General features: G+C 35.9%; 2 protein-coding genes across 4 annotated transcripts in view; one reads left to right on the forward strand and one right to left on the reverse strand.

The window, feature by feature from the left end:
- Nucleotides 1-12650, reverse strand: part of lrmda (leucine rich melanocyte differentiation associated) — a 1142584-nt gene extending 1129934 nt beyond the window's left edge. For 2 of the 3 annotated variants that reach the window (XM_039773257.1, XM_039773266.1), the window contains exons 1-2: nt 12420-12650; nt 10914-11014 (exon numbers count right to left, since the gene is read on the reverse strand). In XM_039773257.1, the coding sequence (XP_039629191.1) occupies nt 10914-11014; nt 12420-12461 (143 nt within the window). In that variant the 5' untranslated portion in view covers nt 12462-12650. Of the gene's footprint in view, nt 1-10913; nt 11015-12419 lie in introns of those variants that run through there. The other variant, XM_039773261.1, reaches the window with a different exon arrangement.
- An 18167-nt stretch (nt 12651-30817) lies between these two features.
- znf503 (zinc finger protein 503) lies at nt 30818-34884 on the forward strand. The gene is made up of 2 exons (XM_039773245.1): nt 30818-32257; nt 32831-34884. The coding sequence occupies exons 1-2, from the start codon at nt 32003-32005 to the stop codon at nt 34283-34285; spliced, it is 1710 nt and encodes a 569-aa protein (XP_039629179.1). The 5' UTR covers nt 30818-32002; the 3' UTR covers nt 34286-34884.
- Nucleotides 34885-72089: the final 37205 nt, after the last annotated feature.

Here is a 72089-nt window from a genome sequence, read left to right on the forward strand (position 1 = left end):
TGCAAAACTACTTAAAGAACCTCTTAGAGCCATGTCCTTTTAAGCCTATTTTCATATGGGTTACACAGTTACCTCTTCTTTGACAATATTGTTCTTGCGTTTTTCTCATCAGTCAAAGAGATCTGCTACTAATATTTGTTGCATCAGTTCAAAATTCAAACTTGTGAAACTAATTCTTTTTGTTTTTGCAGAGCTTTTTTGTGTCTCACAATAGTGTCAAAAATTCTTCTTTTATATTATGAGAACAGAATGAGTTTAAAAACGTCCATATTCGGACTGTTGTTTTGATCATAATAAAATGTCATATAGTGGCGTCTCCCTTCAAACTACCACCACTAAGGTAAAAAATGGTTGATACATCTATGAATTCCTTCTCCTAACTGGCCAATACTTACTGGTTCATAATAGGTTATATTTGGGTATTTAAAGCGAGCTATGACTATTATTATAAAATTCTCTTTTAATTTTGCTTTATTGATATGACTATAAAGTTGATTTATGGACACTACTCTTTGCATTGTGGATGTGTAATACACTTGCAGCATCATGTAACTGTCTTGCTAGATTTTTGCCTTAGCACAAATATGTCAGAAGTCTCCTAAACCTGTGCCCATCTATCCTACATGAAGATCTCAGCCACATATTGAAATTTTTTACCTTTTCTGTTTAACTTATAGCACATAACACACTAAAAATTTCCAAGCAGACCAACTTGCCAGTTGTGTTTTTAAATCTTTCACCTTGCTATTTCATGTTGACTTTTCCAAAGTATAGGATTAAATCAAAATACAAAAGTGTTTTATATTTTTGGCACTCTTTCCTTTACAGCCAGAAATTGACATTTTCCCGTCCCTTAATTTTATATAATGCTATATGAATATAATAATTTAATATATATAGTGCATCAGATTGTCCAACTTCTGTTTTCTATTAATTAAAACAAGGTCATGTATTTTAAAATGCTCTTGGTTATAATGGCGCCAGACAGCAGCAATATGTTGCATGCTCATCAGCAATGCAAGTAGGAATGTGTACTCTGTCCACATGATGTTGTAGTATTTCATGCTACACTATTCCATATACTCTCAATTTAGTGTTCAAAATGCTTTTGTGTCTAGTGGATACTCTCACAAACTTCAGGTTAAGAGACTATTCTCTACTGAACACCCAATGCAGTTAAAAGTGCTATGGCTTTAACAAAGCTCTTCTCATACTGCATTTGACATTATCATAGGTAAAAGAAATTGACATGTCATCTACAGTGTGAAAATGAAATTATGTCTATGTTACAAGGGACGTTTCATATCCATCTTCATAAAGACAATTAGACGACTTTGTCAGCACAAATGTTTGATCACATTAAGTGGAAGGAGAGCTGTAAATTTTGGAGATCAGGTCGTTTGGGTCATTTGTAGTAAAAATAGAGCATCTCTTAATAAATATATAAATGGAGAAAAAATAAATAAGAAATTATTAGAACAACAGAACTGAAAGCACTGCAGTAAAATTAAACTTTAAAATTAAACTTCAGTAAATTGAGGATGCTAATTGAAGACTGAATGATCTATTTACAAAGTCATCTTCTAAAATATTTACAAATAAAACCATTATTATTTTTAAGCCTGTAGATAAAAAGAAAATATATAAAGTACTAATATCTAATGTGAACATTTAATTCATAAAAAGTGCAAAAACCGACATAAAAATGAATACCTTGGACAATTCAAGAAAACAATGAGATTCAGGTCAAATAAGAAAATATTAAAATATTTGCTTGTTACAGTGTCTTTGATAAAAGCTGAAAAGTAAAATAAAAGTGTCTATTACAAAAGTTCAGAGGTCTTTTGTCAAAACATAAACTATATACTCTAATCCTTGTGTAATCCATATTGCTTAAATGGGAACAGAGCAAATTACCCCTATAATAAAAAAGAGATGAAATCAGCAACCTCAACAACTTCGCTGAATTGCTAGGTCACAGGAAACATTAACACAGACTCTGATCCAAAATTATTTTTCAGCAACTCGGGTGTGTTTTTACTCGTTTCTTTCACTTGATTTCTATTTGGAATTAACATGCAAATTACAAGCTTGTGAACACTGATTAAGGTAGAAAGAACATTTTCGCATGGCACAGTTAACGGAGAAGCCCTGTTGTAATAAGAGAACAACAAAACTGCATTGTCTAATCTGTATTCTTGCTTTTTAAGATACAGTATGTTTAAATGTACCAATATAAGAGTCACTGAATTGGGTGGTTAATATATCTAGCTCACAGATCTGGTATAAAGTACACTTTAATGTTTCAGAATAAGATTTGCAGTGGTATTTAAATTAATATTTAATCTCAAAATAAATAGTAAAATTATTGTCACAATAATTAATAATAATTTATATTTTTAAATGCTAGGGAATTTAGTTACTAATTCTCTGCATAAATTATTCACAAGTGTCACTTGCTCTCCTATGTAAAGTCAGCTAAAAGTTATTTTATGTAAATAAAACTCATACTTGGGTTAAATCATAAGACTAATGACTGCACTAATGCTATGCCTGCTAAATATACCTGGTACCCTTCTGTATGTGATACACAGTGTCATTACATCCTGGCATCTGAAAGGAAAATGAGCACTCATGATTGTTTATTTTTTTGACAAGAAATACAGTATCATGTACTTTCAGTTTTTTACATTAATCTATACATGTATACATGCAGTTGTTTCTGAATAATGATAAATAATGTCATCTACAGAAGCAGTAATTGTTTGTAATTTTATTAATAATTTAAAAGATGGAAAGCATATAAATATTTCATTTTACAAATAGACCTCTAAATGAACTGCATTAGAGATGTAGACCATATAGCGGGAGGATAGCCAATTTTTATCCATTTAAATATTAAAGAAAAGTTTTAATGCTATTAGAAACTAAGCATTACTATGCTAGTTTTGGTAGGTCAGGCACTATTTATGTACTGTTGTAAAACAGTGGCTTTGACTAAATGAAGGTCATATATTTAAAAACGTTCCATTAAACATTTCTTGAATTATTAAATCAAACTTCCAGAGGTTTCCCAGCCAGTTATGATATGCAGCTTTGTGCTGTCAACTAGGATGAGCACTTCAGTCATATTTGGGAACACTAGTTTTAATCACAAATGAAAAGGCATTGCCCAAAACCAAAAAAAATAATTAAGAGCAATATTATAACTTTGAAAAAATGCCAACATTTATGTTAACAAAGACTACAGATAATCTGACTGTTTATAAGCATATATGTACTTCAACAATGCCATGCAATAAATTTGCCACATATACAGTAACATACTTCTTTCAGAATAATGTGGACTTTTGAAATGTACATTTTTAGATTTTGTAAAATAAATAATATCAGGATACAAAATGAAAATATTTTGCAGGACCATTCTGTGCGACTCATTATCGAAAGTATCAGACATAGAAATCCTTGGTTATGAAATTTGTCTTTTAGACTTTTTTCACCCTCCATAACTTGACCCTCGTCATTATGTAAAATTCCATTCGTACATGTATATTTTCTCATAAATAAAAAAAAATTACACATCAATGTAGTTTACTGGTCACATGCTTCATTTTCTTAGTAAATCCTTTCTGAAATAATAGATCGAGTGAAGTATGTCATAAGAAGTCAGTTTTTTAAATAAGTTCAGCAGATACTGAAGTTGCCTGCTACATATCTTAATTAACAGAAGAAGGTCACTGCAAGGAAAACAACATTAATGATCAGTTCAGCATCAATAACTAATAAACTAACACAACACAGTCAAAAATATTAAGAGTATCATATTGGAATTTTCAGTTGATCCCAACAATGTCCATTACCTAATCTTATCACTCGTTGCACAGATTGGTGAAATGAATCATCAACCATCAATGCTAGTAAGGCTGTTTATTGTTCTCTGTAATCTTGGATCTTTTCATTGATTTGCATAAATAATTAATGCCAAAAATATCCATATACAAACTATTTATCATTAACTGAACTGACAGGGAAGATGGTATCAAAATGGCAGGCGTTAATAATATCCAGATAAAAACAAAAAGTGGAAAGAGTTCAAGTAAATTCCACCTCAGCACTTTGTTTGCCATCTACATTTGTAAGTGTTCATTTAACATTAATATATCTCTAATGTTTTCCATTTTCATCTTAAAGTGATGATAAATTAATATGATGAAACTGTGCAGACCTAACAAGTCCTTATGTTGAAGCCAGACTTCCACAAATGTTTAGCAAGTGTCAGCTATTAAAGAGCAAAACCTTGTATCTGAATAGTACTTTATAGTATAGACCATTGTAGACATGAAAATATAAATATTAATGCCATTCATAATATAAAAATCAATATAAATGTTCACATTTGTCCAAACTATCATTTAATTTACATTTAATTGTGTATTGTTTTAATTTTACTAGGTAATCAATTTTTATTTTTTACCTGAGTAATAAAAAATGCAAACATACAATAAATATATTTTTCATAACAATTTATATTTGGAAAAATATATTAGACGTAATAATAACACCAGTTTAAGGTTTTGCCCTTAATGATTATTTTGAGATTATTATGCATACCTTTTGCATGCCATGACAGATAAAGCCTAAATCACCCAAAAGAGAAAAGTCAATTAGCTTAATATTTCTTTCTCACCCTTATTTAGCTTTCTACATTATTTGTTGTAATTGGCAACAATTATGTTAATTACTAACTACTGCCTGAATACTATATTTACTGTAATTGAGCGTGTTATGTACCTAAAACAAAGCTGGCATTTGTTGGGCATCAGAAAGGCAGAATAGTATAAGCCAATATTTTGAAACCATGTTTATATACCTTCATTAAATGAGGGCAGAGCAGATTTCATGCAATATTAGTCTTAAACTACTGGTTCATTAAGGATATTAATTTTCTGATAACTACACATTCATGCTTGACACATTAGAGCAATGGAGGATTTTGCAATTATTAATATGTGACAGATTCAAGCGCACAGCGAATCAATTAAACAGCAGAATTCACAATCTGAGTAAAGATAACTGCCTCAGACTACAATTTTCACATGACAAAAAGGGCCATTCAGACTTCTTCAATACCTGACAGGTCAAGAAAGAAGTACGAAACAAAAGCACCTTATAACCATCATCTCTCCTTTTTACTTGTCAGATCAACTTTGCTAGAGTCGTTGCTGAAATGGCATCACCGTACCAGCTGCCACAAGGTGATTTTTCATGTCTTGTCAAAGAAATCTTTTATTCTATTTGCTCTGCATTAACATGTCACATTTATTGATCAAGCCCTTTATGCAGCCACAGCAGGGCACCATGCTCTTGTACTTAAGGGTCTTTGATGTCTCGATGACAACTCAGGCCGAATAATGCACATATTAAAATGCACTTAATGCAGAAATGTGTTTGTGCATGACAGGTACATTAATATCGGCAAAAGACACTGATAAATATGCAATTGCTATCATTAAATATTTCTCCATTTCAGATAACCTCAACATTATGAAGTAACTCTTTCTTTTTATGGTTCACTAAACAATAATTGTATGTCGATGATTTGGAACTATGGAATATGAATTTTTTTTCTTATATTTTGGCCACAGAAGGCATTAGATAAGAACCAAACAGAGGTTTTAACTAGCAGTACAATCCCAGGTTATTGTGAATTTCATGAAAGTGATACATCTCAACAAATGACGATTACAGCACGTGGGACAGAAAGAATGAAGACAGTCACAAATTTCTTACAGACTTGAAGCAAATTATATGAGCCACTTTGACATGGTTTATCCTTTAGTTCAAAATTTTGCAAATATGAGCTACCAAATATACAAACACATAAACGGGATTGTTACTTCTGAACAACAGCAACAACAGAAAACCACTCACTTTGAATAATAATTTAATATCAGATTACAAAACCTTAGTGCTTTTATAAGCTAGTAAAAGTAGCAATTGACAAAGCAATGAATCGTGCACGCAATAAACTAAAATTCTTGCTGAGATCTTAACTGCACAAAGTAAAGTACAACCTACAAAAATACAACAAGCTGGAGGCCATAATATGACTGGAGGATTACACATGTGCTCAAATGCAAGCACCTCTAATTATTTTATAGATATTGCAGTTCACACTTAATAATTGTACATTAGACACACTAAACCTGTAAATTTGATTTTAAATGGGAATATAATTTAAAAGATTCAATTTGCCAAAAGGAAAAAAAAATGCAGATTCAGAGATTTACTGCACAGGTTTAAAGGTGCTGTCGGATATAAGGTGGCAGGATTCTTAAATTAAACACATACACCAAAATGCATTAATTACATTAATAACGATAATGTAACCCTAATTACATTTATGGGGAAAAAAACATAAGTTGACCAAATTTCAAGTATGGTGTAGAAAAGTTCATCACAGTAAACTACAAAAGAGCCAAATTAAAAGCTATCAAAATGTCAAACAACCGCCACTCAACAACAATTTAGCCAATGTTCTGAGCCCTTTGCAGCAAGCTATCAATTTCAAAAGTCACAGGATACATCTCATGATTATTTTTAAACTCATAGGAATCTGTAACAAATCCTGTTAAATCAGACTGCAACACATAATGCCTTTTATTATTACTTGTTTAGTGGAGAAAAGAAAAGCATGTACATTAATAGGTTTTTGAAGAAACATTAACCACAATATATGCTTAATGATAGAATTAAATAAAAAGTACAGATGATCTTAAAAGATTACATGTACCTTAAGTGTTTTTTTTTTTTTAAGAACTGAATCAATCTACTGGATTATAACCTTTTTTTCGTCAGTTTACATTCAAAAAGTCACTGACTACCAAGTATGAATATCTTTAAAAAGATACTAAAAATAAAAGAAAAAAGTTTAAACACTGTTTTTATAAAATGTAGCCTAATAATAATAATACAGTAATATGATAATAATTATTTACATATATATAGTGCTTTCTCACTACTCTCCACACAGGGATGACCAGGGAAGCGAACCCACAATCTCCTTAGCCATCATACACTATTTACATATTAAAGCAAGTGAAATATTTCCTTCTTGTTTAATCTGACCTCTGTAAAAATCAAACAGCACTACTTATGCGTTCTAATTCAGTGTTTCCCAACCTCGGTCCTGGGGGCACACTGTGGCTGCAGGTTTTTGTTCCAGCCAGATTCCCAATCAGTGAGAACACCGGATAGCACTGATCTCATTTAATTAGCTGGTATTATTTTTTTTTATTCTAAATTCAGAAAAGCACAGCAGCATGATTTTTACATTTATAAGACATTTAGAAATATTTCTGCTTTTGCTATAGATTTAAATGCTTAACTCTCTTTTGATTTCATTATATTTTGCCCTTTCTCTGTACAGTTTTTCCCCTTCATTGTATCTTATTAATGACAATTAAAAATGAGCAGAGCAGACACCCAGGCAAACAACACGGAATAATCAAAGGCTGCAACTACTTTAGCATCAGACCCACTAATTCGTAAATAATGGATTAATTAAACAATTAGAACACCTAGAAAAGTAGAAAGAAAATCAAGATGAAAATACTGTTAAAAAGAAAAAATACATTATTCCCATATTAACTGCTTGGTACACACACATATATATATATATATATATATATATATATATATATATATAGTACAGGCCAAAAGTTTGGACACACCTCCTCATTCAATGTGTTTTCTTTATTTTCATGACCATTTACAGCACTCCATCACTCTCCTTCTTGGTCAAATAGCCCTTACACAGCCTGGAGGTGTGTTTGGTTTCATTGTCCTGTTGAAAAATAAATGATCGTCCAACTAACCTGACTTCTGCACAACACAACTGCTGGTCCCAACCCCATTGATAAAGCAAGAAATTCCACTAAATAACCCTGATAAGGCACACCTGTGAAGTGAAAACCATTTCAGGTGACTAACTGTTGAAGTTCATCGGGAGAATGTCAAGAGTGTGCAAAGCAGTAATCAGAGCAAACGGTGGCTATTTTGAAGAAACTAGAAGATAAAACACGTTTTCAGTTATTTCACCTTTTTTTTGTTAAGTACATAACTCCACATGTGTTCATTCATAGTTTTGATGCCTTCAGTGAGAATCTACCAATGTAAATGGTCATGAAAATAAAGAAAACACATTGAATGAGGAGGTGTGTCCAAACTTTTGGCCTGTACTGTATATATATAATTTTTTTTACCAAACTTAGTTTTCTAATTTCTATATTGTTCCCAAAACACAGAACATGAGAAATAACACCTCACTTAATTAGCCCAGGAGTCCAATTAAAAACAGAAGCTGGTTGGAACAAAAACCTGCAGCCACAGTGTGCCCCCAGGGCTGAGATTGGGAAACACTGTTCTAATAAACCATATAAAACACGACACTTCATGTTTACATAAAGAATTCTAATTTTATTATTCTTCAGATCAAATTTGGGAGATTATATATAAAAGTCCACACTTTTATACATTGGCCAAACACTAGTTTATTCGAAATACAACAACAACAAAAAACACATTCCTCTTAGTCTATTTTAAAATCTAAAAAAATGTTTCCAAAAACAGTAGCCAATACTTTAACAGATTGTGAAATGTCATATTGAAATATGGAAGTATCAGTATGTTACAGTAAAAGAGAAGTGGAGTAGAGTGAAAGAGCCGGAAATGTATGTAACAACGGCTATTAAAAAACACTGACTGCTCCAAAAACCAAAAGCTGCAGCATTACTAAATTCACAAAGCATGAAGTGCGCAAGACTTTAAAAGCTGAATCTCCTGATAAAGACTTACCATATTATTCATTTAAAACTATTTCTATCACTATTATTGATATTTCAAATTTATAGAGAAGAACAAATAATAGCAATACATTTTTAGTGCCTGATATTAGTATCACTAGACTTTTAAAATAATTACATCACTTTCCCAAAAAGACATTTAAAACAGTATGGAGGAGTGTGAAGTAGGCCAAGTGCAAAAGCATGTTAATCTGGTAACATAAATCCCTCCCCATCTCTTAAAGAATGTTAAAGCAACTGATGGAGTATTCACTGAAACAGGACAGTAAGTATAACTTAATATGATTGCTCTCTTGGTTTGTTTGTTTGTTTGCCATCCTTTCAGCATCTCAGAATTATATAGTAACTGACAACATGGTGAAAAACTACTGGGTGCATTTTATTAACTATTATTATCTTCTTGTTTTGTCTAATTGTTTAGGCTAAACACATTTGACTTTGTTCCTGAAGAATTACAGTTATGACAGGATTTCAGCCCAAGCTATTTTCTTAAGTTAAGACCAGCTCCTGTCATTACACCTGAACCACTTGTTTAGTGGGACATCTTATTTCTGCTTTCCATCTCCCACAAATTCCACTTCTCTTGGTATAGCTCTGTTAACTCATATGGAGTCCTGTACTGTAATTGCCACACCTTTTAGCACCCAAGAGTTGACTTGGATGCTAAAATCTGGGGTTCTTTACTTTTTTTTAACATTTAAGCAATTAACAATGAGGTGAAAGCAACAATGCCCAATAATTAGTTTTGTACTATTTCAGCAGCTATTTGTACAAAACTTTTGTAATGAGCACTAACCAAGTCTTCAGGAGGCAGTATTTAGATGGCAATAACAGAAAATAAACAATAAAATATTAAGGAATACTTTTATTTTATTCATTCTTCTCAGTAAAGCAAAATACAGTATACACTGGTGGAAATTTCTGACCAATCAGAACAAAATTAGGGGTAAGTCATCTAATTGAATAGCATGTTCAATTCAGAGCAAGAGTTGATTTATAATAAATAAATTAATTGGAAAGAAAACCAGCAGTTACTGTGGCTCTTCTGGAAAAAGGGATGCCAAACTCTGGCTTCATCAGTCGTGCAACGGTGGCAAACAAATTCGGCAAATAGCTTGGCTTCAAGCAGAGAAAGCTAAATACACTAAATACTGAAATTAAAAGGTCCCCTTTATTAGTTCTTAATGATATCTTAACAAAATATTCATAAACATTCATTGTTTTAGTTAAGAATTTCAAACTAGCCTAAAATTAAGAGTTAATTTTCAAACAGCATAACAGTAAAGTATTGTATCTGAACTCTAGTTTTCCAAACAACAGTGTGTTATCTGCTTGTCAGTTTCCAAAGAAGTTACAAATCATTTTATCGGAGAATGAACTTATCTTTTGTTACTCTGTATGGCAATTTCTGTTTTAAATAAAATGACTCTACATTTCAAATTAACATTTACAAATTCTAAAACATGGAAAGAAGTAAGGCGCTTTTGTTCACAGTGAGAAACACTGCTGGGATTTGTAATCAAATACACAGTGCTCTGTTTATGTAACCCTGTTGGCCAAATCTTAAACACTCACTTATAACATAAATATAATTAAATTAAACAAAGCACACAGAAAATCATTTTGACTCGTCTTCTTTACAAAGTTTACAGCTTAGTAAGAAATAAACACAGCATCCCATAAAAGGATATGTAGTTTAATCTTCTTTTATTCTGTTTATGTAATAACTTAGGCTAAATCATAACACAATATATGATACCTTTTATGCTATTTTTTAATGAATAATCTGTGAAGAGTTTCACGGGAATGAAGTGAAAAAGCATTCTGATGATATGCAAAATTCTGTTTCATGGCAGGCAGCTTCGACATTTTTAAAATTCTAAAAAAAATTACCTTCATACATCTTGATAAGATTTGTAACAGTGAAAAGTGTAAATACTGTACATGGGCAGCACAAGTGTAACAATAAAGAAAACACTACTGCATCCAAACATAGAATTGTCTGTAATTGTTATAGTTGTTGCTTGTTGTTGATTTAACACCTCCTACCTTAGCTGGTTATAGCTGAGATCTAATCGCTTTGCAATTTTCCCATATCGTTCTCCTAGAAACTCTGGAATTTCCTCACAGTTTGCTTCAAGAAAGGAAACCTAAAAATGTCAAATTAAAATCAATTTAATTCATATGAAATTTAAGCTCATTAACTTGATGTGTTTGTGTAAATCACTTTTATAATTCTCAGAGATTACTGATTATCCTTCATAATCACAAACAACAATCCAGCATCATTATTCTAGATGGGTGGTTTTGCACTTTGCCTTTATAGAGTAAAAGATATGGTGGGGGGAATTAACATGATATCAACCACATCAAAGTACATTAAATGGAAATGTAAAATCAATCCTGGAACAAAATTAACAATGTATACAAGAAGTAATCAGTGAGGAGACATATAAAGGAAGACACATACCAAGCAAGAACATGTAAGAAGTTGGTGAAAATATGGTATTTATTTGAGGCAGTACATTACTGACTTTTTATTATGTCGTGATCTACACAAGCGGTTCCACCATATCTATTACTTTAACAGCTACATGCACATTTAAATGTCAATATATGCTTTTGACAGATACAGACCACCATTTTCACAAGTATAAAAGTGCACTGTCTTTTGAGCGCTCTATGTCTGTCAATTGAGAAGCTTGCAACATAAACTGAAAGGGAAAGCTTGTGACTAAATACTAATTTAACAGATAAACCCAATTCTGCAAGGATAACCAATCAGGTAGAAATGTCATGATATGCTTTGTCATATTTTTTACACTAATATACTTTATCTGTATAGTATGTTGAAAGGACACTCCTGGTTTATGTATACCTAGTCCTATAGAAACGGACTTACTGATAGAAACACATTAACAAGCGCTACAAAAATATGACGTAATGAGCAACATGGGCAATCAGGAATTTGTGAAAAACAAAAACATTCAAATCAAACCATTTTAAAACTAGGTTGAACAAGCTAAGCATCAAGACAAACGTATGCTGGGCTTCTTGTCTTCAATATTATATATCAGGTCAATTCTCACATTTGGCTTTCTCATGCACGTTGTCAAAATACTTATGAGTTATCAATAATTGGGATAATTTTATAACTATTATCACGCACTAATTTAAGTCCGTTACACTGCGATTGTCCAGTTGGATCTACTTTTAGTTGCTGCCATTGGTTCTACAGCTCCATTCATAAAAATGTTTCTCTGCCTGCATTGCCTAGGGATACTTCTCTCACTATTTTTTGCTGTTTTATCATAGATCTCGATATATTGCTCTTTTCAGACTGTCACTGTGCGACCTTACTGCAAATCAGCCGCCCAGTCACATGACAACCATCGGTGCACTGATAAAAAGGCTAGTCCGAGCGATCACTGCAGCAGCAAATTGCCCAAAGCTGTCAAAACGTATGTCATCTGCAAACTTCACTCGTGGCACTGCCACTATAGTGCACAGATAAGGAGCTTTAGAAAGCAAGTGTTTACGATTGTCGACACTTACTTGTGTTCCATTCACCACGACATTGGACTCGCTGCCTGCCATCACTGCGTGGTAAATATCAATGCAGAATGACTGTCAAGCGGTTCTCTTTTAAGATTAACACACAAGTACAAAAATGTGCTTGCTTTCTCTCAGGAGAGAGTAACACTAACTGTGCATTATTGAAGGCAGACTAGCGCGTGTTTCAAACTGCACTGCTTCCGTACTCAGTAGTGGTCAGCTGATCGCTAACGGAAGCAGGCGCTTGTCCCACCCCTTAAACACGTGTGCGCGCATGTGGAACCACAAGATCTGCGCTTCTGATCTAATAGGGAAGAGCGCGCTTTGCTTTGTGAGTGTGGATTAGGACATATCTGAGACAACAAAGGTGATGTGCAGATTGTAGAGATCGGAAATCTAATGCAGCTGTTCAGTTTCTTAATAGCTGTCATGGGATGTTATCATTTATGGGTTATTGTAAGTTATTTCTAACTGAACACTCCCAACATTAATGACTACATTAATCGGTGATCGATCGTTAAGTGAACGTAATTTGTTCTCAGCCTGTAACCTCACACTTTATAAGACGGCCACGGAAGCGAAACCACAGTCATTCAAACAAAAATCAGGTTGCAAAAGTAAACAGGATTCAACCCCAGATCCTTCCAATAACTTCCACAGAACAATTCATCGGCTTCAAAATGTGATTTCAGAATTCTAATTCTAACGTGTTAATCTCAGATAGATGAGCTGCACATCCACTGCAAAGCTTGCCCTCCGCTCAAAAGTTATGTCAAAATCACGGCGTCTGCCGCAAACTCGGGAAAACAATTGTGGCGTTTGATTTTTAGCACACTAACTCCGTTCATTTATTTAGACTACTTCATTTACATAATTAATTTTCCCATGTTTGGATTTATTCAGGACAGTGTAATCAGAAATGCGATTTGAAACAGTGGCTAACGTTTCCTGGTAGTCGGGCAGCAGGGCAGCTTCGACGCTCTTGAACCCTGTTTTAGTTCCTGTGGTGAGGTCTGTAAGGGATCTTGTTATATTGAAGTGGATGAATAAATGCAAATAGTAAGAAAACAAAAATGTGTTTGTTTATATTGCAAAAACAAAAAAAATAGTATTTCTGGTATTACATTTATTGTCATAACATTCATGTACAGTATTGCAGCATCACGGTGCAACAAAAACGCAAGACAAGTAAAGAAATATACTATACTATACTATACTATACTATACTATACTATACTATACTATACTATACTAGATAAATAATAGGTAATGAATAGATAGTAATAAATAAATAACGAAAATTTAAAAAGTCCGAATTACATTAGAAGGCCTGAATTAGCTTAAGTCACCTTAATTCAGGATGTTCACCACCAATGTAATGGTTTATATCGTGAGGTTACAGTACATAATAAATAAGAATACCTCTATCAATTATTTGAAATATTATAATGCGTGTTTCAAATTTAATGTTTAAAGTCTAAATATTTTCGATTGTAATAAATTGTTTCATTTTTTCATCCTTTGATAGATTGGCCATAGAGAGCTAATTCTATAGCAAAGAATGACAAATAAACATCATATTGATAATCACTGATCTTTAAATAGTCTAAAATGATATCCCACGTGCTTATGTTTGAAATTTGTCATTTTTAATCTTACGGCAGTGCATGGCTCCAAGATTTCTAGGTCCACCAGTAAAGAACCAACAACATTTATTTATATAGCAGATTTCTATACATTTCTAACTGCATTACAAGATGTCAAATTACAAGAAAAGAAAAAAACAAATAGATTTGGTAATGATAATAATGAGTAAGTAACCAAAAATAAATAAATATATAGATAGTTAAATCCATGCATGCTTATAAAACATAGGTGTATAATTAGTAGAAAAGTAGCATCTTTGTGTACAATATCATATTGTAAGTCTCTACAGATGAATATGATGATAGGGTCAGAATATCACATTCATGGTCAGTAGCCTTGAAATAGCATAAAACAACACTCCATATGCCTATATTACCGAGCCCTATATTTTCAATCCTTTGCGAAAATAGTAACTTTGACCAGTTGTATCCCATCAGGGGGTGAACCCTTAGGGTTGGTTGATGTTGCATGTACAACTTCAAGTTATTCTGATCATTGATGTTGAAGACACTTTTTCGGTTTAGTCTTTATCATAAGGGTGTAATTTTCTAAACAAAATATGGTCCAAAAATGGCCTAAAATTTACATTGTTAGGCCTACAAGGCTATAAATAGTGGAGAACCCCAAAAAGCTTGAGATTTTGCATAACTAGACATCAAGACAAATTGAATGGTGTATACAGTATACATATGTGGGGTTTTCAGACAGATTTGAGTCCAGACAGCCAAGCTATTGCTGAACCTATTTCAGAATAAGTATCAGTTGTCTAATAGTGGGGCAAATGCATTCTTTGGTACTATACAGTACTGCTCTAATATGTATCTTTTAATGTTTAAGGTGGGGTTTTAATTCACACACCATAAAATAAAACAAAAAACAGGAAAATACCTCTTTAGACTAGCATTTATATTGGATAGAGAGAGTATGTGTCAAGCACAGTCCTAGGGGCCATGTCACAACCGATTAGCAAAATATTGCAGAACAATCCATCCATCTATTATCCAGCCCGCTATATCCCAACTACAGGGTTGCAGGGGTCTGCTGGAGCCAATCCCAGACAACACAGGGCGCAAGGCAGTAAACAAATCTCAGGCAGGCCACCAGCCCACCGCAGATTGCAGAACAATTACTACATTAAGTAACTATTCCTGTTCACAAATCATGCACTGCGCATTGGGCCTGTGATCGAAGGGTGGATATGGGGGGAGACCCACAGACCTCCACAGCTTAGCAATTCAGGAGCTCTGCTAGACAGTCAATTGGATTGCACATTTTTGTCACTTGGTTTATTTGACTTGAGTCAGATAATCCTCCCACACCCCTAATCTTTACCATAGTGTAATGAGTTGTATTGCATAACATCACTTAAGTATAAGTGACAACTTCCTCAACGGAGCGGAGCCCTAGAGGTCCGCAGCTAGACTCTATTGGGTTTAGTGCTGTTTCATAAATTGTCATATTAATATGATTGTGATATTTTTCCATTAATGAGCAGAGAGATGCCTTCAAGTAAACACCAGTCAGGAGCACAGAAAAGAAAAAAGAAAAGCATGGAAAAGCAGCTCATTTTGACCTTGTAGGTATGTTCAGAAATCTAAATTTGTCTGACTTCCAGCAAGCTATCAAGGGGAGGCTTTTCTAAAGATAGTGGTTTACCGGTGTAACAATTGAACAATAGCATTATTTGTAATAGTTTTGATATAGAGTGTTTAACAAATATTACCTGATGTTACAATACCTAGTTGCCAAATGGTTCTGGATTATTTATTACCACCATACATACCTCAGGAAATATACGCATTATTAACATTAGTGGACATATAAAGTGCACTGAGTGTTGTTGCATTGAGAACACATTTGAAAATGTCACCAGCACACAAGTGCTCTTACTTACTAGATAGTTACTGGCTAAATTATAGAACAGCACCATGCAACTAACTTTGTCATACAAAAAGAGCAATTAGCTCAGGTTAACTTCAGTTGTTAGTTAATTTTGCTGGGAGCTAACATTACTGATTTTGTTAATTCATTACTTCTTGGAAAGATAAGACATAAATACCTAAAAAATCAGCTTCATTTTAACCCTGTATTTAGTGCATAAAATAAATGTATTAAGCATGAAAAACACTACTAGTAGTAGTATTTATTATTATTACTAGTAGTAGTAGAAGTATTAAAATTGTTGTTGTTGTTATTGTTGTTGTATCACATTTTACAAGTGATACTGTTGGCTTAATCAAGTAACAAAAATTAATAACACATCAATTCCCTGGACCACTATTATTATTACTCATTAGGGCTTTGTTTGTAAAAATTAAATACCTTTAAAGTCCAAATCTATGGGTTGCCCTTCAGATTTCAGCAACTCTCCCAGTTAGAGTTCTCACTAACACACATGTAACTGTAATGCAGATGGAAAGACAACTTACGTGAAATTGAGTCTCTCCACCTTTTGAAGTAGCAGTGATCCATTGATCAATATAAACCAACTTTCTCCAGGTCAGAATTACAAATTACACCATGTACAGGAGAAAAGGGAAAGGTATGCTAAGAGTAAAGCTAATCTTACAGGGCTGGAACATTAAAAGGTAAGACACTGAATAGTGTCAGGCTATGCAACAGAGGAGGAATTTGGTATAATATACTGAATTTGGAGGTAGCAAAGAGAAGTTATACCTAAATGAAATGCAGTAAATGCATAACTTGGGTGGACCGTGTTTTCAGAAAGGCAGATGGGTAGCATGTGTCTACATTGAATCTAAAAATGAATGGATTGTCTTTCTAGACATCATTTCTTTTGTGTCAGTGACAACCACAAATTGTCTGCACTCTCTATGTAGATGCCTCACAAATTTGTGCAAATAAAGACATTATTTGTGCTAGTAACATTTGCATTTTTGAGAGCAAAGAGATGCAGTAAGATTCACGAAGAGTCATAAGTGGGTAGACTGTAATCAAATGACAATCATGTTGTCTCAGGATAGCTCATTTTGGCTGAGATCATCTGAAGGTACCAAAGAAGTCCTTTCCTTGCTTGTAGATTGCTGTGACATTATGGTGCAGAGGGCAACACAGAAGATTGACTCAGAGTAGAAGAATACAAACCTCTTCTGTGTATTACAGTGGTTACCCAATGAAGGCCAGCTGAAGCAGAGATTAAATCTTCAGAGTAAAAACAAGTGTCATATTAGAGAGTCGTTATGGAGTTGTTGAAATGACTAAATAGATGGCTAACTGCTGCTTGAAACACCCGGTAAAACATATCTCTACTGTGTTTATGCAAAACAAAACTGATTCTATTAAAAGGTTAATTGTTTATTGATCTTTTATGTATTTTATGATACTTGGATCTATGTTATAGGCATGGTGGAAATCAAGGACTGAAATTGCACACAGTTCCATATGCGTACACCATGGAGTCTATTTTGGAGAAAGATCTGGTCAGGACCAGTAATTAAGGCCATAGAAAGCAGGATACAATAGGGATCGAGACATATGATGCCTAAGTAAATGTCCCGTTGTAATACATACAGGTCAGAAGTATAACATGGGGGACTGTTATATGGAGCAGTTGGTAGATGCCTAACCCTTTAAGGTAGAACTTTGGCCCAGAATTGCAAGAATATCTGGGGCTAATTGGGCAAGTGCCAGGAGGACTATTCCAGGAGTTCCTGAAGTTTTTTCCTAGTATGTCTTCCCAGAAGGTGTTCCCAGCCAGTTCTTAAAAGCTGTATCAAGTCTCTCTGGAGGTGTGGTTAAAGTCAGGAATGGAGTCGAAGGAGCAGGGCTGGGTGCAAGAAAAGAGGGGAGGCCAGAATGTTGACCATAAAAGGTATAGGAGGTGAGATAGGAGTGCTTGTTATGATTATTTTGTAGGAATTAGACCAGTCACCTCACAGCCACCATTGAAAGCAGAGTGGCAATTAGATTTCTTATGTTTTATTCTTTTTGTACTGATGTAATTCCTTGTATAATAACACCTTGGGAATTTTATTTTATATACTAAAACACAATTTTGTGTACTTTGGCTTCCCAGATATTTATTTTGTGCTTGTGGAATAATTCAAAGGAGTTTTCACAGTCTTTTTGTCACTGGGTAAGAGAGTGTCAGAATCAAAATACACTGTTGTACCTGAAACTACAGTGTGCACACACCTGCTCTGTGACTGAAAGAAGAACACATGGGTGTTTTCATTAATTTTTCATAGGAATTCTATTTTTTTTTTTACATGGGGAATATTTTGTTCTAAAAAATGTCCCAGATTAGTGTTAAATGATTTTGCATTTTACTGTGATGCCTTTTATAAGACGCAGGAATTTTTCATTGCTTGCATCACTCGTTGCCATGAACATCCCACCCATCCATTTTCCAACTTGCTGAATCCGAACACAGGGTCACAGGGGTCTGCTGGAGCCAATCCCGGCCAGGGTGCCAACCCACCGCAGTGCCGTGAACATCGCACCCCAAATTCCTCAGGAATGCACTACAGGTGACACCATCAACACAACCATACATATAGATCTGTGCATGCATTCTCAGCTTATACAAGATTAGGATACTGTGAGTCATTATGAGCAAACATTTATTTTGTTTCAGCCCAAGTTTTTTGATTTCTGCTTTTGTCTTTGAATCTTGATTTTGATTAGCATTTTGGGCTCTGACAGTTGACAGTGTGTCTCCTAACCATGTCCTTCTAATAGTCCTTCCTCATTAAAAAACCTTTGGGTCAAGATTTAACCCAATTACACAATTATGTCCTTTTACACTATGGCCTAATGAACATCAACTATGAGCAAACTACATTTTTTTTATATGCAAACCCCTGCATAACCTGCTAATTATTTTTTTTTTAAATCCTTGGACTGACTTACTTACTTACTTGAAAGCCGGCAGCAAAGCAAATGGTAGCAGTAAAAGTCATAAATTGTACTCAGTTAAACTGCTTCATATGTTTGTTACTTTGCTCTGAAAATTTTCATTACTTGCTGAAGAGTAAAACTATAGTATTAATACACCATCGGAGAAGTGCCAAATTCTATCATGAGTTTTAATTCTGTATCAAAAGTTTCAATGTTAATGCAAGTTCTGGAGTTAGCCAAATTAAGGCTCTAGGCCAGCTGAATTTTGTAGCCTCTATCACCTGCACAGAAGATATATTCCATTGTATGCTCACTCAATTGGAGCTTCTTAAGCATGTTTTTACTTACTTTTTTCTATTACGGTATTTCTATGTCAATTAATACCATGTGTCTTGTCAAGGAAATACATGCCTCCCTCTCTTTCAATTATGTGGTACGTGAATTTAAATGACAGTCACCTGAGTTTTGCCCATCTGCCAAGAAGAAAGGAAAAATAAAACTTCAGGTTACAGTCTATAGAGACTAAAATGTTTTGTGAACACTCAGTTTTTCAAAAAATTCAAGATCAAACTTTGCCGACCCAGCTCAATTCTGAAGCTTTCTAAAGTTAAAGAGTGTTGTGCAAAGGAAAGCCAATGAACTCCATCTAAATATCACACAGATGAACTAAAAGTGTTCAAACTCAAAAATAGGTTTGCTCAAGTTAGAAAGAATGATTTGTGTCTATCTATGTAGGGCTTAAAATGCTCTTATTCACTTTAGGGAGAAACAATGTTGCCTTTTCTTAAAAACAAAATTAAATTTGATTTAGAACACAGTGTTAAAGGTTTTTCAAACTGACAGAAGATAGTACAGCAAAGTGAAATGTATTTACTGAAATATTTCAAAGCAATTGTGCACAGATGAGAGATCATTGTCATTAGCGAGACACTGCTCAGGGCCTATTGCCTCCTCATTTCCCACCCTCACACAGAGAAGTTGGCTGCGAACTTGAGCCTTCAGAGTCAGAAAACCTTGTTTTACCAAGCTAAGCTGTAAGGAAACTCCCTTTACTCAAGTAAGCAAGCTTGCTTCTCACCTCAAAATGCAATTACCGATAGTCTGTATTCAATGAAAAGACAAGGTTGTCAAACCATTACAAAACACAGACAAATATTTTACAGTGACATCTAACTGTAACTAGCATTGTCAACAAAAACGAATATACACTGACCACGATGTTTGTCAATTCATTAATTTTTTGACTCAGTTTATTCCAGTTTCACACAATTTATCAGTATCTTAAATGTTTTGTCGTCTCAAGGACACAGACACAATTATGAAGAGACAGAGAAGGCTAGTGAAAAGACATTTTAATGCATCTGAGTGTATTTTTGTTTATTTGCATGTACATATTGCATGGGGTTTTTGATATTTTTGCATTTTGCATGTTTGTAATTTGACTAGAAAAAGGGATACATTGGAGGAACTTAATTCAACTATATGTAAAATTTCCACGTCAATGTATCAAGTAGTTTAAATTCAGCTGGAATTAGTCACTCTAACCAGAGTGGAAGGAATTAGGTAAACTTAACTTTTTCAGTTACTCAAACTTATTTAAACTGACAACTGTGGACATAAAACAGTTTTGTTAAACCAAATCACTTAATATTAACAAAATATTAATTTGGTGATTGCATACTTGTGCATTGCATGATAATTTCCAATCATTTAAAGAAACTCCAAAAAAAACAAATCTTTGTTGTTATTTTCCCATTTTAATTAAGCTGGCAAGTCATCTAATCACTAATGCAACTACATCATTATTGAATGACATTGCCAAGTAGCCAATCACACCTAAGTAATTGACTTATTAAATCACCTCCTGTTGCCACAAGGAGGAAAGCCTGCTCATATGGGTCAGGGTGTGCAATAGATTTTCCAGGCGTTCAAAGAAAAACACACTCAAAGCCACCTTTATAACTTCACAAATTTTTGACACTATAAATACTGTTATCGCCAGTCTTTAACTTTCCCTAACATTAGCGAAATGGGTGGAGATTACTAAAACTCTGCAATATCTTCAGAAAAAACAGTGATCGCTCAATGCAAATTAACTCAGCTAATGCTAATAAAGCATTTTTTATTACCAAAAAATAAGTCAAAACTGCTCAAACATTCTACAAAACTCCACCCAAAAAATCACTGCATGCAAAATCCTATTCCCATACCCCACCCCTGAATCGGAAAATGCAATAAGAAGATCAGTTGATTTAGCAACACTACATTCTATCAAGATTGTCAAGAAAAATTAACAACAAAACAAAGTATGTCTTTTCTACTAGAAACAGAAACATAAAGCCTACAATCACGCTAAAATCGAATCAGCTTAAAGTAGTTGCATAATGACAAATTTTCCTAAAACTCATTTTATGAAATCTTATAAACATTCATTTTGAGATAATTGGGTAATGGATATACTCCCTAAAAATGATTTCTGTAAATGGTGATTTTTAATTAAAGTGATGAAATTCATTCAGATTGTTTGTACACAAATTATACTTCTTAATGTAACACCCAAGAAATTTGAATCAGTTATACTAAAAATTGAAACATAAAGCCTTAAAACCTATTTGAGTAAAGTCAATTTAAGTTAGCTGAGTAACAGCAACATACCCCAAGAATATATATATATATATATATTTTTTTTAGTGTAACGTATTAAATGTGCCTGCTGTTCTGGGCTTGTAAATGGGAGTTTAATATGTAAGAATAACAAAATGCCATTGAGATGATGATTACACTCAATTATTTACCTTTCTCCAGCCATTGTCTTTCTTAACCTGCTTTTTGCAATATACAATCAAAGGAAAGTGAAGGAAACCAGAAAATAATTGGATTCAATGCAGAAACAACATGCCTTAAATCTTATATATTTATTTTTTCTACAAAGCTATCAATATGTTTTTTTTTTTTGCTGTGTTATTTTCAATGTATATTTTTTGACAGTCATTTTGTTTACTATTGCTCTTTCTTTCTGCAATCATGTATTTGGATTATAATATGCAAACAATATGATGTGAATCGTATAGACTATTAGCCATCCCCTGTGGCTCCGCCCATGTAGTAGTGAAACAGGACAGTAAGGAGGGCCCCGCCTGGCTCCCTACTCCTGACATTACGCTTCTTCCTCCCATTGGCCCGCAGTCTCTGACTCAGATTAGTGTGAACATATCACTCATGCAAGTGAACTATGATTCTTAGAGCGATAAGAGAAGTTGCAAAATCAACCAGAATGTTCAAGCAAATTATAGAAAAAAACCCAATCTAAATCCATTAAGTAGTTTTCTCATTTGTTAGCTAAGCGGAGGTAAGGTACACATTCCGAGGCTGGTGTGTGAGTGAGGAGGTTCCCACCCCCCTCCCCTTGGACCACTGCATGTCTCTCAGATTTACGCAAATAAATTGGTACTGCAAGCAAACTGTGATACATAGCGCAATGAGAGAAGTTACAAAATCAACTGGAATATTCAAGCAAATTTTAGAAAAAAACCCAATCTAAATCAGTTAAATAGTTCTGTCGTTCGCAATCTAAGCTGATGTAAGATCCACCCCGAGGGTCACGCATGTGTGAGGAGGGACCCTGCCCCCTTGGGCTGTTGCATGTCTCTTGGATTTGCGCAAATAAATCGGTACTGCAAGCGAACTATAATACATAGCGCAATGACTGAAGTCACAAAATCAACCAGAATGTTCAAGCAAATTATAGAAAAAAAAAAGATCTAAATCTGTTAATAAGTTGTTCTCTCATTGAAAGCGGACAGGCATACAGACATTGGATTTTATATATATATATATATATAGAGATAAGGAAAATAATGTGACAATCCACCTCTAGGTGTGGTAAGAAGATAAGAACATTTTCAATTGAGGTGAATTTTTACACCCTTCAGAATTTTTCATTATGGACCCAAGCAAGCCCATCTCACCAGTGTAAATCCCTTTTAATTGTTGTAATGCAAGGTAGAAACCCTCCCTAAACCTGTATAGATTCTCTAACACTTGATCTAAAACAGGAGCAAATTCTGTACATTCTGTGGTTATTTAAAGTGGATTCAGAAAATATTCAAACCCCTTCACTATTTTCACATTTTGCTCTCTTGCAGCCTTTTGCTAAAATTATTTAAAGTCATCCCCCACACCAATCAAGCAACACCCAATACCCCAGAATGAGAAAGCAAAAACAGGATTTTAGAATTTTTTGCAAAAAGTAAAAAAAATAAAATTAAATGAATATATATCGCATTGACACAAGTTTTCAGACCCTTTGATATCTGACTCAGGTTCATCACATGCTATTAATTATTATTGAGATGTTGTTTGAAGTCCACCTGTGGTCAATTCACATGATTGGAAATTACTATGTAAGACAGTCACCTGTCTATATAAGGTCCCACAATCGGTATCAGGGCAAAAAGTCAAGGAATTTCTTGCAGAGCATAATGAGAGGATTTTGTCAAAGTAGACATCTGGGGAAGGCAACAAATAAATGTCTGCAGCATTGTACGTTTCCAGGAGCACAGTGGCCTCCATAATTCTTAAGTGAAAGAAGTTTGGAACAACCACAAGACTTCCACCTGGCTAAACTGAGCAATCACTGGAAAAGGGCAATGGTAAGAGAGGTAACAAAGAACCCAATGATCACTCTGGCTGAGCTCCAGAGCACCTATGTAGAGATGAGAGAAATTTCCAGAAGGCTGACCATTACTGCAACACTACACGCATCTGGGCTTTATAACAGACAGTTACCTCTCCTCAGTAAAAGAAACATGGAAGCCCACTTGGAGATTGTAAAAAGAGACATAAAGGACACTAGGACTATTAAAAATAAAATTCATTAGTCTAATGAAACTAAGTTTAGTGTCATGTCATGGGAAACCCAGATACCGCTCATCACATGCATAATAGCATTTCAGCAGTGTAACATATTGGTGGCAGCATCATATTGTTTGGTCATTTTCAGTGGCAGGGACTGGGACACTAGACAATGCTAATGAAAATGTGAGCGTAACAAAGTACAGTGATATTCTTAAAAAAAACCTGTTCCAGAGCACTCTCAACCTCAGTCTTGACTATAGGCTCACCTTCCATTAGGACAGTGACCCTAATCAGAAAGCAAAGATAACACAGGAGTGGCTTAGGACAACACTGGGAATGTCCTTGAGGTGCCCAGCCAGAGCCTGGACAATCACACATCTCTGAAGGGACCTCAAAATAGATGGCCTCTGATGGTCTCCCTCTAATCTGACAGATCTTGAGATGATCTATATAGATCCAAAATTTGGGTATACAAAGCTTGTCATGTCCTACTCAAGAAGACTCCAGACTGGAATCGCTGCCAAAGATACTCCAATTAGATACTCAGTAAAGTGTCTGTATACTTGTGTCAATGTGATTTTTCAGTTTTAATAAATTTGCAAAGAAAAAAAAATGGAATCCTGTTTTCAGTTTCTCATTCTGGGATATTGAGTGTTGCCACATGTGAGGGGAAAAAAACAAATTTAAGTTATTTTAGAACAAGGAGCACAGGAAAATGTGAACAAAGTGAAAGTGTCTGAATCCAGTGTATCTCACCTTTGCCTAGCTACCCCTCAACAGAATCCAATTATCTACTGCGGTAGATATCCTTTTTACATGTTAATTTCAAACTTTCCTTTTTTATAAAATTTTAAGTCCTGAATTCCTTATTTCTTAAATAGTCAGTATAACTACTAAAACTGAAACATACAGTATAATAACTTTTTAAATTAAATTCTTTAGGAGAAGAAAACAGTACAGTACCTCTAACAAATAATGCAAATGCAGCTAATAGATAATATGGTCTAAAATGAAGGCAGGATTTCCTAAACCTGTTTAATCTGATTCAAGGTCATGGTGGTTGGAACAAGTCCTGGTACCACTTGGTGTAATGTGGGAACTAGCCCTGAACAGGGAGCCGATCCTTTTAACACTTTTCCATTAGTTTAAATACACATGAAAAATATGAAACATTTTATTTTCATGCTCATTTTTCCTAACATAAAGTTAAATAGAGCAGTGCATGTCCTGTTGGCATCCAATACAGAACAGGAACGAACATTGGGTGAGTCACTAGTCCATTGTAGGACACACTCATACTGTACATCTTTGGGATATGGAAGACAACTGTACTAACGTCAGAACACTCGTGGAGAAACGGAGAAAAACCAAGCTTCTGGACACATTGCTAATCACTGAGTCACAGTGCCACACACACAAACTGATTCAACCAGTAAGAACCAATTTTACTGAAGTATTGATCTATAATTACTCATGCAATATGACTCGATCTATTGAGCAATGCAAATTAAAATATGTAATTAAAGAAAAATATTTTCATGTCAACAAGCCATCAAAGAATTAAAATGTATCACTTTTGAAGAGGATTCATTTCTCATTTATCAGCAATAACCATTTAATGTATTGACAGCAAGATGTGTGTTGTTGCGTTAAAAAAAGACATGCCACATGATGTATTTATTATAAATACACATAGGGCAACACGGATGGCGCAATGGTCAGCGCTGCTGTTAGATGCCTCACGTCGCCAGAGCACTGAGCACAAATTCTGGCCCTCACGGTGTACAATTTGCCCGTTCTCCATTTCTCTTCTTTACTCCGGCATCCCAAAGACATACGATTTGGCATCTGTGAACTGACAAAGCATGCGTTAAGTGGGTCCAGCGATTCCTCTTCTCCGTGGCTTTGAACTGGCAGTGCGGTTTAGAAAACGGATGGATAGATGGTAGTTACAAATAAGGACAGAATACATCCCTAAAAATTCACTCGCTGTTGTAACTATAGTAAAACTTTTCAAATGTTGCTTCTAAAATTTCAACATTGAAAATGCAAAATTCAAACTTTGTAATGTGAACGTACTGGGGCTTTTTTTTTTTTCTTTTTTTTTTTCCTTCTATTAAAGACGTCATTAAGACACCTCCCCTAAACGGAAGTCTGCTGAAATGCTAGGCTGTGTGCGTGCAAGTGCGCAGCAGTGGCGTGGGCATAGTAACGTATGTACTGTATGTGCATTTTTGCAAATACATGTGTTTATTAGGGCTCCCTGGGGTTTGATTATTATTTTACAGCTTACCCAGAAAGACAATTAAGGAATAAATTCCACCGGGTCTCCCAATTTATTGAGCTTTTTCTTTTCTATACTGGAATATTCTTTATACCTATTCCCAGGTAACGTACAGCTGGCTAACTAGCTTTTGCATTTCATTGCCTGACAGACTGCAGGTAGAAAATAAGTTATTTATACTGATCTTTCGTTGAATAAATTACTTTCTAAACGATGCGATTGTCCGATATGCTCTATATGTGCACGAACGGGAAAAGCGTGTACTGATTTTAACTTTGCATATTCTTTACTGCAATTTAAAATAAAATTACAACCGTGAGTGTGTATAATGTTTATATATATATTGTAACAGTAATAATCGATAATAATCTTTTTAGAAAGATTTTTATTGTATGAAAACTCGCGGCAGCGCGTATTACCTTTTTTGATGAATCCCATATATTTATATAAACATTTATGCGAATCTTTGTTTTTAATCTGCGATAGTCATTTAAAGTGTATTTTTGTTGCAAAATTAAACAGAACTGCACTTACTGGTCCTTGATTTTACGGATATACAATTTGTACACCGCAGGCTTGCTACAAGCAACAACTCCGAGTGGAGTAGCCCCTCTGCACAAGCCATTTGTCCGCCACAAATGACTTGAGCTATTTCAACACATTTTAGCACTTTTGTGCTGTAAATAATTATATTTGCATGCAGAGAGTAATTCATAAACATGTCACCGCCATGAAATATAGGTATGCATTTCAAACTTTCTATTTAAATATCATGAATTATAGCTACGAAAAATGTGTTCCCATTTAAGGGTAATACCGAGTATTTGGTGTCTGGTACAGAAGCCCATCCATCATGCAGACAATAAAGAGAGTTTTTGCCTGACGTTGGAAATTTATGGTTGCCCTTCCCTGCCCTAATAACTCAAGCACTGTGTCAGTCCTTGACAGGCTTTGCAGAAAACAGCAACCCTGTTATCAATCAAAAAACCCTTTTGCATATTTTTAGCGTTCCTCTTTTAACCAAGACACCCTTTTAATGTAAGAATTATATTACTGAAAAAAATGTATTTTGTCTGCCCAGGGCTGTTCATTAAACAAGTTACTCATCTTCTGAGTACGAAAGCTTAAAAGAAGACTTTTCTTCCTCTGTTTTGCGTCAGTCTCATATATCGCACATGATTAAAATTGTCTTTTGGTGATACAACACATTTAAAAAAATCACATCAAATTTTACAACTTATGCCTGTTTGATATTGGAGAATTTCCTTACGGGAGGTAACTGAATAAAAGTAGATGTATGAAAAGTAAATACTACAGAGTAATTTGTACTTTCTTTGTCGACTCAACATAAACGGTCTGCGTTTGACGATTAGTTTTATTTAAATTAATTGAATCGCATTCAAACTTTTTAAAAGTTGCATTTTTTTCTTTGTTCGGTAGTTACTTGAATTTACATACAAAACAAAAATATTAAATAAGCCTTACAATAGTCGAAAACACGAATATTCTTTTACATACGGAATATTAACAGGACCGGCTACAGCGGTGAACTTTTTCGTTTTGTATTTGTATCAGCAATTTTAGAAACAGTGCACGCGGTAGTGTATCGATTTGCATAAATCTCATAAACCTAAAAAAAAAAAAAAACTTAGAAATTGATACAGACCTATACATATGTATAGATATGTATTTAGATACAGACCGGCGCACGCATTTAAAGAGCAAATATTTTATTTAACATGACTAGTTGCTATTAAACAACAGCAAATGTATCATCTTGAATGCATTAATTTCAATTAAGGAGAAATTTGTCTTATATTTCATGCATAGCTTTCTTACAAGAGACAAGTGCTGTACATGTGTCCTATTAAAACACTTTCAGGCACAGGAACTTATGGAGGAGACATTTTGAAATTAAACTAAAACATATTCAGCTACAGAAATATCATAGCATTCTATTAAGAATTTCTGAAAGAGTATACAGATGTGATGGTCGCATGTAAAGTATATTTTAAAATAAAAGGAACAAAAGGGGTGTTCAGAAGGGAAGAAATGCACCACTCTTCTTTTCCTTTTTAAATGTTTTGTACTTTGAACTTGTGGTTTATTTAAAAAAAAAATATTTACAATCCAGATGACTGACCACACATGGAGTAGTTATTGAAAGTGATAATCGCAATATGCATTAAACAAACTATATACACCAAACTATAAAATCAATATTCCATCTACTCCATGTGTGCCTGCTGGTTTTCTGCGTGCGTATTACTTCTTAGCAATCAAACCGAATGTTCAGTAAGCTAGGGGTACAAGCAGATATGGTGTCTTTTTTTCTCATGAGACGAGTCAATGTTTTATTGCTTAATCTGTTAGAAAATCTCGATTTCTCATACGGGTTCTAATCCATTGTAGTTGTCCAGTCCAGAGTTTCTTACTCTCCAGGCTGACCTGTCAAGAGGATTACTGTAGAAGGAGATTAATAGAGGAGGCGGGTTGCAATAATAATCGTTTTGTTTGATGTGACAACTTTGATAGGCGTTGATTTACTTACAAACTGATAGGCTTTTAATTGAGCGCCTCCATCCAGTTTGAGATGAAAGGAAAACCGCATTGAAAAGCTGCCCGATTGCCCTGGAGCCTCAATACTGATTAGCCATCTCAACAGTGAATAGTTCAAGGCATTTTTAAACTTCTTTTCTCAGAGATCTGGCAGCTCCTTCTTTGAAAAAAAAAGAAGAAAAAAAATCATTGCCATTATGTGCAAATAAAATTAACTTGACATCCTTGTCAATAGCTTGTAGGTGAATTAAAAGTTTATTCTGGGGATATGTATTTATTCTCAATTACATCTTTTAAGAGAGCGAATAGGTAGTTTCTTCACGAACTAAACCTGTATGCTGTTTACCGGCTCGCTGTTTCCCAACGAGAAGCCATCCGTATTACTGTATATCTTGATACATTCGACCTACGCGACTTAACACTACTTGCTCAAACAATTCATTGAAAGAATAGATTAAAGGGGAAATGCTCCGATAGATTTCTAGGAGGTTCAAGCCCAAAGATTGCATACATTTTGTTTATTAAGATTTACACGGAAATTTATCTTCGATTTACGCATATTGTATTAAACTACCCAACATCTACTGCTTTCCGCTGTGGTGCCCCATTATTGGGAAAGTGAAACACACTTAGCTCCTCTTCCCACACTCCACTCCACCGAAATGCAATTAATCTTTTAGTCTTTCACAATGGGAGGCAGGACAAATACAACTAGAAAACAGATAGAAGTCTCTCTGGTCCTGTAAGGAAAACAGCTGTTCCAAGCACTTGCAAATGCAAATGAACCCAAATGAAGGTTTCATTTAACCCCCCCGCACCCCTCCTCCGAGCACTTAATCAATCAATGTGACTAGTCATTAAAGTAGAAGAAAACGATAGGTGAAAAGCACGGCTCCCGAATCTCCGACGCGTCAATGTTGCCTAACGAAGGGGAAAAAAAGTTACTTTAAAATGTAATATTCATTCACAAAAGCATGTATTGCTTTTCCATATACAAATATGCCCGCAGACTTCTTTTAGTTTAGTGAGTAGTTAATTCGGGTACGGGAGAACGGTCCTCATTTTAGAGAATCTAGGTCGGGAATTTTCTCTGTCCCTGCATTCACCTCGTCTTTCACTTGTCAAAGTTTTTTTTTTTTTATCTTCAAGTGACCTTTTTGTTAATGTAGATTGTGTGGGCCACCAAGTCGAGCCCCGGAAACAAAAGCGGAGATGATTAACACATAGAATATCTCGTTTTTCCTGCTGTCGGATCGCAAAATAAAAAAAAAATCACAACTTTAATAAAGTTGAGTAGGAAGTTTTATAATCAGGCCTCCGACAAAAATACTTAAAAGCCTCGGCCTCACCTTAGTAAAGCACTTAAGTGCGAGTTACTGTTCTGCTGTCTCTCTTAACAATGCACTTTGCGACATCAAAAGAGAACACGAGGGTCCTGTTAGCTGTAAACACAGATTACAGACTGCGCCTAGAATAAAGGACAAACGAGGAAACCGCCGCAGAGGGGGAAAAAAGATCGGACACAAGATAAGACTTTTCCGTTGGGATCTTTTAGCAACTCAATGCCTCTTTAGATCACTGCTCTCCTAATCAGTATTTAATATTTCTAAGTCAACGACGAACAAGGGAAAAGTGTCATTTAACATGTGCATATATTTAATATTTGAAAACATGCAAATGGCACGAAATTCAGGTATGTATGTATGTATGCCAGTCATTTGCGGTAACCGAAGTGCATCTTCCTTTTGTTGCCATACAAATTGAATTTACTCAGAGAGCGATTTATTTCCTTAAATTGAATGGCTCTTTTCAAAAGAGCCGTCTTTTTTCTTCTCTCCTTTTTTTTCTTCCAGTCACACCAGGCTTGTAATCAGCAACAAAAGCTGACATAAATCAAGACCGGATTGACAGGGGCTGACAAATAACTGATTGATTGCGGTCGAGTAGAATTGACAGTTGACGGAGGGGTGGAGATAGATATAGCAGGAAGGGAGGTGTATATGTAATATTGAAAACATGCGACATCCACATCCCTCTATCTCTGCATTGGTTCTCTCCTGTCAACGCATGCCTGATTGGAGAATTTAAACACTAAACAAGAAGAGGGTTGATCTTATGTTTGGCGTGAACAAGTTTTTAAAAGGGGCACCATTTAGGCAGAGTGCATTTTTATTTTTTACGCATTGGGACTTGCAGCAAGAAGATAGAAATAAACAAAAAGCCCCGCCTTTCTCGATTGGAGCGGAACCAGTGTGTTTACCATCCAGTGTGAAACTAAATTATTTCATACTCTTTTCTGAATGCAATTGTGTCCGTCCTGTTTTTTTTAAGACAAACGGTTAATCACGAAAACAGCCCATTATAACGGCGCTGGTAAATATGCTCTTTTTTGTAATGCGGTACTCGTTATGATTAGAGCACAGCGCGTAGAAAACCGGAGAACAGTCCGCCAGCGACATTCACAGCAGCAATCGTCACCAAATCCGAGTAAATCATGTCACGCCACTAAAAGAATTCGCTTTTGTTAACTGAAACCCTTCTAGTAAGAAAGCCTCATTTATGCGAAGTCAGGAGCACTCATTAAACGCTCTAATCTACTGGGCCAGAGAGAAAGAAAAAGAGAGCTCGCGGAAGATTGCATTTAGTAAAACACACGATTATGAAAAGAAAGTACGATGAAAGAAAAATAAGCAACCCGCCTACAAATAATTCATCGCGTGTATACTCGTGTTTCTTTAACTGTTTATAAAATTAAATCGTGCACAGGCGGCTTTTCCAAAATTTGCACTCTTAATCACAATTGTTAATTATATACGCATTATCAAGAGTAAAAATTGGCGCGACTGTTTACTGCAGCTCTCCGACATTAAACGTTGTTAAGGATCACACTGTAGTTAAGGAGTACATAAGAAACAAAATATTTATGCATCCCTCCCTTCCTCACACACCTCCTCCAAGAGAACAAAATAGAAGACTTCACAAAAAAGGAACGTCACATCCCCTTGACCCTCCAATCACCTCGGGGTCCCATTTGATTGGAAGGCGGCAAAGGCTTTAATCTCGGACTAATTCAGCTGCTTTTGAAGTGAGTTTTTCTGCCAGATCTTGGGTTGGGAGGAGTACTGTAAGGATCTGCTGGAAGGCGCGCAGCGAAAGCAGCCAATGTTGCAGACACAGCTTGAAACCTGCGAGAGCCTCGCTTCCGTCTGCTGGCTGCACCCTTCTGCTTGAGGATTACACCCGTTCCATTTACCGAGGACTGTTTATCCTATTGTCTTTTCTCCTCCCATCTTTGCTTGTTTTCTTTTTAATGATGAAAATCGTATGCCTAGCCATCTGATCAATGAATTTTTAACATTTTGTTGAGAATTGGGTCATGATCACATCGCCCTCGGTGTCTGCTCTCAGAAATAGTAACTCCAGTCCAGCCTCGGAAAGCAGCGGTTCAGGGAAGTGCGCCTCCACCAGTATCAACAAACCCTTTCTCCACTCAGTCCCTCCTTCGGATCCGCACAGACAGGCTAATCGTCTTCCTATCAAGATTTTGAAAATGCTGACCGCACGAACGGGACACATTTTGCACCCCGAATATCTACAGCCTCTACCATCGACTCCGATTAGTCCCATTGAGGTAAGATTTTTTTTTTTTTTTTGTGGCGATTTAACGTTATGTTCGTTAAAGTAATGTATTGTAAAATTGTATTTCGTTTTATTTAGGGGTTACCCAAACCGCACATAGGATGACTTATCTGTAAATATAGAACGTGCTATTATGTATGAATGTGTTCATTTATGAATATCGCAGACCTTTTTTACACTGAAAACCACAGATTACGCAATCGTAAAGTTTATTATTTTTTATTCGAATATGTAGAATCCGAGGCTTGCTTTGTACACATGTACTTATTTTTACGTGAAGGGCAAAAGTATAAAAAAGTATAAATCCGATTTTAACACACGTCATTACGTTATGCATTTTAAAGTTAGAGGGAAGGGTAGTTGCTAATCTCTGGTACGAAAAGTCCAAAATTCTGTATTTATAGCGTAATCCTTTCATTGCAGCGATTATATCAAGTGAAATAAAACGCGTGACTTTATAAAATGTGATTTTGGCCTGTGAAAGAATCCTGATGTGGTTATTTACAGATTAAATTTATACAAGTAAATTGATTTATTTTTTCCTCTTTTTTTCCATTCCTCGCAGTTGGATGCCAAGAAAAGTCCGCTGGCCCTCTTGGCTCAAACGTGCTCACAAATCGGTAAACCAGATCCTCCACCGTCATCCAAACTCTCGTCGGTAACGTCTAATGGATCTAGTGACAAAGACGCCAAGTCCGGCCCTTTGAAACTGAGCGACATCGGAGTGGAAGACAAATCGAGTTTCAAACCCTACTCCAAGCCATCTGAGAAGAAGGACTCGGCCTCCGGTGTTTCGGGCGGAGAGAAATCTGGTTTTCGTGTGCCTAGCGCCACCTGCCAGCCGTTTACTCCAAGGACAGGCAGCCCGAATTCCAGCTCTTCTGCGTCCCCCCTGCCTTCCGAGGGCAAACCGGGAGACGGACAGGAAAAAAAAGACTCGGATTCAAACAAAAACAGCTCAACGGAAGGGTCGGGGACCACCAGCATTAGTCATAGCAGAATAAGCGTGAGTTGTGCTGGAATAAACGTGGAAGTGAACCAGCATCAGGAAACTACTTCAGGATCAAAGCCCGCTACATCAGACTCTTCAGCCGTGTCTTCGGCCTCCTCTGTGTCGGTACTAGGCTCTGGTCTCGTAGCTCCGGTTTCCCCGTATAAGCCAGGCCAGACAGTGTTTCCTCTTCCGCCGGCTGGCATGTCATACCCTGGGACACTGGCTGGGGCCTACGCCGGTTATCCTCCTCAGTTTCTGCCACATGGAGTGACTTTAGACCCAACTAAGTCTAGTAGCCTAGTCAATGCACAGCTGGCGGCGGCTAGTTCACTCGGCTGCAGCAAGGCCGGATCCAGCCCGTTAGCGGGGGCCTCTCCGCCTTCAATCATGTCCGCTAGTCTTTGCAGAGACCCTTACTGTTTGAGCTACCACTGTGCGAGCCACCTGGCCGGGGCCGCCAGTGCATCGTGTACGCACGAGTCTGCTGCTGCGGCTGCTCTCAAATCTGGATACCCTCTCGTGTACCCGACTCACCCACTGCACACTGTGCACTCTTCGCCCCCTTCCTTTGCAGGACATCCTTTGTACCCATATGGCTTCATGCTGCCCAATGACCCCTTGCCGCACGTCTGCAATTGGGTGTCGGCCAACGGACCCTGCGATAAGCGTTTTTCTTCATCGGAAGAACTCCTGAACCATTTGCGGACCCACACCGCATTCACGGGAACAGAGAAACTAATGGCAGGCTACCCCAGCTCCTCGTCCCTGGCCAGTGCCGCTGCAGCTGCCATGGCTTGCCACATGCATATGCCTCCGACGGGAGCTCCGGGGAGTCCCAGCACATTGGCACTCAGGAGTCCTCACCATGCTTTGGGGCTCAGCAGTCGCTATCACCCATATTCAAAGAGCCCTTTGCCAACTCCGGGCGCTCCAGTGCCAGTGCCTGCAGCCACGGGACCCTATTACTCTCCTTATGCACTGTATGGACAAAGACTGACCACAGCATCAGCTTTGGGATATCAGTAAAAAGAAAAAAAGTGGGCGGGAAAGACTAACTTAAAATTTATATTAAATACAAATATAAAAACTTTTATATTTACTGTCCACTTAAGGACTGGATCCGTGGACACTGTATTTATTTATGTTAGCTTCAAGCGGGACAATAAACTCAAAAGTGCATTACTTCTTAAACTGACTCGATAGGTAAAGTGAAACATCCATGGTAGAATATTAATGAAATAGTTATTTTTTTTCTTTTGATGTTTATTTGAAATTGCTATGATTGTATTGTACGTTCTTATTTAATGTCTCATTGGAAGAAACGGAAATTTACATGCATGTTTGTTACTAAAAATCCCAACTTGTCAGTATAATTTTAAATTGCAATTATTTTTAAGGTGTATACCATGGAAAGAGAATTGGTATTTTTTGTATGTATTCTGGAAAAATAAGAAACAATTCTATTCCAAAAATCTTTCGTCTTTTTTTTTTTTTTAAACTGGTTTATAAAGAAAATGTGCCTCTCCTAAAGCCAAAAAAGTGGATTGCTGTGTATGCCAATATATGAACAAGATGTATCCATATAATGAACATGTACTTGAAAATATTAACGTTAAAAAACAATATTCAGGATTTTTCTCCACTTATTCTGATCTGTATTTTTTTCCTTTGGGTGGAAGAATAAAACGAGTCCGTGTTGCTATCCGTCAGTATTATCGTAATGATTATACGCATTCTTTTCATCACTTTAAACTTTAGTACTCTCCTCTGTTTTATTCCAGTGTGAGTTTCTTGCCCGTGATTTCCTTTTATTCGTCGTTCAGTACTTTTAGAGAAAACAACTGTTTTTATGAAAACATCTATATGCTAATTTTACAGAAAGGTAAAAACGTGTCCTCGTTCATTTAATTCCGATTGCTACTTTAAGTATGTTTAATTGCTGTGAAAGCAGTTATAGATTTTACATTTGACTCTGTTAATAAGAATTAAGACCCCAATTACGCTATATTACATTATTTCTAGCTTGTTTTTGCCAAAGGTGTATTTAAATTAATTACACATACCGGAATTAAAAATAAATAAAATGAGAACGCGTTTAGAAACTTTTCTGGAAAATAATTATTTACAATTTTTTTAAATGGTTATCGTGTCCGTTAAAAATGGTCAACAGGACTGATAAACCTTTTTATTTTTAAGAAAATCTCACACTTCATTTTGCTATGGATACACTTTTTTATGGGAGGAGAAAAAAGGTTCAGACTAATTAAGGAGATGTTAATTAAAATGTCTCAATTCTTCATTATGCCAAAAGAAAATAAAACGCTTTCCACGGAATTCCAAACAAAGTACAAAAAGAACAGGTTCACTGAGCCTTTCAGTTTCAACGACGTTATGTTTTAAAAGTTCCTGTTGTAAAATATCCAAGAGGAGAACATTTCATTCTACAGTCTGTGGAAATACTTCAATGTGCTCGCGTATGTTTTATGTAATTAATGGACGTGGACAAATCAACTCAAAATCTTATTGTGCTTCTCTGTTTCATAGAATCCTGTTCATTGCTTTATATTACGTTCTTAGAGTGCTTTTACAATATAATGTGCCTGTTTAAATTGTATTATTCACAACACACCAGAGCGTCGATTTTATTTAAAATGAAATAGATTTCAAAATATTGGTAAGTCATGTTTAACCATGATGCTAGAACGTCCATATTAAAATGAAACGCGTTTCAAAACACAGTGTGTTGCACTACACAAGCAGACAGATACATTTAAAAAAATATATTGAATGTGGGACTGCAGTACGTGTTTTGAAGAAGAATTAAAGTTAGTCTTTAATGGTAAGCAGCAGTCTGTAGCTGCCGACTAATTTTTCCCCCAATATTGTAAACATAACCAAGTTGTTTCTCTTATTTGCAAAGCAACTGGAGGAGGATATGAATCTGATTCGGCTTACTGCTTCTTACGGACTTTAAACAATGACACTGGAATTTGAGATCCATGTGGATTTACAGTACATTCCGATGCTATTTAGGAATAAGCCATTTACTTCATTTGTAGTTAACATTCAAGAACTTTGTCGAAAACGGAAACCATATTTACCACCTATAAACACAGTTTAAATAAAGGTCCACTCAAGCAGTGGGAATATAGTTGTTATTTAAAAAATTACATCTTTAAGGAAATGCAAGTCCAACGGAGCGACTGCAGACACCACGTCCTTTCTTTTTGCTCTGTTCGGAAGTAAAGAGAAAATAATTCGATTTTTGAATTCGAAGCCGAGCGAACATTTGACAAAGTCAGCACTGCGCATTCACCAGTTGGTAAAACTGTCCGCAGCCCATCGTACTCTGTATCACCTTTTTTGACGTTTAAACTTTTTTTTTCTTCTTCTTTTTGCGCAGTATTTATAACACGCTGTCAAAGTGTTGAGTAGTGGTTTAGTAATACAATTTCTTGGATAACGTTTTAAATTACTATTTGGTTATATAAATGTCTTTATAGTTCATTGGATTTTCTCAATGACTTTTTTATCTCTTACTTTAGAAGCCAACTAATCAGATTTTGATCCTCTAAACTTTTACTAACGATGATCGCACCTGTATTTTCACTGAATGGTGATCATCTTTATTTACTCTCATGGAAACTTTTTGCTTGTGTCCAGAAATTCATTACCAATTTACAGATTCATCGCAGAATTTAATGTAAAATCATAAGGTGTCAGTTGTTAGAGTGTCTTATTATTGTACACCTTCTTATTGTCTGTCGAGGCAAATACAACTGAGCCAAGATAACAACATGACAGCGGAAATGGAAGTGTTGAAAGTTTGCACAAAAAGTAGGTGTAGTATTAAAAAGGTTTTACTGCTCCTGTCCTCGGGTCAAATTTACGTGCTGTTATTTATATATTGAAATATATAGTTTAACACTTACATGGAGTTCTGATTGAGTAATACGTTGTAGGAAAAGCTCCATTTATTTAAAAATGTGTATTTCTAAAAGACGCTTAAATAATCTTTTGACTTGATATTAATTTAATGTCAACAGTCACAAAATGTCTGAGGTACCCACATCGGCACTGACAGGCTGTTAATGAATTTACACCATCCGTCTTGTACAAAAAAAGGAACACTCCAGATCAACACCTTTTCATCACAGTCGTTTTTCGCACGTTTTGCGGGGCAAAGAAATCTGCATCTTTTACCAATATTTTTAAAATCAGAAATTAAAGAGGGACAGCTACCGACAATGAGGCACGTGAACTTTTTGTGGTAGACGAAACGCTGGCTTTATAGTGGATCCGTTATATCTTTTATATTGAAAACGAAAAAATAAAAATGAAAAAGGAATGCTACCCACTGTTGTAATTTATATATATTGCATATTTTCGTTAAAAAATAATAGCACATAGACATACGCATGTTACTTCAACGAGATTAATAACGGGGTTTAAACTATAGAAGATTCCAAAAATGACAAATTAGAAAGGTCTAAAAATCAAAAAAATATCTAAACTGTAATTGGCTCTACTAGTGTCTGAAGTCAACCGACATATCTGAATGATAGTTTATATATTTTTTTAAAATATAACTGACACAAACTGTGATTCACGGCGACACTTCTTCAGAAATGCAAAAATCCGTCATCCTTTTGTGATAGCCTGAAAAGCGATTTTTTCCCCCATTTTAAATGCTTAAAAAAGCCGTGGTGTATTTTCTCATCTTCTGATGAACTAAAGAAAACCTGACAGTCCTGTCATCTGTCTTCAACGTCACTTCAAGAAAAGGAGTAATGATAACAGATCTGCATAAAGACGCCTACTGAAATACTAGACACGTCAAAAAAGGGACTACCGCATAAAAGAAGAAGAAAAATTAATCTTAACTTTCTCTTCCTGCCTGGAAAGGATAAAATAAATCGCTTAAAAATGTCTGGATCAACAGTCTTTTCAATGCTACTTTTCGCACGTCTGAGCGTTTTAAAGCACTTTACTCGGCTGGTTGGTGTTCGATAGGTTGTGAGGTGCTCTGCAGAAGTGACACGGTCCCCTTAAGTCAAGGTATTGTAAGAGACAGTTTTAAGCAGCAAATACACTGAACATCCCAATCCCCTTAACTCGATCGTCCAGTATTTTGAGTCTAGCAGTCTTCCAAAGCAAACCTTGCCGAAAGTGTCATTTTTACCAGGTGACGCTCAATGCACAGTTAAATGAAGTTTGCCTCACTTTACCTGTCATTCTACAGAGCCGAGTACAAACGCGAAGCACTAGACGGCGCTGCGAAGTCCTCACTTTAAAATGAAAATGTTTTCTCCAGCTGGCAACGCTAAAGCCCGATTATAAACTGAATCCTTATAGCCTGCACCTGAATTATTTTAGCATTGGAATTTTGGAAAAGGATGTGGTATATACTACTCTCTCCTAGAAATCATACCTATATTTTATTCCTGATAATATAAAATTTAAAATCTGTGTTTGTTTTTAAACGTGTATTCATCGGGTTACGTTTAAATTCGGAAGAGTAGTACACTTAATATTTCCTCTCAATATGTAAAGTCAGTAAATCATTTTAAATTATATGCGCCGTATTATAAGTAAAAATATTCATGTTGCATTTCATGTGTATATATTACATTATTACTCTATGGAAAATCTGAAAGAATGTCTTTTTATTTTATTGTGAAACAGCGGCATAAAGTCCAAACCTATAGGCTACATTTTTGACACGTTACAGATCATATCTTATATTCATTTAAAATATGTTTTGGTTTATGTTTTCCTGATTTATTTTTGATTTTGAAGCTGGAATCGCCTACCACATTTTTTTTTTAACATTTACCGCATCTACATCGAGAAATTAAAACTTAAATTAGAATGTTAAAAAATTCTGTAGTAATACTTTTAGCTGACAAATAGTTTAATAGCAGCGACTGGTAGTTGAATTTGGCGTTTTCTTCAACTATTTTAACATACTGCTGCGGCATTTGTTTTACAAATTTCCTTATTTGAAGTAAAAACATATCGAAGTCCGTGCAGCTCTCAGGCCCCCATATACAATGCTGTATACGTCGTCAAGAATAGTATACGTATACTGTACAGTACGGGGATAAAGTAGGGGCAGCCTGACAGGCCGACAGTAATCTTACCTTTTAGCACTGTGATTTAGTACATTTACTTAGCACAATTACATTGCAAATGAAAGAACTGTAACTACACATTTCACTAAAATTAAATAATACTCTCTTCTATTTAAAATGTGTTTTTATAGCAATTATTTTAAAACTGAATTTTGTATAGTAGTGGGCATATTTATTAATCACTTCCCATCATCTTCAAATGCATTTAATTTAGTACTTGAAGCAATTCTAACAAAGAAACAAAGACCTGCAGAAATTAACAAAGATGTCAATTTTTTCAACGCGGTATGCCACAATTGAAAAATATTGCGTGTCACGACAGATTACTTCTTAATGACAGAAAAAAATGTACTTTTGTCTTTAAGTCTTGCCAATCTTATCATATTTTTCAAAGCACAATTAAAATCTCTTCTTTGTAAATTATAATGTAAACAATTCACAAAACCTGATTCCTTTAAATATTTAATTAACATTTTAACTATTGAATTGATAGATAGATAGCTATATAAATAGATAGAATCCTTACGTTTGTCATAATTTATTTATAAAACATTAACATATAAAACTTTAAAATATTAATTAGTTAATGTTATACATATTAATTAATTATTAAACAGTGGAAAATACTATTAAAGTATATCAAATCAAATCGAAATAAAAAAATCGACTGGAATTTAAGATGTATACATTAATATTACATTAAAAGATCTATCTATCTATCTATCTATCTAGCGGTGTGATGTCAGAAATTCTACAGTAAGTCAATGTGTATTCATATCTGAACTGAACACAGAAGATTAGCATTTCAGTGCTTTTATCAACATGTTGCAACATCACATTGACCCAGTTTTAGTCATTTCAAACAATCAAAATAAAATTTCATCAAGGGTAGTCTGACCATTCTCTAGGATTTCTAAATTCTTGCCCTGACTTTAACTTTACTGTCAGGCCGGCCCTCTATTGCTTGCATGGAAAGGCTTCGGCAAAGTTCACTTCAACAACTGGCCTGAGTGTTTTAAATTGGGCAGGCCTAGAGAGATGTGTGAAATCCCAGCTGTGCTCTTCAAACCAATCGCTGACCCTACTGAATCAATGAATAGAGGCTTTGTTCTCTTGGTAATACATGTCCCCATCAAGACAGAAATGATGCATTGCAGACGAATTACATTCACTGTGATATTCAGGATAGACTGCCAAGTAACCTTAGGCTGACCCAAGGACAAGGCTTTGAAAGATGAATGATCCCCTTTGCCTGAGAAAACCCTCCAACAGTGGGCAGACTTCATATTTAAGAAGGATACATGCAGAAGGGTAATCACCTTGCAGCTAACAATTATTTCGGATGGCTGTCATTTTCAGAGCGGAACTTGAACCTAAAGAATATGAAAATTTTTTCTTGTATTGAACACTTCGCATGACAGCAATGTGTGTAAATAAACTGAATATACCCCACCTTATACATAAAGTATTTGCACATATTCTTAATTGTATTGGGAATCATTGCCTGATATTAAGACCATGAAGTGTTTTATAATGCACAGTAATCCAGAGTTTAGTAATTTGCCAGTATTCATCTACCAATTTTTGCTCTTGCAAAGTCAGAGTATGTACTCTGAAAAAGGTGCCAGTTTCTAAAATGCATATTTGCAGCATTCTTAAATCATTTGCAGTGTGACTGTTTATTACCTGAGTGCTTTCATTAAAAGCTGCCTGTTCATGAAGTGACTAGAAATGGTCTAAATTCCATGTGTTTTAGTTATATACTGCATGTTTCTTTATAAATACAGTATAATAAAGCATTTAAATGCATAGATAGCTTATAAATATGTTCAAACAATGTAAGAGACCATAAAAATTGTTCAGATAGGTACTTTTAGCAAGTGTTCTTTTTTCTCATAAGAGCAACAAGCATCATTTTAGAAAATTCTATTTACTTTTGAAAATGGCAGATTGCAAAATAATGGGCAGTAAACCAAAGTTATTAAAATTGACATGCTAGATAGCTGGATATTTACATTTTTTAGCACTATATTTAGCTTTATTGCCTAAGTATAGTAGTTCCATCCATGTTGTAGACCTGTTTCTGACCTGGTATAGAGCAATGAAGTTTAACAAATAAGAGAAGAAAAATGAATTTTGCATTTACAGGAAATTAACAATTTAATTTAACAAAAGAAAAACTGGTTGTGGTGAGAATTTTTGAACATGTAGAGTTTAAGTAGTCCCATCATGAAATATTAGAAGTCTAATACAGCTTACCATTTAACTATTTTTAATGTAAAATTAAGCATGAATAAAATGAAAGTGAAAGGTTATATTTTATTTTACACTGTCTATACTGACATCTGTTATTATGGAAATACATCAGCAAATGTTTCAGCTACTGGAATTAGCTGTTATTTATTTTTACTGCTATTAACACTACTTTTATTACTGCTGCTAATAATAATCATTCTTATGTCCAAAAGCTCGTGGCGAATGAATGGCCTACTCACTCAGCCTCATTTTTAACAGACCAGCTCTCAGCTGGAGGAGGAAATTACAGATTTTTCTAAGACGTCTGGTCAAGTCACTGTATGACAGTTTTGATTAATAATGGGGCCCCAGTCTTTTCAAGATTAAAAAGCAGCCCTGGAAGACCATTGAGCGTCAAAGCTGAGCACTTTGGTATTTTCATTTTCTTGGACAGCTTCCACGCTTATATTCATGACTGTTCTGGAAATGTGCATAGACACTATCAGTGTTCTGCTCATCCTAAATTCATAGTTTGTGTTCCATGCAACCTGGTGGGACACAGTGAAAGTGGAATGCCTCTTCATCACAGCACATCTTTGATTAGGTGTGTGGTGTCTTCTCCCACGGAACTGTAAATATGGCAACATGTAATTACATAACATTTTCAAATAAGCCTAATCCAGTTTATGGGGGGTAGCACACATACTCACTAGAAAAGAATGCATCAAATTGATTTTATGCTATTATGTGGTAATTTCAGGACTGAAATAAAGCCCAATGATCATTCGTGGCACACAAGTTAGTTCTCCAGATAGCAAATGAAGAATATAATACTACTGCAAGAGTAAAAATGGTAACTTTGTGGTAAGAGGAGAACAGTATTGCAGATTCAAACCACCAAACACAATTGGGTTCCATTCTACTGTATTAGTTGTTACAGGCATTTTGGAATGAATCCATAAAAGTAAATGTGTTCCAACTGAATGGTGTGTTTTCCAAGTTGGAGAAGCCTATTTACAATTTTCCTACCACTATCTCACCTAGACTTATAAAATTTCATGAACATAACTTATTTTTATACAAACTATAACAAATTGAAATACTTCATATGCAAACAAGAACCTGAGAGCCCCCCTTCCTGGCTACAAACATGCAAATAGTACCATCCATCCATTTTTTGGGCCCACTTTTTTCTTCCATGTAAATGGAAGTTTGGGGTTGGGGTCAAAAATTTGCCTTCAAATTAAGTTCAGATTCTGATTCTATAACGTTCAAAACATTGAGAAAAGTTGATTTTAACATGGTGTCTGTATGCGTATCTGTGAAAATTTTTGTACAATGATTACTTTAAAAAAAATCTGTCTTTTTCTAGCAAGTTGTATTCTATTTGTCTTGTTACGGTCTCCAGGACTATTGTTTTCTATCCAGTGTGGCCCCATGCTTCTCCCCATATCTTTCACAGACAGTTTGACCTATGTCCAATGATAACTGCTGTAGAAATTATTTCATTTAACATGGATTTTTTCAGTCTGCTCCATTTAGTCATGGGATCAGGACTATTGATTTACAAAATTTTTGCACAACTAACTTTTGAGATACATCATTTATCTAAATATATAAATGTACTCAGACACAAAGGCACATACAAGTGCATGTATGCCCCTAAATACACCCACACACACAAAGAAATGTATAAGTGAAGACAGCTGACAGCTTGTTTGCTCCACCAGAGCACCTGCTGGTTGATGAAGTGAAAGAAATGAAAACACAAACACACTCACACACACATACCACAATTGATCTGTAAAGATTGACATGCACAGAGACATTAAGCCAGTCCTGTACCAACCTATCTATACAGCTTGTTTACTTCATTTGATCCAACGTGTTTAGTTTTAAATGATGTACTATTTAAATTGTTCCCTTGATTTAATTTCTTGTTCATTTAACTCTAAATTTATTTTTGTACATAATAAAGATATCACTTAGTGTACTTGATTGCAATGTCATTGAATAGTACAATCATGTGTATGGTACTGAAAAATCTACCACTGAGTGATTTCCTGCGGTATCAGTGAAGTGAAAATTTATGGACCATTCCAAACTTTTTTTTTTTCATTATTGAGTCACAAAGAGGTGGAGCCAGTCTGAATACCATCAGTCACATGATAGAAGCTAACCCTGAATGAAACGCCAATCCACCTGAGGGCACATACAAGATCAATGAACTCATATTAAGTCCACCCTTGATTTATAATTATGAGGGCGGCATCACAATGATAGACTAATGATTTTAACTTGACTAACTTGTCTCTAAATGATATGTTGCTGTGACTTGTTCGGCCATTCAAAGGAAGTGTTGAGTGTCCTTCTTTATAACAAGACAATGTATTTCAGTGAGTGTTGATGAATGCCAAGTCAATTTCAAGCGCTTTGTCTTGCTGGTATTTTGGAATGGATAAAATACACTTGATAAGTACGCCATTGAGATTTTGGAATGCTTAATGATATAACTATGGGGTTTATGTGCATTTGAAAATATGACAAAGAACTGAACAGTCTTAATAAAAGTATGTCTCCAAGTTCTGACTTCAGTTTTGTAGTCAAGGCCCAACATTCAATAGATTAGATATTCCATTCTTCATTAAACTGAGTCTGACTGACCATGCTAGGAGAGCTTCACCTATTTGTTTTGGTTTGAAATTCATTTGGCCTTGTTGGTAGAGCCTGACCAAAATCTGGGTGACTGGACTGTCCTTGTTTAAAGGGGTTATGAGGCTGAAGGAATTGCAAGCAATTCAAGCAAAAGTGGATAGAGACTGGATGAGCTTAAGACTGTAAAGCTTTAAACACTAAGATGTTAAAGCTTAATTGGTTGAATGATTGTGTGTTATACTCCATCTTGTGTCTCCCTGTAATTTAAATATTTTGGTGTAATTATTTAACTATATATATATATAGATTTATATACAGTATAAATATAACTGTATTCATGGCATTTGTAGTCTGAATCACAATCTGATCGTATGGGTGGTTACCTACCAGGTAACGACTTGCTGACCAACCACAAGCGTTACCTGGTAGGTAACCACCCATTCAATCAGATTGTGATTCAGACTACGAATGCCATGAATGTAATTACACCGATCTACATACTGTCAAATAAACGAACCACACACAGTGGCGCAACGTAAGAGGCTTCGCCTCTGATGCTGTCGTTTGATTCCCGAGAGAGGGTGCAGTGAGTGTGTACACCTGATGAGCCCAGAATTGGGGCAAAACATGTGTCGCGTACTCTTTGTATTATTATTATTATAAATGGTATATTTATGGAAACTTTACAGCATTTTGATCAAATGATGTTTTTTTAAATGTGCTCTATATTAAAATTGATTTCACTTGACTTGCAAAGGGCCTATTACATTTTGCACCACCTTGTAGCATTTTTAATGACCAAGAACTTTACCTTTGCAGTGCAATGTGGGTCAAACAATACATTAAAAATCTAGCAGTATCAGATAATAATAAAACAATCCACCAGGACAAATTATAAAAGGAAACAAGAATATGGAAAAAAGGCGAAGTGTCACAATTTAATGGCCATTTTCCCAAGTTTTGCACATATACACTGAAGTGGCTTCCCAGACAGAGGCAGGAGTTGAGTTTTATGCGTGGAGAATTTTAGCCATGCCAAATAACTCTTTTGGTTTAACTCAACAGGCTCTTTAAACCACATGTCTGCTACAAACGACAATACAAAGTGTGTGTAACCATCAGAATTGCACCTGGCCTATGCAGCCAGGGAAGAATATCATTTGATGTGTCTTTCCGGTGGTTTCCAAATGACAACATGCATTTGAGCTTGTGACTATTTTCTTAATTATATGTCATTTTATTTAAATTTGCTTTTGGCTTGTGTAATCCTCACTTCTCTTAATTAAACTCGTTTTTTTTTTAAGTCTATGCTGGCAGCAATGGATGCAAGGCAGGGACCAGCACTAAGCTAGTTTGCTATTACTTACTACCAAAAAACAATGGCAAATTGTTTGGAATTAGAGTTATTAAAGTGCTGCTTTTCATATGCTTTGGGAAAATAAGAAGAGATATAAAAAATATTACTTATATAACATTTGATTTCACAAGACTGATGAATTACTGCTGTAATAAGAGACAACAACAGCCATAAAGGTTTGGGGAAACCATCCCTGTAAACTTGAGAAAGCGAATGGTTAGTGACAATCTTTACAGACTGGTGTCCAAAACAGAACTGAATATATTAGAAAGAAATGGCAGATTTATAGTCAAGGAGCAGGAAGAGGAGGGATCATTGGATCGTAACTAGAAATGATGTCATCAGACAGCGACTTCTTGGGAGGTGTAAATTATGCCATTAGGAAGAGCGTTCTTCTGATGGTCTGCAGAGAGAGAAAATAGGGAAGCATCAGAGGACAGCACCAACCCCTGGTTCTGCGGAGAGACGCTGCAGACTGTCTCCCATGTGCATGTGTGTGACACTGTGCATAATGTGTAAGTCATTCAGTAATTTAAATTGTAGTTGGAGAAACATCTTACTGTGTGACTATAGAGCAATTTTACTTTAGGACACTGTAAGTTAGACATTTGGTGCCAAAGAGCAGTCATCTTGTTCAGTTTTGATGATGCAGTTTAGAAGGTAATACAACAGACTCCCCATGATAATGTATCTTAAATACATGTATATACTAAACAACTGCTTTCTGTTATCAGGCTTGTGAGGGTAGTGAGAATTAGCATTAGACACACTAATATATAAAAGAATGGGCAAGCTAATTCAGCCATAGATACATATGTAGGAGGATGTAGATTTTATTTCATATTGCACCTTTCCACAGTGTTTTACAACAACATGGTGGCATAGTTGTTGTTGTTTTACAATTTTACAGTACCAAGAGACTGGGCCTGAATCCAAGGCGCAGACACTTCTGTTCAGAATTTGTGTGTTCTATCTGTGTTTTTTTTGTGCATTTTTCTTCAAATGTCCCCCCACATAGCAAAGGTATACAATTTGGATTAACTGGAAATAAACAAATTGTCCCATGTGCTTGACTGGAGCTTGAAATGGACTTACAAGCTTAGATAGACACTGACTCCTAAAGACTATGAACTGGATTAAGCTGTTACAAACAAAATATGTATATTTTTTAATTATATCTCTAGGAGTTCAAGAGAGTACCTTAAGCTCATGTCACATCACTTGACTTCTTGTCAGAGAGGATGTCAAACTTGTGTCATGGATGCCAAGCATGGGCTGGTGTTTCAGCCAGGATGAACCAAGTAGTATAATGGAAGAACAGGGGAGACCACCCACATGAATTATTTGCTCCTGCTGATACAATAGGTGGGCTTCAATGCCTGCATGGATACCTGCAGAGCAGGCTGAGAACTGCAGTCCTATGATACTGGTTTCCATGGGTGCCACCAGAGGGAGTTGCAAGGACAGAATGCCCCTACTTTAAGCAACTTCTACCTGACCTGGAAGTGCTTCTAGCATGCAGTGCTGAAGCACTGGAAGTACTCTGATGCTTCGCCTTTAGGAGTCAGAGTCGGAAGGTGGAGGATGAAGCTCACCTGAAGGAGTAGAAAAAGAAGAAGAAAGCAAAGGAGAGAAGATAATTGAGTTTGGGATCTTCTGTAAAAGATAAAAAGAAGTCTTGTTGAAGGAATATACTATAATAAATATTATTTGAACTGTGGGCTTGTGTTGGTGTTGGTGTGTATGAGGACTTGGGAGCTCAGTAGAACATGTCATATTACACTCCTAGTGATCTTGGGTTATGTCAATTTAGAAGATTACATAATGACTTTCCATATAGTTTCATATATTCAAAGTATTGCGTTTTTGCCCCCTTTCCTGACAGCCAATAATATGTTGCCTGACGGAGCTGATGCCCATGCAAAGACTTTTTTCAGGTACAGTGAGTTCAGCTGCAATCTGTGCCCTTTATTCTTTTTTTCATTCTGTCATGGTACATAAAGCACATGATATCAAACAAATGAGTCTCTCTTCTGTCTGTCAGGTCAAAACACAAGCATTCCTTATTCCTCATTGCTGTAATACATTCATTGTACTTATGAGTAAGCGTACACTGGTTGTCAACCCTAACATAAACACAAACCCACCCCTGCGACTGAAGACAAAATCAAAACTGTTCAGTTTTGTTAGAGCAACTTGAAGATTGATTGCACTGAGTCACTGAGTATGTCAAACTACATAACTGAAGTGCGCTGCAACTGCCTCTGACTCTGATTATGTAAATGAAAAGTGAAAGTTGTAATGGAACATAGCTTTAAAGCAGATGCAGGTGTTGAATTATTAGACTTGTGATTTAAAGTTCAATATTTTTGCCACTAGGCTGCTCTGCTGAATGTTAAATAAACATGTATACTCTTATATGACTGTCACAGTCACAAAGATGCCACATTTCATAGACATTAATAAAAATTAACAGAAAAATAAGACAAGAAACTAAATCACAGAATAATTCAAAACAAAAAGAATCTCACATTAAGTACCCAGTTTGGACCTGCCTACCTTTATTTCTGTTTGGTGGTAGCTGTTCCACTTATCTGTTTACTCAAAACACACATAATCTTCAAATCTGGTTACTGCTAACAGAGTGTCTCATAGTCATTGATCTAAGCCATGGGACCTCTGTATATGCTGTTTGCTAAAAATAATGGAGAGGAGTCACGACTCAGGTCAGTACTGTTGCCCAAACAGAGGCACTTTTAGTGAGTAGGACCTCATGATCCTACGTAACAAGAAGTATCTCACAAAAGCTTATCACCAAGTGGAGGTGATTTTTTGTATGTTTGAATTAAAATAAGAATAATAAAAATTTGGAAATATGCAAGATTGTGAATGTATTTGTCCCAGGAACAGCTTTTTTCATCTTCATTCATTCATTTTCTGAACTTTTTTATTTCAATACGGGATCATGGTTTAAGGCACAAGAGCCCACATTGGCAGAAAGTAAGTTCTTTGGCAGAACATGCTTGCATATTATAGCTTTACTTTTTGATATTTGGCCAATTTAGGGTCATCAGTCAATATAACCTGCATGTCTCTGGACTGTGGAGAAATCACAGTAAATAGAAACTATCATTGTGGAATATGCCAGATCTACAGAGGCAGTCATAAAATTGTGACTTTGGAGTCAAGTGATGTGAGACTGAGTGGCTCACTGTCTTTATTAATATTTTATTACTTTATAAAATTGGTCCATCTTTTAATGTTGTATCTACCTGACATTATAAACGCGAGGAAATAACAGAATAACAGATTGTTTCTTTGTTATGTAACATAACACAACACGGAAAAAAGAAAAGCCATTATATAAAAACAAGTATTTAAGAAATAGAGTGCAGACAAAGTTTATTTGGCTTAGTGCCTTTGTAGGTTTTGAACTGTGGCAACAGGCCAGTAATGTGACCACTTGCAAAATCTGCAAGTATGAAAATTTCACTGTCAAAGTGTCAGGTTTTATTAGCTACTGGCAGTTAATAAAACAACACTTAGCTTTTACTTATACACGTTAGAGCCATTTTAGTGTGGTTAACTGGGGATATATTCCTGTATGCTTTTTCAGTTACCGTTTGACTGTTTCTTACATTATAAATCGGAGGCTATTGCAAGAATCCAGGCCAGACTTGGTACTGTATATTTGGATTGCTGTCAATGAGATATCAGTTCACACTGTGGATTAGAGAAACAGGCCACATGTTTCAGTCGCTAAATGACATTGCAGTCATTGCAAGTTGCTGGCCTATAAGATACACACCACTGTGACAGGCTACCTTACCTTTTACTGCTTTGGTCTACCCATGAACTCTTAATGCACACCATATAATGAGCACTAATATAAACAGTATAAGAATTTTGTTTTAGAAATCTGAAAATATGTTGTTCCACTCTCCTGCCAGTTCCAGGACTTCACACTTTCTTGATGAGTCCTGGGTACAGTAGCTTTGAAGTTTCAGTCTACCACATAGTAATCAATGACAGCACCTCTCTTCAAGTAAATTGCCTATAACCTTTGTATTCCAACCTTTTACAGAAAGCTGCCACATCTGGTATCCTGATACAGCTAATACAGTTTTAAGTTATTTTTTTTTATTATAGTACTTGGGAAAAAATGGTTAATGGTGTCAGACAGTGCTACTGCACAGATTGGGTTACTACTGCTTAAGAATGTACTCACTATGCTTTGATCACCATGAAACTCTTGTATTTTTGTATGTGCTGTTTTCTCCTAACTTACTAACACATTTCCTTGCTTGTTAATTCATTTATTAATCTGTGAACTAAAATAAAAGCTTAACAAAAACCTAAAATGGTGGCAAGTCTGCACTTACATATTACAATAAACTAAATTTCTTAAAACTCTTCTCAAATAGGTGAAATGTTTGCAGTTCAGATTGTGATGAGCAACATGATGGATTACGACACACCAACTGTATGTTTATGAATACTAGAGTAGTCACTAGACAGCTAGAGGGACTCCCATGCTAACTGTAAGTGGTTCTTCTTCAACCATCATTGGAATGATGGGTGAAGTGTCTTTTTACAAAGGGCAGTCATATCCAGGGTATCATAACATTTTAAAACAGAATGTTTTAATAATGTAGACAAACAACAGAGGAAGCAAAAAGAAGGTGCATCGCTCACAGAATAGAACTACTACGATCACTAATGTACACACAACCATGTATAGCAAGCCGTTCAGATGCATTATGAACCACAAACAAAGTATTTCAAAGTAAAAGCTGTCTCATACAATATATCTCAGTCAGCATGATGGTACAGTAGTTAATTCTGCTCCCTCAAAACTGCAGGAGACGTCTTGGACAAGTTGTTCACCGGGAAGAATTTTCATATTCTCTCCACTTCTGTGTGGGTTTTCTCTGCATACAGTACGCGGATTTTGCTCTCACACCCAAACCATACAGCTTTGGTAAATTGTTGATTTCAAACCAGGGGTGTCAAACTCAGATTCTGGAAGGACAAACTCTAGTGGTGGAAGGTTTGTGTTCTGACCACTTTGTTAATTAAAAGTATTTTTTACTATTCATAAAAGATGTTAGCTACTTGTACTACTTGTTAGAGGTCCCATCCTGCCACTCTAGACAGTTCCAAAACTGTTGACTTTCTTTTCCAATCATTGTACTATCAAAATGTTTTGTGGACCAGAGTAGATGAATATTTACTAGATATTCTTTTTCTTTTCAGATATTTTTTGAAATAAATATTATATGATAAACATACTGTTGGTGCAAATGAGACACAGTTACCAGGTCATTTGTTGGCACACTTTATGTCTTATTATTGTTTGAATGCTGGTTAGAGAAAAAGAAACGATGGTTCTAAATCTTACAAACCAATTAAATTAAAAATAACCTAAAAGAATTGTACTGCAATACTAACAATTATTTTGTACTTGGTTATTAATAAAAAAAAATGTCTGGAACAAAAATCTGCAGCTATTCTGGTCCTTTAGGATGTGAGTTTGAGACCCCTCACCTTTAATGGGTGAGTGTGGACTTCTGCGTGAATGTGCCCAGTCATTGACTGGCACCGTGTCCAGGGGTTGTCCCTGCCTGGTGTCCAATAGTCCCCGTGGCCTGAAAACTGAGTCAAGAGGGTTTACAAAATGAGAGTAAGTAAAGAGATATTTGCATTGCCATTTTGTTTTCCAATCTTTGGAGATATACGAGTATTTAACAAGTAAATAATTAATGCAGAGTCAGACAGTGTGGTTAGGTGGTTAGAGCTGCATTTGAAATCACAAAATCGCTTTCAGTTTCACATTCAGATTTATTTTTTATGCAACAAACATAACATCATTTTTGCTAGAAGACATACAGGAATAAATCTAAAAAGGAAAGATCAAAAACACTTAAAATAAATTACACTTTTTGCAAAAAAAAAAAAAGAACACAGCATATAACAGTGATACAATTGTGAAGAAACCAACCCTTGTGTATGTTCTTAAGACAGCTCACCATTTATTTGTCGCCTAAGGAGCCAAAGCAGTTAACCAACTTTGTAGAACATCTTGTTTGGTGTTTGCAAGTCAACAAACCAACTTGTGTGTAAATTTTTCAGATACATATTTCTGTATGTTTAATATTTATGTATTTTGTATTTAAAGCTTAATGAGATCTATCACTATTAATTTTTGGCTAAAGGTACAATGTACACAAACTATATTCCACATAATTCATGGTTAAAATCTGCTTTTATTTGAAGAGTGTAACAAGTAAAGTAAAGTAAAAAGAAAGTAAAACTTTCATATATATATTGTGGCCTGTACTGGGAATGTCAGAGCCCCAAACCCCAAACGCAATCACACAAACAGCAGTCGTGGGATCAAATAAATTTTTATTTTAAAGAAATACCTTAACTAAGACTTCTTTTTCCATTAACAATTTTCCACCTCTTTATCTTGTCCCTTTGCCTCTCCTCCAAATGTTGTCCTTCTCCTATCTGGACTCCAACTCACCTTTCTTTATGCAAGACCTGGGAGCACTTCTTGGTCAGATTGAACCTCCTTAAAATAAGGAATCCTCCTCCCTGTAGCTCCCCTGGCAGCTCTCAAGAAACCCAGCAGGGAACACGACTATTAAATAGTCCTGTTGGTGTGCACATGGGAGATCCACCAGAGTATGCTGCCCCTATGGGTGTTTATAGAATTTGTAGATATCAGGGCCTTAGCTCCTTCTGTAATTTTTGCTCACTGTCCTTTGTGAGTGGGGTCCTCATAGAAGTTTTTTGTATGTCAGCATATACTGTGACTAGTGTTGTCACCAATTCGCTGATGGTGTCTGCAGTCATTCAAAGTCAGCTGAGTAGCTCTTCCGTTGACACTCCGTTAGCTGTGTGCTGGCTCTATTTTAAACAGCAAGCCTATGGCAAAGAAACACAGCTGCCCTTCGAAAACTCCCACTTAAAAGGTATTTCAAAGGGAAACAAACACACTTTTAACCCCCCTTCTGCAGGATCAACTGCAGGTTTACTGCAGGTGCTTCTCGCATGATGTTTAAAGGACCAGCTAAATTGTTCACATTTCTGTACTCTCTCCTCCAGACTCTGTCTGCTCCAGCTGCTTCCAAGCCTCTGAACCTACTTCAGGAGGAAGACTTTGTGTTCTTTTAAACTGAAGAAGGGAGGCAGAGTAGGACATTTACCGTTTGTAACCAGTGTGCTTGTCTGCTCAAGATTAACTCTTTTTGAATAAAGTATGAGACAGTTTCTGCTTGATCAGTAATAAAGTTATTGTTACTTGGAAATCTGGCCTTACCTTCCTGTCTCTTGTGCAACTCTGTGACCCATACCTGACAATACAATTAAAGAGCATTTCACATACAGCTTATACATATGGTATAACAGTGATGATGGGCTAAGTCATATAGGGTGGACAACAAGTTCAGGTGCTTACCAATATTAATTTAGTATATGATGTTTGGGGGCTAGACCTAATAAATCAGGTTTTATGCCTCTGCATAAGCAAACCACTCCAAAGCCACTTGTCTATGGTACTTTGAGAAGGGAGGGCTGCTTCCCTCCATCCATCAATTATAAAGGATTTTAGAGCATTTCTAGCTGGCTAAGGAACCATCTATTCTGGCTGAAATGCCAGCCAATCTGTGACCTCTATGACTTATGACATATTATGATCAACAGTGGTGTGCCACAGAGCCACAAACCCCAGAAATGAATGTGCTAACACAGCCCTGGGTTCAAAACACAAGCTTTTATTTAACAGAACACCTCAGCACAGCATTATATTTCTCTCTTTTTCTTCTTCTCCACTGTTCCTCCCAGACGAGTGTTGCCTGTTTCCTGTCCCAGCTTCAAACTTTCTGGATAAGATAGTGCAGTTCCTTTTATTGAAGACCCAGGAGTACTTAAGGTGCCAGAGCTTTGCTCATTGGAAGCACTTCTGGGTCATAAGGAATTCCCATAAAGTAGAGTGCAACTCCCTTCAGCAGCCCCTGGCAGCACCGACAGACCCTAACAGGGCTACCCCACTGGTATACAATACCCAGCATTCCCTGCAAGTGTCTGAATGGGTGCTGAAGGCCCTGATATGGATCTTCCCCTGATCTCTCCTATGTATCAGCCTCCCAGCTGGTAAAGAGAATAGGGCCAATCCTGGCAGGAACACGAACCGTGTGTGCTGTCCATTACAATATACAGTATATATATATAGTATATAGTATAGTATAGTACAGTATATATATATATATATATATATATATATATATATATATATATATATATATATATATATATATATATATATATATATATATATAATACCCAAGTTCATTTCAGTCATGTCAAATACATGTTGGTTAGGAACACTTAAATAACACTTAATAGGACATTGTTTAATTCCTGTTGCAGAGATCATCTTGAAATGCCTTGAATGTTACTCTTGTGTTGCGTTTCTCTACCATTTTTGCTGTTGTCCAAGAGGCCTACACTATTATAATCTTCCGCACTCCCTGTTTCCATCAAGAATTGTTATGCTAGATGACATGATTGCTGGCTGGCTCATATACAATACAGGAGAAGTGTTTTCTCCAGTTATTAAAGTTTCACTTCTAACTGACCGATGTGTCATCCTGCAGGTCATTTCACCTTTTGTCTTTAGCACCTCTAATTCTGACCAGTATGACACCTTTAATTTAGTTTTTCTATTCTAAAGTGTATTAACTGGAAATTATTTTTTTCATATGTAAAAGATGAAGAAAACACTGCAAAACATAGAATTGTTGTGACCTGCAGACAGTTTATTAGAAGGGCAGTCGTGAATATAAAAAATCATGATTACTGAAGTGCAAGTATTAAAGAAAAGCAAAATTAACTTGTAAATAAAATAAATATCACACTGAATTTAAAATATAAATGCTAGCTAGATGTCTGAAAAGACAATATTATTTATTTACATAATGAATTATTTTATTAGCAAACAGGTATTCCCAAAGTATTTAAAAAACTATTCTCATTTAGCTAACTGCATACAGTAAAACCCAGCATTAGTGTGAAGCACCATGCTATCGGCTGCCATTTCTGTTTTGTTTTATTCAGTTTAATTAATATTAGTAAAAATGTGCTTTCTGACTTGTGGCAGGCTTTATTGAGAAATAATGGAATAGCAGATGTAAAGGGACTAAATGGCCATATTGATATAGTTATAGACAGTATTTGTGCATGAAGGTTAATTAATATAGTATGTTTGGTTGAAAAGCAAATGACCCTCTTTTTTAATAAAGTAAAGACAGAGCTGTAATGAATTGTGCATCCAAACCTTTTCTTTACTCATTTTTCACTGCCCACTTGGCAAACCTTTCTAGAGTCTGTCCTGAGTGGCAACAACTCAAGCCTGGAATTGACTTCAGACTGGGGACCAGGCCATTGCAGAAAATTCTCATGGATATAGCAGGACCAAGGCAATTTATTTGTTATAATCTGCCAAACAACTGTAGAATGAAACAGAAGACACCCGAGGAACCCACACAATCACAGGAAGAACTTGCTAATACCATGAGCAAGTTTCTCCAGCCTGGCACTAAACTGGAGTCCAGGTTTTATGAGACAGCAATGCTATCTGCCCTGAAATACAATAAAATAAAATACACTTATTTTAAAGCTTTATTTGTGTCTGTTGAATTTTGCTTTTAGCACAGTGCAAGTATTTCTTAATCATTTATTTACAAGTGAGGTTAAACTGGAAGAACAACCCTAAATCAATCATTTAATCGATAAATCCTCAATTATTTGACCCACTCAAAACCCTTTAATTTCTGTAAAGATTATATTTAAACTATTTAATCCATTGTTTCAATGGAAGGTTTGTTAGTAATGGGTGGATGGATATGTAATGTACTTGTGAGATAACATATAATAAGAAAAAATATAATGACACCAGATAGAGACCAGAGAAGAACTGCTAGATGTATTCCCAGGATCACAGGGCATGTGCTAAGGAGAACACTTGAAGGCGTTGAATTCATCCATCCATCCATTATCCAACCCGCCATATCCTAACTACAAGGTCAGGGGGGTCTGCTGGAGCCAATCACAGCCAACACAGGGCACAAGGCAGGAAACAAACCCCGGGAAGGGCGCCAGCCCACCGCAGGTGTTGAATTCTTTCATCCTAAACTAAGGGTGATGATGGGGAGACATGAGCAATGTGCTTAAAATTATGAAAGGAATAAAATGTCACTATTTGCGTTCAATCAAGGGTTGGTTCCAACCTTGTGCATAGTGCTGCTGGGGTCAGCTTCAGCTTCTGTCACTCAAAACTGGATTAAGTGGTTTCCAAAGCAGATGGATTGTGTGTCAATCATTTCTGCTTAGGGGACACTTTCAAGGCTCTTGTAAGGTAAGCAATTGAACCTCAGGGTGAGAGAGGAGGTGGTTGCTAACTTCTTCTTCTTCCGTTCCCTCCGTAGTACTGTAGGGCTAGCCATAGAAAACACTTCACGTCACTTCCCCTCCAGACTCAGAAGTCCAGTCCTTTCTGGAAGAATCTGACAGAAGAGGCTGTTTATTTTGGGCTATACTAAAGTTAGAAAGACTGAGCATTTTGGACCATGCCTGAGGCCATTATCATTCATTACTCAGTTACTTCTATTCTTTCATTAAACATTAAAAACTGCGGTGGTACCCCAGTTCTTCTTTTTACATGCTTTTCTTCTTAACAAGTATTAGGAACATTGGTAGAAGCTAACACAAAGCTTAGAACAAATTCCTTTCTACACAATTATTGTGTAAACATACAGCAGGTTACCTATGAAAATAACTAAGAGCAGCATCTTGGGGAACTTCAAATCTTGACTTGTTGTTTTCAGTACATGAGATGAATAATGTTATATATTGAAATTTTAGGTTTTATTGTTGTTTTTACTATACTTAAAAATCTCGATGTGTTGTCTCTTTCATTTGGATTTACTGGTGTCTATTTTAATTTTGCCACTATTTTTGATTTTTCATACGGATCATGGAATTTGGATTTTTTCGCCTTAGAGTTACTTTTTGGGTAAGTACGTTTTGCTCTGTTGAGCACTTTGTCATATTGCTGCTTATTTAGTAATAAATACTTTGATTTATTAAGATTTTTTATTGGGATTTGCCTCTCTCCAGTTAAAAGGCATTTTTGGTAGTTCTTGGGACTCTTTTGCTATTTTGATCTTTAAAATCAGTATTTCTATCTTGGGCCTACTTAGAGTGAAGTTTGCAGGGAGTAATTGAGGACAAGCGAGATTGCGAGAGTATTCTCGGCTGGCCAATGAATGTCCTGTCCTGATTTTGTGGCTTATTTTAGAGGCATCACACCCTTTTTTGCCATATTTCTGACTCCCTTTCATAACAAATAGGAACTGAAATGATATGCTGTGATGGATAGACCATTTTAATGTCACACACTTGAGTATAGTGCACCTTTTATGAAGATCAATTTTATGGGTACACTGTGGAATGATTTGGTTGCAAAATACCCACACAACCATTTTCTTTCTCTGCTCTCAGCATGAAAGACCAAGTTGATGATCAGTGAACTTATCTCTAGTCCCACTTCTAGCTTTATCTTTATCAACCAGAAAACGCAAATATCTGCTGACCCTCCAAGATGTTGCCAGTGCTAGATGACTGAAGAGGAAGGCACATTGGTGCTGTTTTGCATTCATTCATACTTTAAATTCCAAATGAGCGGCTGTTAAATCTGTCAGTATATCAAACCTTTTCATATTAATTTATCTGTTACTTGCACTTATTACGTCACCTCATTATCTCATATGCCTTTTCTGGTGTGGGCCGTGGTGGCAGTTGTCTGTGCCAGCTACTAATGTGGCATTGCACCCGACCCTCATCCTTCATCTTGCAGGTGTGGAGTCCAGAAGACAGCTTCACTCCACCATTTCAGACTGAGCCCAGCCAGGTTATCAGCGTTGCTTCACCCCCTGGCCCTCCCCAGCAAACACCACCTCCAGGCCTGGCTCCAGAAGTGGTTCTTGGTTACCCTATCCTGGCAAGGTGCAGTATTTTATAAATTGGTACCTTCATGTGGGCCACATGAACTTACAGCCCAAAACTGTTCACCAAGGAAGACCTTATGAGGTGTCCAAATCTCCAGACAACTTAGCTGTTAGCATTACTAAGGTGCACAAGCCCCATCACTTCAACAATATGACAGTCCAGGGTGGAGACTTACACTTATTAAACTGTTTTTAATTAAATGTATATATTTATTTTACCAGATTTCTGGACATCTCTACTCTGACCTCAGTACACATGACAAGAATGACTATACAAACCTATTAGTCATCTCTGCAGCTGTGGCCTCCTCTTCAGTTAGTTTGAGATCAAACTATTCCCTTCACCAGGAGCAGTTCCACCAAACTAAATGCTTTAAATTTCTCATTTGATCCCCTTCTTTGTATTTAAGGGTGCTGAATTTAATTTCATTGCATATAGCTTTGCTAACTTTTGCATTTCTCTCTTGCATTATGTAACTAATCATTTGTAAAGTTTGTAGTCATTGTACTCAGGGAAGAGTACTACAGGTATACAAAAATCAACTGAATTAAATTATTTCCTGTTTATGCAATTCTGAAAAAAACAGGGCCGTGTATTTGGTAGATAAATCCTTTGACTTCGACTCCGACTCCTTAGTTTCCGGTACTTCTGACTCCGATTCCCTGACTCCTCTGTATTTAATATGCTGATGTCTTGTTATATATGTTGATTGAAGTAAGGCAACATACATGTCATTTAGCCACAGAACTACTGGCTAGGAAGCTGACTCGATACCGTATTGGTCAGTTTAAACAAAAGACAAGAACCCCTGAACACACATCAAGCCATAGCACACACCTACACCTACATCATTACACTTGTTTACACTCAAATTAACTTGTTAAACACATTATATCTGAAATAAAATGAAAACACTTTTTGTAATGTACCATAATCCAGATTACAATATGTGAATGTCAGGTTGTATAATAGCTCAGCTGATATTCACACTAGTAGTAACACATCTATGCACTGGGCTTTGTTCTTACATCAGAGAAGTACTTAAATACGACTTGTTTGTGAAATGGGACATTTGAACTTGCTGTTTTTTTTTCATTACAATTTAAATTTATTAGAAGTTGGAGTCAGTACATTTTTGCAGTCTCCGACCCCGACTCCAGGTACCCAAAATTGTCTCTGACTCCGTCTCCTTGACTCTGACTCCACAGCCCTGGAAAAAACCCTTTAACAATCTTACCTTTAGGTTTCCTAACAGTTTTTTTCACAAGAAGTCTTATTTTCATCCCAAACGTGTGCATTTTAGGTTGATTAATTAAAAATAAATTATTATATATGTGGTCTTTGGAGCTAGAGTTGGTTCCAACCTTGTGCCTAATACAGCTGAGCTAAGTCTTAATTGTAATAAGAAATAATGTTAAACACAGTTTTAACTATTTTGGTGTGAATTTATGTTCTTCTTTTGGTACCAATATGATACAAGTCATGCAGTCCACATCTTCAAATATTCCAACTATTTCATTTAAAAATATGCATGGAATTTTAATTAAAATGTGTCTAGGGAGTGGCAGCATAGTTGTATTCCCAGTTTTCATTTTCTACGTGTGTTTATGGAAGCTTTGTCAGGGTAGTTTGCTTTCTTCCGACATTCTTAAACCTGCTGTTGATGACTCCTGTATATTGATCCTGTGAGACCATCTTATGATGGACTGTTGTCCAATGAAAGACTGGTTCTTATCTTTTGCCCCATGCTAATGAAATACATTTTGGCTAATCACATTAATTAAGTGAAGAGAGCAGTTTCAGGAAATGAATCATTCTTTTATTGCCTGAAGAAATTAGAGATTTTGCTCAGAAAAAAAGAAAGCTGCGCTCCAGTAACACCTTACCAGTTTTGTTCACATGTGAATATTTTGTTTTCCTCTTAAAGCATTTATGCTCATAAATTAAACTGAAGTGATGGAATACATAGGAACGGTGAGGGGTACAGATGGATGCAGAAGTCTTTCATTTGTGAATTTAAAAAGAGGAGTAAAACACACACACCAGTTTGCATTCTCTTCACTTTTTTTTCCTTCACTGATTGAAATGCACGTTTGTCAGTTGCAAATGAAACAAATCTCATCTCTCAAGTGCTAAAGCAGAGAAACTTGGACAAGCTGCAAAACCCAGCACGTTGCCCATCCTCAATCAACATCACAAAACTCTCAAGGGCACATGCCAAGCTTAGCCCTCCCCAGTTTTAAATGAAAGTTACACCTCTAGCAATTGTGCTAGATAAATTCTTCCCACTTACTATTTTTATTGTATTACATTTGTCAATTTGTGATTGCCACTTTGGAAAAAAAGCAGTCTTGAAAAAAAAGGTCAGCTGGGTAGCAGTTCTCCAGTTTGTACATCAACAGTAGTCGTGAAGACAGCTGGATGATGTGCCCAAAGGACTCCAGCTGAGGCGTCTGGTAGCATATTACTGTTTACAAACATAATCGGAGGTGCTTGTAGGTTTAAGCGATGCATTTTCTTTTGTGCCAAAGAGAACAGCTTGCTGGAGGCCACATAAGCATTCACCTGAAGCAGACTCTTATTGCAGCTTACCGCAAACTCAGTAGGGTGCATTACCTTACAACAGAGAATTGCTTTAAGTGGGAAATATCTACAGTACATTCCTATTACATCTTATTTGGAAAAAAAATAAAAAAAAGAAGGTAAAAGTTCCAGCAATAGCAGACGTTGATAAGAAAATATAGTCCAAATGATTATTTAAAATCCTGTATGAAGGCAGCTTGGAAACTGATTCATTTTTATCCACACTGTGGTGGGGATCCTCATTACTGTACAATTCAGTACTTGTGTAGTGAAAAGCAAACCTATCAATGCACACATGTGAAGGAATGATTACAGAAATGAAATAAATTAAGAATAAGAGTCTAGTAAAGAAGAATAAAATAATAAAATCAAACAAAATGTAGGAAAAAAGCATGAATTAGTATAAGCTTATTGGATTAGTGAAGTAGTTGAAGTGAGTGCTTCAATTTAAATATTTAAAGTCTATATATTCTTGGTTGTACTAGCATTTTGGTTAAACTGTATTTTTTCACCCTCTGATAGAGGTTCATAGAGGGTTAGATCTCTAGAAAAGGATAAAAAGATTGTAAGATTATATTCATAATCACTAACCTAGACATAGATGAAAATGATACTGTACATGCTTACATTTATAATGTTTTTTCTTAACCTTAGGACCACCAGTAAAGAATCAGATATCAAAAATATATCTGTGATCAGAAACCTTAAAAAGCATAAAATGACACTGCACATGCCTATATAACCGACTCTGGTTTTTTCAAAGTTTTGTGAAGAGGAGTAATTGCATGCATAACTCCACATTCTTCTGATCATTTTTGCTGAAGACACCTATTGGGAGGGTGTAATTTCCTGCACAAAATGGCCTAAAATGAGAAGTGTTTGGGTCTAGAGGGCCAAAAATATGTAGGAACTCCAAAAAGCTGTCTTACATAACTAGTTATCAAGACGAGTCAAACGGCATATCATATGTGGGGGGATTTGTTCTCATACCGGTGAGTCAGGAGGTGCCAAACAAGAAAAAACTGAAGTCAACACGTTCCTGAGTAATTCTTATGAACACACGAAAGAAAAATGAATGTGGCTCCTTGTATTACCTTTTAAGGAGTAACTTCTTAATTTCGCTTGAGAGGGAAGAGAGAGAGATACTGTGCCATTCTGCACAATCACATTTCTCCTTCCTCCATTATGACAAAGGATATCAGATCAATCCCACCACTAGATTCAGAAACAGTTTTTTTAAAAAGTCATACATCTTAAGTATAGCTGCTGGAGTATGTGAATTTCCCCTTGGGATTAATAAAGTATCTATCTATCTATCTATCTATCTATCTATCTATCTATCTATCTATCTATCTATCTATCTATCTATCTATCTATCTATCTATCTATCTATCTATCTCATTTTGTTTTTTTCTAAATATATTGTGTTGTTTGAATTGTGCTACTCTGACTACAGACTGTGGGAGACATGCAAGTAACAACCTCATTGTACCGGCTACACATGACAATAAGTTTGAACCTGAATGAGTGACATTTGTATGTTTTTCCTCTAAAACAGTAAAATATGTAAAAGGAAATATAACCCATTTTTGTATTTTCTCAAGTATCTGGTGAATGCAATGTTGTGACTGAGAAAGTTTATTTACAAGATATTTTTTGCTTTTTACTATTTTATAATGGTGGTGTTTACTTGTTGCAAGAGTGGGCCTATTGCCATAAGTGTATAGTATGGTTAAACAAACAAGAACATGAAAGCTCTGCTTCCCTTTGAACTTCCTACATGATTAGACTCTTCACTTTTTGTTGTGGTAAAAAAAAAACTTAATAGAATCAACTTTGTGTTAGTATAAAGCAGTTAAAATCACTTGCAGGAAGAGTTTGGGGGAAAAAAAAAACTCATTGTCTTTCTTCTGAAATTTCCTGTCTCTCAACACAAACTGCCCAACAAACCTATTGAGCTTTATGCTGTTATTAGTTAAGGAAGGTTTTCCTGATTTTGAGTATATGACACAACATGGGTTGGCCTTGGATCTCTACTTTTAATGCCACTGAGGTGTATTGACAGTATATGAAAAGCCACTGGGAAGAATTGCCACTCAGGCTCAGTACACAAAGTAGTAGATTTGGTTGTACCAATGAATGGTTTTCACCAGAGAGACACATAGAAATCTTGGTAAGATTGTTTCTATGTCAATGGAAGACATCTTAAGAGTTATCCAAAATGTAACAGACATGGTACAGAATCTACCAGAAGAGATGACAGATCACATGATATTATAAGTATGGTTAGTCAGAATACTCTAGTAGCTCTAAATAAATCTTCCCAGGTAATTTTCTCGCTGCTGTTGTTTCAGAAGGAGACAGACACATTCTTTGGTAGATCCGCGGAGTAGCTCCTTAACTGTGGACTGCTGCAGAAATACAGTAGGGCTAGAAACAGGCATCCTCCAGATTGAAGCCATATTAGCCATTGCAGTCGCTTGTAGGAGGAACACCCCCACATCACCTTAGTTACTTTCTTCCAGATGCTCTTCTATGGCCATGCTAATAAAAAATGACGAGTGAAAAGCAAGGTTCGATGTACATACAGTCTTGTGAAAATGACACAAACATTTTTTTTTGAATTGCACAACTAACTGGTACTCACTGATTTTAAACAAGCAAAATTAATACCATTTATGCTTACATCACTGCAGAAGAGTGCAGAAAATATGACATGCTGTCTTTTTTCCACACAAACACACACTGTAATGCACATTATTGTTTATCCTCACAGAAAAATTCAGAATGTGGAAAGTCGCTTTTGCCAAACACACCCCTCACCTTTTACCTAGCAACCATCATATCCTTGTGACCAATTTTTTTCTCAAGTAATCTTTATTTTATGTATTAAATACTAGTCAGATGCCTGTTCAACTTAAGCATAAGGAAACTTACAGAGAGCAACTAAATGACTTTCTTCTTGTGTGAATGGCATGGATTTTGATGGAAGCAAAACACAATTTATTTTGCAGATTCTTTTGCAAAGTTGAAAAACATTGAGTTTTGCTACAAATTCAAATTTACTTTAAATTATTTTTTTAATCACTATTGATGAGCAACAGGTAGCACAACAAAAGTGTCTGGGAAAATGCATGTCAAAAAATGAATGCCAAGAAAAGTGGGGGGTGACAAATTCAGTAACAAATGAGTACTGCTTGTAACCTAATTTTTGTAAAGAAGGCACTTTTTCTAAATTAATTTAAATGAAATATAAATGTAGCATATATAAAATGAGAAAAAACACTATAGAAATAACACAGATGAAGAGAGATACTAAACCATGTAAGTAAAAGAGTAACTGTGCAATTTACTTTGTCACATTTTGTAGAATTCTTTGCAACAAGTTTAAAAGTTGCACCTGTCTATGTGACATTACTAAGTATTGCAATTAACTTGGTTTTGATAGATAACATTATAATAAACTTTTATATACTTATCAGACTGAAACTTTTTTTTTTACAAATAACACATATATTATTGAAAAATACATGTTGCATGTTACTGATTAATTATATATATAGGTGTACCTCTTTATGCTTGCTAACACTCTGCTACTCAAATGGATTTGATAGCAGATGTTTTTTTCTGATTCTTCTGCCTGCTTCAAATTACTGGCTTTAAATATACATACACTATTAAATGCATTTAATCCAATGCAAAGTGGCAGGGTGCAGAGCCAGCATTGGCTCACCTAACAGGTTCAACTACACTGCACACTGGGCAATATCCAAAAAGGGGTGGGCTCAATTATTACACACAGTTCACATATTAAAAATATGAAATATATTTATACTTATATTTATATATACTTATATTTATATATTATATTTTAAAAATCCCATTTCAGTTTGCATATTCTTAAAGGGGGCGGCACGATGGCGCGGTGGTAGTGCTGCTGCCTTGCAGTAAGGAGACCTGGGTTCGCTTCCTGGTCCTCCCTGTGTGGAGTTTGCTTGTTCTCCCCGTGTCTGCGTGGGTTTCCTCCCCCAGTCCAAAGACATGCAGGTTAGGTGCATTGGCGATTCAAAATAGTCTCTAGTGTGTGCTTGGTGTGTGTGCCCTGCGATGGGTTGGCACCCTGCCCAGGCTTTGTTTCTTGCCTTGTGCCCTGTGTTGGCTGGGATTGCCTCCAGTAGACTCCTGTGACCCTGTAGTTAGGATATAGCATGATGGATATTCTTAAAGGACTAGTCTCTCTTATTAGTCAAAGATCACAAATAAGAAAACACTCAAAGGTATGACATTTAAGACATCAATACACCAACATAAAATTACATTTCCTTTTTCTTTTTCATGCACGTATGCAGTTTAACATGTTTTACGTTTAAAAGATCTTCAAAAGCAGTGGATATGTGAGCACAAGGCACAAAATGTAACATGCAATGGATTCATCGTTTAAATTCCTGTACTTTTGCTGAAACATTTCTCAGTATCGTCTTGCATCTTAAAACCAAACCATGATGTTCATGGCTGAAGACCCAAATTACCAGGGAAAACGAGTTTCCTTCAGCTGAATTTCCAGTAGGAAATCTAACAATATATAGGGTAGTCCAGATCTAATTATGCAACTTTTAATGCAATGCAGGAAAACAATCCAAGACAAAAGAATTGTTTGAAATATCTTGTAATAAATGAAAATGAACTTACATTGAATTAATTCACTGATTTTCCATGTAATGTCCCACTTGTCCTCCATTCAGTCGGATACAGGCTCGGAGTAATAAACCTAATAAGTTATAGCGTAATGAAAATTGCATAATTAGATCTGGACCACCCTTCACTACCTTCTAATTCTTCCAGAATCACCTTAGGAGCGTGCTTGAAATAATCAAGATGATAGTACTGAATGTTGACAAGCTACATAGCTGTAAGCTAATTTTATCTCGTTCTAATCAACTTGCTCACCTTAACCATCAAACAATTCCCTTATGATGCAAGCATCCTCATTAAGGAATTTTATTTAGTTTCAGATCTTTCTCAGCATTATTTATGAGATTCTTGGCATGGTCAGAACTACAGTTAGCCTGACAACTATCATTTTATAAAATGTTTTTTAAACAATCAAAATATTAACCAAAGCATTATGTCTGGCTGAGATTTTCTTTTCCAAAATGTGCCAGCTTTTTCCACTACTGCACTGCACACAAGCCAAAATGTCCCAATGTGTCCCACTGTACTTGTTAGTGTGAAATCTACAGTTACACCAAAATGAAATGCTTTGGCTGTCCTCTCTTATTTTGCTAGTAATAACAAGAGCATTCATGATTTATACTTGGGAACTGTAAACCTTTATCAGTTGACTGTGCAGGGACAGATCTTTATTTGCTAAAAATGGGTTTGGCCATTGCATGTAATTAATGCAAGGAAAACTCAGGGGTTAGTGGCAGGATTGGCACTCCAGCCACTGTAAAAAACTTCACACTGTTCCATTAATTCCACTAGTTCATCATTTGAACTAGTGTGGTGCTGAGGGGTCATCCATGGCACCTAATTTGGGATTCTGAGGTGTTTCGTCTTGTGGTGGGTGCGGCGACGTGCTGTATCAGGGAATGCTTCAAACCAACCCATTAAATGTTATAATTGTGTTACAGTATAGTCACCTGTATAAATTGTCCAGTTTTCTTGCTAACGCCTCCTAGATTATGAAGCATGATCGACTAATGTCTTTCACTAATCTTTTACCACAAATCATGGAAGGATACAGTTGATGAGCTCTTCAAGTTACAGTTTGTTTTTGCACTAATCTGATATCTTTAGTTTAAAGTTTACTGTCTTTAGTCACATTGACAGGCAAGAATCATAAGATTCCTGTTTGCAATGTGACCCGATTCAGGATTTGAGTAAGTCACAAACTGAAAATAAGTTGGCCAGAGGAACTGTGTCACTCAGCCAAAGCTTATTACAGACCCTGATATGGTATCCCCAAACGGCTCATAGTATTTTTGTATTCATAACTGAAGCTTAAATTCTGTCTCCAAATAGGATATACATCTTATGATTAATATAGAGCTCAGTTTAGACATGTTAAGTGTATCATGTGTTTTCAGCACAATGAACACGAAATCAAGATATTGGAGAGTTCAGTGAGCTGAACAGGCAAAAGCAAACAGAGATTTTAAAACTGGCCAAGGGCTTCCCATATCTACGTGATGCCAGTGGCCTTAGTAAAAGCGTCGCTAACATTTCATAATTTGATACAGCTAGTCTTGCATGGCGTCTCCTGGAAAACATCCTTAGTGTACTTAGATGATATTATCATTGGCAACAAGAATTTCACTTAACACCCTCAGCACTTACAGGAAAGCTTTGATTGTCTATTAGCAGCATAGTTGAAAATCCAGCTAGAAAAACGTGATATGGCACAGAAGGAAGTGATTTTTTTCTCAGGCACGTCATTGCAATAGTTGGTATCCAAATGATAAAAATATTCAGATGCTTGAGAAAAGGCTGATTAGAAACAAATTTCAGAAGTATTTGCATTAATTGACCTTTACTACAATTGTTTAAATATCATTGTGAACACTTATGCAAAAAAAAGGTCCATGGAATGAAACGACCTAAGCAGTGTTTGATGCACAGAATAGCATATATACTAGTTCTGGCCTATCCTGATTTTGCAAATGTCAGACACCGACACCGGCCATGTTCTTTCCCATAATACATAGAAGGTGATACTCTGAGAATATTGTTTTTACCTAAAGTAGGATTGTGTTTTGTTGGTTATTGCATGACAAATCCTATTAAGGTTAAACTCCTCTTTTAACATAATAAAAGACTATGAGATCAATGGAAGATGGAACTTGAATGTGGCTGGAAGTCTTTATGAACAGAGGTATGAAAACAGAGAAAGAAACAGAGGCAGCAATGCTGACTCTCCTTTGTGCTGCCTTCAAAAAATATAAACAGATCCTATAAGCCCTGTCTCAAGGCCCATCCAAACAGACATTCAAGAAAAACGTAGCACAATTTAATTGAACAGTGCCAATCTGGTACTCTCCTGAAGATGATCATGACAGGAAGATGAGACAACTAATTGCATTATCTCAATGGAGTGTCATATTAGTTTTGGGCAAAAGACAAGTTCAGACAGACAAATAGTAATGAGTGACAACAGAAGCCTTGGTTGTTATGTCCATCTGTAACTGAAGAAGATGTGCCTGTCCTTGAATCCAGTTATTCAAGATAAAGTGACAGCAAATATCCATCAAAAATTATGTAATGACTTTCATGGGTAGATCTTTTAGCACACTCCTGAAATGAACTTTCTTCAAAATGATAAAGATTTAATCAGGTTGGAATATCTAGGTTGTACCACAGGAGAAAATAAAAGTTCTCAAATTCTCCATCACTTACGGTGTAGCACTAAAAACCGGACAAAATACACTCTTGTTGTGTTTCCATTGTATCTTTTCTGTGAAACTTGCGAATTTTTGTTTGTCATGTGTTGAACCAGGCTGGTCACTTATTTGTTTCATGAAGACAGCTCCTCAAAAGGAGGAGTACTCTGCATGATACATATAGACACTTTTCACTAGTTGTTTGGATTTTACTTTTTTATGAAATGCTGGCTACAAGTGTACTTGATCACAGAAAAAGTGCAAGCATTTATTATATTACTTTGTTTGGAAGAAGAAGACTCACTGTGGAATATGGGAGAATAAGGACCCCTAACAGGAGCAGCCGAAAGAAGATGTTTACTCTGTTTGGAAACTTTTATCCAGATTGATTTTCTCCTCATAGGCAAATAAGCTGGAAACAATGGATGTGCGGTACAGTGCAAACAATGCAACAAAGTTCAAATTACAGCTTAGAAAGCAGCAAAAAACACAATTAGTACCACTGTAATTTTTTCCATGAAGTGGTACTAATAGTCAGAGGAGTAGTAGTTCTGTCACATGTACTCAATGCAGTAAAATTCTTACTTGCAAGTCCGATCAAAATGCCACATGTTGCCATGCTCCATTAGGGCCATTATGCAATTATGTTTTATGTATGTTTAATATACAAATAACACTTGTTAGGGTTCTTGCTTGTAATACAAAGCCACCTGGCTCAAGTTATTGGTTTTAATTCCTGGTGTTAATCTAAATGTAGCCTTAGATACATGTGTCAACCTGCAGATTTTTGCATACAATCAAACAAAGTTTTATATTGTAGCGTATTGAAGCACTCCTATCTGATGCTCTCCAGACGAGACCCTTCCATTATCCATGGCCTGAGTGGATCATCCTTTGCTGAACAACCATTCTGAATCAAGGCCGTATTGCTTTTGATGCCTTTCACCAACAAATCCAAACTGTATTTCACCACCCATTCCTGCTTTTGTTGTAGAAAACAATGGTTTGCCTACATCCTCAGCACAATACCTCAAGCCTCCATTACAGAAATAAGAACGTGGTCAGGAAAATGTCCACTTCCTCTTGCCCTTATTAGGGATACTGTTCAGTTTTGATTAAAAAGGTGCTTTTACTATATTTGAAAGCAGATGTTTCAATTTTTTTATAGGGAAAAATATTTAGGTTAAGAAATATTAAGTTTAAAACTATTGTGCTTCATAACAAGTTATGATTGTATCTGTTTTATTGTGATAAATAGATCAGTGAACTCTCCTGTTTCGAATGTTATCTTGTTCTTGATTGCTCTTCCTAAGCAGATTAAAGCAAAAGAGTTGAGGAGCAGAGGGAAGAAAAGGGATAAACGTAGAAAGAAAAATAAGAAAATGTATGTGTTTTACCCCTATATTATACATTCTTGGAATTCTTGGTAGTTTTGAAAGGGAGTGAAACCAATGGCCCGAATGTGATTCATTTATTTATTTATCTTGCTTTGTAAAATCTTATATTAAATAAAAACAAAACTGTATAGTTAGTATTTCATAATAGGTCCTTCAAAGACTGTTTGAGCATTTAAAATGTGTAGAACATCTAACAAACTAGCTATATTACCAGATATCTGTAATTCATTGCTTTGAGATATCTCTAAATGTTAATAGTAAAAGTTCAACAAGAGAATCAAAGACACTTTTTAAGCTGACTCAGGACACCCACTGAGTGTTGCCCTCTGAGAGAAGCTCTTCTCAACTGTGTGTTATTCAAACGAAAGACAAAGTCACTCTGTCCTCACCACAGGTTATCTATTACTCGTCACTGACAATACACTGCCCACTTCCACCTAACTTACATCTCAAGGTGGTTCAGGGGTCAGATTTTTGCTTGATACTATTGAGGAAGGTCAGAAGGTCAATTGTTTAGACCCCCACCATCCTCCGCCCCCTCCAACTGATGACAACCCCTGTCGGTGAAAACAAAAAAACAGTGCACTTTAAAATCCAGTGCAAAACCAGTGATTTGTTGATTTCACTTTGCAGGTGCTCAGTATTTAGTTTTTTTATTGTATATACTGTTTTCTGTGGTCAGTCTTATAATTTGTTATTTTACATTTCCAGAGTCGCGTATTTTGTAGTTGCATCTGTGTACAAAAACATCTGCTCAGGGTCTAACAGTGATATACTGGTGTGAATTTGCACCTTTCTGATTTCAGGCACAACCCCTTAGCCATAATATCATACTACCTAAGAGTTCTAAAATACCACATGAAAAGATGTGGAAGAGACACAAAAGATCAAATCAAACTCAACTGGCATCACTCTTGTCACAGTGAATAATGAAGACATAATTATTCATCGATACAGTACATCTACGAGTATTCTGCACAAGTTCATTTCTGGACAGGATAATGGGGAGCCAGAGAGTCTCCCAGCAGCAGACTCATGAGGCAGGACCAAGCCCTGGACAAGTTTGCTAGTATTCTGTCCCCGACTTCAGAAAAATTGTTAGGCACCTGTCATTTCACATTCATGTACACTGACTACAATAATGAAACCAGAATATCTGAAGGAAGTCTACTCAAATATGGAAAGCACATCCGTACTCCATATAAAAGACATCACAGCCAGGAATCAGACTGGGGTTGCTCATAGGGGTCGCACTACAAATTTAGTCAAAAGCTTAAATATTATCATGGTAATTTCTCTTTTAACAGTATGATAATAAGAAAGTTGTAACCAAGTGCAAACAATATTTCTTTGAAATATCTTAACATTGACATGAAAAATAGCAACATATCTGTTTAAAAAATGCTAAATAAAAATGTACTAATGAAAATGCATACAGTCTCTTTAAGTGAATTTCTCACTTTAAACAGTTGAGGCAAAAATGATTGATTTCTGAACATTTGTAAATTTTGAGACAGAGTGAAAATCCAAAAGTGTTTGGCATAATCGTATTCAGTGTGCAATTTTGATCCATAAGAAACAGTTAAAGTATTTTGTTTAAAGTACATTTTCTCAGTTTTTAAATTTTGACATGGACTTGAATATAGAATATAGATGTGTTTTTATGCCTCTATGCATGGTGATCACACAATGATTTTTAGGGAATAATTAAAAAAGTGAATTAGCATTTTAACTTCATGCTAATTCTAATAGAACTCCAATGCAAACATTTTTAAATGAAATGGAATTAAATCAAAGGATTTCTTATATATGGTATATATATAGTGGTTGTATGAGGGAATGACAGTTCCCAAAATACAAGATAAATGTTTGGGTGCCAACCCGACTGTACCTGTTTACTTCTTAAGTTCACCAAAAAAAGCTCACGATGACACAATAACAAATAGAAAATTCTATCACTGACATTATAAACAACAAAATTAATGCCTCTAAAGGTGTCATTAGATTGAACAGCTCATGGTATGAAGTAGCTATGTCTCTTCACTATCCCAATCTTCAGGGTGGTTATGCTTTTATGGTCCAGGGAACGGAAAGGGTTGAGTCAACTGCCCTCACTGTGCAGTTTCTTGGCACTGTGGAGGCAAAGAAAGACAACATAGTTGGCCTGTGGTGTAATTACACACCTGGGAGGAAAGCAGAGGGTAACCCTATAAGATAAAATTAATCTACTGTCATTGCATAACACAATCAAATACATATATATATGTTACATAGTTAACTGTCAAATAATGGAAAGAGTACACAACACATGTTTCGCCCTTATTTGGGCTCATCAGGCATACACACTCCACTGCACCCCTTACTGGGCATTGAACCTCGGACATCAGCGTTAGAGGCGAAGCCTCTTTACGTTGCACCACGGCGTGTGGTTCGTTTATTTGACAGCCTGGAGATTGAGGTAATTACATTCATAGCATTTGTAGTCTGAATCACAATCTAATTGTATGGGTGGTTACCTACCAGGTAACGCATGTTTGTATATATATATATATACATATATTTATATATATATATATATATATATATATATATATATATATATATATATATATATATATATATATATATATATATATATATATATAGTGACCACTAGGGGGCATAATAGGCCCCAAACCCCAGACACAAATCCACTGAGACAGTAAAGGGTTCAAATAACAATTGTTTAATTTTCAAAAATACCTTTTACAGGCCTCTCTGCAAATATTCCAACACAGGTTGAACACAACCAGTGTTGGTTATTCTTTTACACTTTGTTTACACCTCCCAGCAAATGTTATCCACCTCCTCCCGAGGTGAGGTGACCCACTTTTTTAATGCCGGATCTGGAAGCACTTCCAGTGCTGCAATATTTTACTGTGGAATCAGTTCTTGGTCAGATGGAAGCCCCTCAGAGTAGGGACAATTACCCCAACAATACCCCCTAGCAGTACCCATGGCACCCAGCAGGGTTGC

Source organism: Polypterus senegalus, chromosome 1, assembly GCF_016835505.1.
Source record: "Polypterus senegalus isolate Bchr_013 chromosome 1, ASM1683550v1, whole genome shotgun sequence".
Lineage (NCBI taxonomy): Eukaryota > Metazoa > Chordata > Cladistia > Polypteriformes > Polypteridae > Polypterus > Polypterus senegalus.

Bases quoted from the DNA above. Each gene is read 5' to 3' on its own strand.
- znf503 (XM_039773245.1), top strand. From the start codon at position 32,003: ATGATCACATCGCCCTCGGTGTCTGCTCTCAGAAATAGTAACTCCAGT. The intron at 32,258-32,830 runs GTAAGATTTTTT...CATTCCTCGCAG, and splicing joins CTCCGATTAGTCCCATTGAG to TTGGATGCCAAGAAAAGTCC.